This window comes from Hoplias malabaricus, chromosome 4 (genome assembly GCF_029633855.1).
Source record: "Hoplias malabaricus isolate fHopMal1 chromosome 4, fHopMal1.hap1, whole genome shotgun sequence".
NCBI classification, from domain to species: Eukaryota; Metazoa; Chordata; class Actinopteri; order Characiformes; family Erythrinidae; genus Hoplias; species Hoplias malabaricus.
Genome location: NC_089803.1, coordinates 16,571,966 through 16,644,054, shown reverse-complemented (window position 1 = coordinate 16,644,054; position 72,089 = coordinate 16,571,966). Strand labels below are relative to the sequence as shown.

Here is a 72,089-nt window from a genome sequence, read left to right as displayed (position 1 = left end):
AGTTTTTATTTGGCCTGACAGTAAAGATGATTTAGGCTGATGTGGGGACGCTGTAGTTCTGTCGTCCTCCATATTGCCTCCGTCTCCGGGGCAGAGTGGACGTGGGTCTAAGCCCCGCCCCTTCAGCGCAGGGACAGGTTGGTGCTGGTAAAAGCTGGGACAGAGTGTGTCGGGCTCATCAATGTTGCACGACGGCTCGGCGCTGGGCTGAGTGGCTTCATTAAAAGTGATGTTGAGTAATTTGGCGGCAGCGATGGCGCTGTGATCACGACCGGCTTCGTGGTGGAGAGACTGGAGGACTGATACTGAGAGAGAGAGAGAGAGAGAGAGAGAGAGAGAGAGAGAGAGAGAGAGAGAGAGAAATGCCCAAACAGCAGAATTCCACTCAGAGCAGGCTGCTATAATGGCAGATACAGTGTGTATGATCTCCATGGAAAAGCCAAAAGGAATGCTTCTGAAGCAGCTGCACATAAGTGTGGTATAAGCTTTTCTATAACAGCCGTTACTGTACTTATGAAGACCGTAGGTGTCAGTCGATGATGCTCACGCGTCTACAGCCTTGTGTCTCTATACTGAATGTAGTCTACTGTGTATGTGCATTAGAGAACTGGCCTGACCAACTGCAGAGCTGATCTGACTGATCCACCTAGATACAGCAGAGAGCAAAGCCCTGATTGGACACTTTTCCACTGAGTCAAGATTGTAGCCCTTTAATTTCCTGCAGTGCTTGAAGAATCTGAAAGGACTCTCCAGCCAAAATATTTAAAACAATGTAAAGCCACTAACCACTCATTTTTAAGTGTGGAAAATGTATGTTTAGGGCATAAATAATCGCCCGATTTGCTGTAATTAATCACGATTAATCCCACTTCAGAGTAGAGTTTTTAAAGAGTGGGTATTTAAATAAATACAATAAACAATAAACAAATTAATATAAGACCAACACAATGTAATTACATTTGTATATTTATAGGGAGAGCTTTAATGGAGAAAATGAATGCTTCATGTTGCAGTTTCAGGACTGGTGCCCTGTCCAGGGTGTGTACCCACATTGTGCCCAGGGATTCCCTTGACCCTGAACAATGACTGAATGAATGAATGAGTGAATGTTACAGCTTCAACAACCTTTAAAGAGATTAACGAAGAACTGAGCAATGAAGAAGATGAAACAGGAGCTCTCTCTGAGTGAGTGTGAGATTAGTTATGATATTTAATACATGTATTAGGATACATTAATACAATTCAGCATTAAATTAAATGTAATCGACCTTCTGAACTCAACAGTAGCGACACTGTGTTTGTGTCGATATATAAACTGCTAATTCAAAGAGTGAGTTATTGAAAGAATCTTAGAGGATCTGATCTTAGAGGGTGGGTCCAATTGCAGAATGACTGAGAGCCTCATTGACATGGCAATGTAAAAACACAGCATCAGTAGGAGGAGCGTTTAGAGGGTTTAGACACCCCTGCATGGGACGAGAGCTGAAATGTGGCCAGTGACTAAACTGAGCTGCTGCTAGGCGCTAAATTCCCAGCGAGGTAAAGTCATGGGGGCGTAATGTAGTCCAGATACAGGAAGTTTATCACAGCCGTCCCCCTGAGATACTCTTCCGTTCCCGTCAGGGCTTTAGAGGCTGAATGCACTAAAGGCAGGGTCTTTATCGGGGGGGGTTGTGAACGTATTGCGAACTGTGATTGGTCCGGTGGCAGCCCAATAAAATTCAATTTTCTGGTTCAAAGGCCAGCACAATCTCCTTCTGAAGGTGGGAGGAGCTTCTTAAAAAAAGGGCATGTTTTAGAGCGAACTTCAGTGAGTTGTTTTGACATGGTTTTGCAGCAGAGAGCTGACATTCCTATCATTACAAGGAGCAGAATGGACTACTGCAGTCACAGAATGTACGGTGACCGGTGAGGTTTGGTTGACAGCGCAGGGATTCCCTGGTGGCATGTGATATTAGTGCATTATGAATTTAGAGTTTAGAGAACACTAATGGACTACGCAAGTGAAAATGTCAGTCAGGGAAATAATGCTATAGGACAGGAGACTGCATGACACAGCGGATAGCACACATACCTTTAAACCCATTTAGTCACGAGCAGGACGAGTCTCTGAAGTAGAACAAGCTCTGGAAAAGAGTGAGGTGTTTCCCACTGACTGTATATATTTATATGGTAATATGTAAGTATGAATATATATGTGTGTGTGCGTGTACAGTGGGTTTTTACTGAAATCTAGTGAGAGAGAGAGAGAGAAATGGAATGGGGTGGGAGATGCAGAAAAGTTAGGGAAAAAATAGCAATGGAAATAAGCAGAGAGAGGGAGAGAGGGAGGTTGTATGAATTGTGGGTGCATTGATTTTGTCTACTCTATAATAATTTTCTTCCTGGGACATTAAATCAGGGGGATTGTTCGTCTGTATATTTTATGAAGGTTGCTCGGCCCCATCAGAGCACCTCCACTGTTTGAGCTGCTTTGTGTGTGTGTGTGTGTGCTATGTAAATGTGTGCATGCACTTGTGTGTATATATGTGTACCCGGTGTGTGTGAATGCTTGGTATTTGATGTATATGTCTTTTATTCTGTGTTTGTGTGTGCCCATGTTCTTTGTGTATCCTGTGTATAATGTATTGGTGTATGCATGTTTTGTGGATGTCATTTACCTGTATGTTCTGTGTGTGCATGTAGTATGTGTATGGTGTATATTGTGCTATGTGTATGTTGTATGTGTGTATATGTTAAATCTAAGTCTATATTGTATATATGTACTATGTGTGTATATTGTATGCAGATATTCTCTACAGAGCCATGTCCTAAGTGTGTGCTGGTATTTCCCAGGACTGCCCTACCCTCCCACCCCACACCCCCGAATTCCAGCAGCACAGAAGCCCTCTAATATAAGCTGACTTAAACCTTAAAACCTCTTAAATCCTGCGAGTGGCGCAAAAGTGATTTTCTGTTTAAACTGAGGGAGATTAGCACACCTTACGGAGAGGATTGGAGCTCATGAAAGAGTAAAAAATAAAAAGGAAAGATGCACATTGTCATTCCGTGCGAGGCTCTGCCGGTGCTCAACAGCTCGCGCCCAAACACACAGATGTCTACAAAATGAGAAATCGATGGCTAGAGATTTTTTTGTAAACATAATTAATATGCACACTTATGAGAGGAGACAGATTTAGACTCGACTGGCAGCAAACGCTCATTTTCATTAAGAGATTTCAGCTTGAATAATGTATTTCCGTGTTTCCAGTGATAAATTCTTAACCTACTCGCCCTCATCCATATCACTGGAAACACCCACCTTCCAATCTCACTCTCTGGCTACTCCCCCGACACAAAGATCTTGTCACAGTGGGAGCGGAGTGTTGGACTCTTTCCAATTTAACCTAAAAAGTGGTAAGTGGTTCTGTGTTGGACGCTGGAGTTCTTCCAAATAAAAATGAACAAGTCATGAACTTCTGTAACTTGCTTTGTGCACAGGGGCATGGTCCTGTGTGAAACAGCACATAATTGGAAGCCTTCTACTGTAGCATTAACATTATTTTTTAAACACCATATTTTTCTTCCACTGTGCTTCACAGTAAACACTGAACTTTCCAGTATATATATTCATTCATTCATTATCTGTAACCCTTATCCAGTTCAGGGTCGCAGTGGGTCCAGAGCCTACTTGGAATCATTGGGCGCAAGGCAGGAATACACCTTGGAGGGGGCGCCACTCCTACACAGGGCAACACAGACACACACAAACACACATTCACTCACACACTCACACCTACGGACACTTTTGAGTCACCAATCCACCTACCAACGTGTGTTTTTGGACTGTGGGAGGAAACCGGAGGAAACCCACGCAGACACAGGGAGAACACACCTCACTCCTCACAGACAGTCACCTGGAGGAAACCCACGCAGACACAGGGAGAACACACCACACTCCTCACAGACAGTCACCCGGAGGAAACCCACGCAGACACAGAGAGAACACACCACACTCCTCACAGACAGTCACCCGGAGGAAACCCACGCAGACACAGGGAGAACACACCACACTCCTCACAGACAGTCACCCGGAGGAAACCCACACAGACACAGGGAGAACACACCACACTCCTCACAGACAGTCACTCGGAGCAGGAATCGAACCCACAACCTCCAGGTCCCTGGAGCTGTGTGACTGCAACACTAACCTCCTGCACCACCGTGCCGCCCGTACATATATATATCATTTATTTAATTTGTATTTAGGCTACACCACACACTTTTAATAAAGAGGCTGGTTAAAATACAATAGTAGCAGGTATAATCTGAATAAACCTCTTTTCAGACCCAACACAAAGTGAGCTAGCATTGTAGAGTTTTATATTATGAGCTCTGTAGCGAGTTTAGAAAATGGAAAAAAAAAAAAAAAAAAAGCTTGTACACATGCAAACAAATCCAGACAGTAGTTTGTATTGGCTTGATCTGTGCTGTGCTCTGTGAGTAATACAGCAATATTCAGCAGAAGGCAAATGCACTGCAGGCAGTTCTGTAATATCAAGGCTGACACAGCTGACCATGAGAAACCTTTATTTTTTGCCGATTTTACACCCACTAGCAAACACAAGGCTGGGTTCAGAAATGCGAGCTCATATCTCAGCACGTCCCTACTGCATGTTTTCTCTCTCTGAGATTCGTGCAACTAATTTAGACACAGTTTTAGACCCCAACTCTAATTGAGACATGTTTAGACACTCATCTAGACACAGACATATGACATATACTTCAACACTGGCTTAGACACACACAGAAAACAGGTGTGTGAGTTGACAGCAAGTGGACACAGTATTCTTCATATATGTAAATTATATATACGCACCTGCTGTTTTACAGATGTTCCGACCAAAACATGATGACCATCACAGTTTAACACTTGTTAAAGCATGTCATATCATTGAGCTCGCCCACGTCTCATGCTTCCCACATCAACAAAAATAGGTGACAGTTCACTTGCTGCCTGATACTCCCTGCTTTTCAACAGGTGTCATTTTAACAAGAGAAGAACCTTATTCACTTCATCTATCAGTTGTTTTAATCTTGTGACTGACACATATATAAATATAAATAAATTCAGGGCTCTCAGTGCTTGGCATGTGTGAACAAATGGAGGGTTTAATTTAAATGTGTCACTCCAAACATGAACTCTTTCTGACAGGAACTGGCCCTCGAGATGCAGCTGGAGCAGGCATTTATACACACCACCGTCACTCAAATCGCCTGCCATTAATACTTCAGTGCTGTACTTAAGTAGCAAAGCTCAAGCCCACTCTGGTCTTTTCAGTGCAAAGGGGAGACTGACATCTACATACAAGTTTAGTCTACTGCAAATCTCACACAGCATAATTGTTTGTGTGGCGTAAAATGTGTGGAATTGAAGGCAGCTGCAAGAACATTAGTGAGCTTAGGATACACCTTAGTCTTAATGTTTTTAGGTAAAATGTTTATTGCTATTGTTTATTGTAGAGGTAGATGCTGAGGGTATATACCTGGTGTTTGTAGTGTAGAGGTAGATGCTGAGGGTATATACCTGGTGTTTATGGTGTAGAGGTAGATGCTGAGTGTATATACCTGGTGTTTATGATGTAGAGGTAGATGCTGAGGGTATATATCTGGTGTTTATGGTGTAGAGGTAGATGCTGAGGGTATATACCTGGTGTTTATGGTGTAGAGGTAGATGCTGAGTGTATATACCTGGTGTTTATGATGTAGAGGTAGATGCTGAGGGTATATACCTGGTGTTTATGGTGTAGAGGTAGATGCTGAGGGTATATACCTGGTGTTTATGGTGCAGAGGTAGATGCTGAGGGTATATACCTGGTGTTTATGGTGTAGAGGTAGATGCTGAGGGTATATACCTGGTGTTTATGTTATAGAGGTAGATGCTGAGGGTATATATCTGGTGTTTATGATGTAGAGGTAGATGCTGAGGGTATATACCTGGTGTTTATGTTATAGAGGTAGATGCTGAGTGTATATACCTGGTGTTTATGATGTAGAGGTAGATGGTGATGGTGTATACCTGGTGTTTTTGGTGTAGAGGTAGATGCTGAGGGTATATACCTGGTGTTTATGGTGCAGAGGTAGATGCTGAGGGTATATACCTGGTGTTTATGGTGTAGAGGTAGATGCTGAGGGTATATACCTGGTGTTTATGGTGCAGAGGTAGATGCTGAGGGTATATACCTGGTGTTTATGGTGTAGAGGTAGATGCTGAGGGTATATACCTGGTGTTTATGGTGTAGAGGTAGACGCTGAGGGTATATACCTGGTGTTTATGGTGCAGAGGTAGATGCTGAGGGTATATACCTGGTGTTTATGGTGTAGAGGTAGATGCTGAGGGTATATACCTGGTGTTTATGTTATAGAGGTAGATGCTGAGGGTATATATCTGGTGTTTATGGTGTAGAGGTAGATGCTGAGGGTATATACCTGGTGTTTATGGTGTAGAGGTAGATGCTGAGTGTATATACCTGGTGTTTATGATGTAGAGGTAGATGCTGAGGGTATATACCTGGTGTTTATGGTGTAGAGGTAGATGCTGAGGGTATATACCTGGTGTTTATGGTGCAGAGGTAGATGCTGAGGGTATATACCTGGTGTTTATGGTGTAGAGGTAGATGCTGAGGGTATATACCTGGTGTTTATGGTGCAGAGGTAGATGCTGAGGGTATATACCTGGTGTTTATGGTGTAGAGGTAGATGCTGAGGGTATATACCTGGTGTTTATGGTGTAGAGGTAGATGCTGAGGGTATATACCTGGTGTTTATGGTGCAGAGGTAGATGCTGAGGGTATATACCTGGTGTTTATGTTATAGAGGTAGATGCTGAGGGTATATATCTGGTGTTTATGGTGTAGAGGTAGATGCTGAGGGTATATACCTGGTGTTTATGGTGTAGAGGTAGATGCTGAGTGTATATACCTGGTGTTTATGATGTAGAGGTAGATGCTGAGGGTATATACCTGGTGTTTATGGTGTAGAGGTAGATGCTGAGGGTATATACCTGGTGTTTATGGTGCAGAGGTAGATGCTGAGGGTATATACCTGGTGTTTATGGTGTAGAGGTAGATGCTGAGGGTATATACCTGGTGTCTATGTTATAGAGGTAGATGCTGAGGGTATATACCTGGTGTTTATGGTGTAGAGGTAGATGCTGAGGGTATATACCTGATGTTTATGGTGTAGAGGTAGATGTTGAGGGTATATACCTGGTGTTTATGGTGCAGAGGTAGATGCTGAGGGTATATACCTGGTGTTTATGGTGTAGAGGTAGATGCTGAGGGTATATACCTGGTGTTTATGGTGTAGAGTTAGATGCTGAGGGTATATACCTGGTGTATATGGTGTAGAGGTAGATAGTGAAGGTATATACCTGGTGTTTATGGTGTAGAGGTAGATGCTGAGGGTATATACCTGGTGTAGATGGTGTAGAGGTTGATGCGGAGGGTATATACCTGGTGTTTATGGTGTAGAGGTAGATACTGAGGTTATAGTCTTGGCTTGTTCTAAATCACTCTGATTGATGTGAGGTCTTGTTTTGTTGTTTGGCTCTGGTTCAATACCACCTTTTCTCAGACAGTAAATCTGTTGCACAGCCCTAGAATCAACATCAGTTTCTTAAGCTTTGGCAGTTGTTTTATTATTTTCTCCTCGAGATTTCTCTCTGATGTCTTCAGCATCAACTCCATTCGTACTCCCTGACTGATCCTTCTGAAAACAGAGGCTGAGGAACACTAACGCCACATGGTATAATCCACAGAGCCAATGGATGAGCTGAGGAAGAAATCCTATAACAACCAAAGCGTGTGACATTCAGGCGGGTTATTATGAGGGTAATATATACGGCCTTTAGTGCTGAATCGCCATCTGTGTGAGCTCTAGTCTTTGAGATATTTTGAGAGATAGACAGTGGGCTTTGTTGTCCGCACTTCATAAGCGCTTTAATCAACGTGTCCCTCTGGAATCACTCAGAAACAGCCCTCACTTCTGCCTCTAATTGGTGTATTGCTCTGTGCCTGAAGGGGAGGCCAAATAACCAATGGACCTGCACAAAATCATCACCACTGGCGTATCCTCTAGTAGAGGAAGTGAAACCTTCACAGACTGAGTGTCAGTTTTATACAAGAATTGCATCCTCCACCATCTTAAACCCAAACGTATGGGAGACCACATATTCTTTTGTCTGATACTTTTCCTCCTGTTTACAAGGTAAACAATCTGATCCCACTGTCCCTGTGCTCTGAGAGTAGAACAGATTCTTGAAGGATAATGTTTTATTGCGGCCGTCTGCCTACGACCGTATAAAGTAGTTCTCCTTGTCTGAAAATGTGAGCGATCACTGAGAGATGTTTCTACGGACTACAAGTTTTGAAAGAAACAAAACAATATAAACATCACAGATTTATTCAAATCAATTAGAATGAACATTTCTGGATGCCACCTTAAATACTGTAGTTAACACAACCTTCAAAGATGCATTGACTGAATACAAAAGTGAATATACATACAATGTCTGCATGCATTGTAGACTTAAGAGTCTAGCTCATGAACTCTTATGGGTAGAGCATTAAATAGTTGCTCAATTGGGTACTTGAACCACTTTCTTTTGCACTGAAGGACATGTTGTAATCTATTATTCTACACCAACTTTATGTAACTTTGTACTGGCCTTAAGTCATCATCAGTGCATTTGATTTTCTGCTCCCACCCAGAGGCTGCAGTTAAAAATAACCAAGTATTTACATAAACGTTTATTAGTGCCTATGGACCCTTTACATTTTAATGCAGTAAAATTGCAGTTGTGCAGAGAAACTTGTATGTTTGGGATTGCATGGAATTTAGGAAAGACATTTGCAGCCAAACAAAGTTTTTTTAGGAAGCAAAAAGTGGTTCTTAACTGTAATGATACACAGGACAAGGTGTAAATATCCTATGCCACTCTTCTTCTACCTTAATGTTACTAAAAAAACAAAAACTGTAAGATCTTGTTTGATGGGTGACTAACAACACATTTATAAACAGTGAATAACACCACAAAAGTTTATGTTTATGAACAAATGAATGTTTAAACCAACATAGCAGCCTCTAGTCTGTATTCACTACCACAGATCCAGGCCCCCAGGCCTTGAGGTTCTCAGAAACTCATAAAATGGGAACACCTTCTGAGAAAAAAAAACTCCAGCCAGAAAAAGGAGGTTGGCCTTGCCTTTAAGTGGGGGGTGGGGGGGGGGGGGTTCTCAGACCAGAGGAGGGATATGAGCCACATTTGCTAGTGCAGTAGAGCATCGGTCCATGAGCAAACCCAGTTCACACCGTTTCTTGAGACTGCGCATTCAGGTTCTTGCAGGATGGAGGTGCTCCCACGCTTAAGGGCAAGGCCACCCTGTTCCTCCAGGCTGGAGTTTCCCCTCACCAAACGTCCCCATCCCCCTTTTGAGTTTCTGAGTTCCTTGTGGTCTTGGAGCCTGGATCTGTAGCACAAGCTGGTTCCCCCTGTGACACAACATTCATAAAGTATGCATATTTTACATGATATACATATATTCTTTGCCATTTTATTGAAGATTTATCTTCTCAAAACAAGCACACCCAGAGTTACTGCACGACTGTAAACAACATATCTCTAGATAAACATGAACCGAGCGCCATGTTAAAGATTATGAACAGAGCACATGAAGAAAGTTCATATATTATTAACTCTTCACCGGAATGACTGGATATAAACAGTGAATCATACGCATGAATGTGGACCGCCCGGAAATGTGTAGAGGTTGCTATGGTGACAGCTGCATTAAATAGCCCTCAATGGACGACAGCACAAAGGAGGATATATGTTAAAGCTTTATAACATTCCAGAACAAAATATTCATGTGTCCTATATTCAGAGGTGGGTGTACATAAATGTACTCAAATTATTTTGGGCATCACTTTGGCATCACAGGTAGAGTCACTGCCACACAGCCCCAGGCTCCTGGGTCACAGTCTGTGAGGAGTGTGCTGTGTTCTCCATGTGTCTGTGTGGGTTTCCTCCAGGTGAAGCCTTTTGAGAAGCCTTCCTAGAAAGGTAGAGGACTCACGGCAAGTATAGTTCTGGCTGGGGATTAGTAACAGTTCCATGCCATTCTGCAACTCCCAGTGGACAACACTGTTATTTTACATGAGTCCTTAGTTCACTGGGCAATGGATTTGGGATTGCTCTACACCCCACTGCTTATGTGGCTACTTTCAACATTTGTTTTAACAAGGCCAGTGGACTGGACAGTCATTAGCCCCATGTTTCTGAAGTAAGACTTGCTTAATGAGGCCAAGCTGGATGCTACAAATCGGTCTTTGGTAAATGGTTGCGCTCTTCAGCAACACCACGGCTCTAGCACATCCAGTAAGTGTAACGCTGTTCTGAACCATTAGAAAGTGACCTGTGCTGAAGTTCCATCCTCACAGCGATACTCTGCAGCTCTAATGAACAGCAGCTCCGTCATTATTTATTAGTATTTAAAGGATTAATAAGCATCATTTATTCAGATCATAAATGGCGGAGGTTTGGATGTGGTGAAGAGACTGCTCCCCCAACAGGCAATTGCATCATTCCTGGTCTTGTCACCACTGCCTGGATTCAACGTCATCTGGATTTATCATTCATTTATAATGGATTTGGAGAGAGGGGTATTATAATAAATGTATAATTACATGATTATACACGAGACAAAATTAACAAACGGTTTTCTGGGGCTTTAAAGTAATGGGCAGTTTACTGAGCGAGGATCTGGTGAAGAATGGAGCTGGGGCTCATTCTCTGTCAGTCGGCCGATGGCTCTTTAGTCCGACAGAAGCTGTGAGCTTTAGCGTTTGCTGACCTCTGCTATTTTCCCAGTCTCCCACCGGTGAGCTGACATTGATACATGGGCCGTTGCCATGGGGCAGAATCTGGAAGACAAATACTCCCAAATATGTATTAGGTGAGCAAAGAACATATTTTTTTTTGTTGTGAACAGCATTTTACTAAATAAAAGAGCATGCCAGTCAATGCTAACTGCATTAGCAGGGACTGAACGGACATGAGACAAACTGACAATGCAAATGGCACTTCCATGTGTGGTCTACACGCTACCACATGCTCACATACTTCCGCATTATGTGCTTAGATTTAAAGAAAACGTGTCCTGTAATGAGTCAAATAAATAACCTGTGCCTGGCCTTGAGCCTGCAGATGTCCAAAGGAAATTTAGCAGTGTTTACCGCACAGTTTCTCTGAGCTTGTTTCCTGAGGACGTCCTGCTGAGTTTAGCCCCAAGCCAAGCCCAATGCCGCTGATCCACACAATCTTCAGGAATACTTAAATACTGCAGAAATGAGTCTTTGATTAGGATTAGATCTAAAAACACTGCAGGAGGCACATACTCCTTAGTGGACTTTAGGAATTGGCATTAAGGGGTACATCTTTAAAAATCTCCACACAGATGCCAAAGAGTATTTTTATCATTGAAAAGAAAGGCACAGTAAAAAATGAGCTGTAAATACTTCTTGGGTTCCCTTTTATAGTAACCATCATTAATAAATGTATAAGTACACATTAACGACATTGTAACTAAAGTGTATATAGTCACTTATGAATGAATGATTTTAACTTGAACTATTTGCTCATGTAATAACTGATAGTTGTCATAATGTTCCTTGTTGTACTTAAGGAGTTGGCGTTAAGGTTCGTGTCCTAAAGAATGTTATCAACTCTCAGTAAAGTCCAGTGAGTTTCGCTTAGTGGACATTCAGTGTTTTACAGTAGAGCTGAGGAGTTTGGCTAGCCTTAAACTTATTCTCTATTAATAACTGTGTAGTTACACATTAACAACAATGTAACTAATGCGGATATTGCCACTGTTATGGATGGATGAGTATTAACTTCAGTGTTTCCTCATGTACTTATTGAAAGTTGTAAAACGGACTAGGATTAAAATATTAAAAAACACAGTATACAGTATTACCCATGATGGTGGACTGTGTGAGCCTCGTATACGTGAGTATGGGTCAAGTGAAGGGTTTGCGGCATTGTGCAGTTCAGCTCAGCACAGTCCCACACTGTACACCGACACATGTTGACAATAAAAAGTACATTTCTGACTGTAGCGAAATTTAGCAAATTTTAGCTACTAGTGCTGGAGGAACAGAAAAGCTTGATAATAAGTGAAATAAGATGGTTCTACACTGTTTAGAAGCACAGCTGCATAGTTAACAGACCTGTGTGGTCAGCACACCACAGCAGATGATTTTCCAGTGAACTGAGGCTCAAAACTCACATATTTAGAGATAAAGCCTCATAGCTGTGAACACAAAGTCGAGTGAAGCGTCTTCAGAGTTTTCAGCTTCATTCCTATCTCTTTTAACCCAAACTCAGCTCTAAACTCACACTGCAGTGGGATACTGGGCCTTTTTGTTTCCCCCAACCTATTTTCAGAGTGTCACATCAGTCAGTGAGCTCCCACAGCACCCCCTCCCTGTGGCTCTCTCAAATGCACATAAGTTACCTCTTTGGCCTTGTACTGAAGTCACTTGTGTTTGGTAGATTATTTCTTTTTTGTAACAATGCTTCTTGGCAATAAATCTTATACTCTTGGAAAGCCTGTCCATTTCCCTTTTTAATGGTGCCACATTTGTAAGGAACACACATTTGTGGGATGAGCAGTAGAGCTGAGTATGGGGGTTGCCCACCAAACACAAATTTCCTTACATTTTGTGCTATGTTTATATTCTTTTTTCCAGCTGGAAAGAAGAATATTTGTATGTTTTAAATAGAAAAAAAGCCTGGAGTTAAACCTATTAAAATAGAAAACTTACTATTCAATTTTCTTATGAAAGGTACTAGGACATAGCCTTGAATGTTATAAGGTTACGATATGAACAACCTCAGTCAGGTATTGACATGTGAATCATGGGAGAATGGGGAAGATGTATACATACTCATGTCATCTGACCAGATGTGTCAAAATGACTGTCGAGGTATTCACTTAGAGACCCGTATCCTAGTCCTGCTGTGCACATGGGCACTTGAAGAACAAGAGACATGCTCATTTCTTTATTGTAAACCAATCTTCCTCTATTGATAATTGGACCCATTTTGTTAAGGGCTCTTAAGGGTTCCGTGGGAATTGACGCTATTTATTTCTTAAAGATTTTCCTTCCATTTTTTCTCTGTGCTATATTTAGCCCTGCCAGAGCCTCTGCCTGCACTCTGTTAATGGTTTCATACAGTGTCCAGTGCTGTGACCTCGCAACAATGGCCCTTCCTCTTCAACCTGATGGTGGTGCAAGAACTGTTCAGTCTCATGCACGTTTCAGCTGCTGTTTACAGTGGTGCAGCTCTGGTGCTAAATGTGTAAATGTGCTTTTATTTGTCAGTGCACAATGTACAATGAAATTGTGTCTCTTGTGCACTAGGGGCAGTGAACACACACACACACACATCTATAGACAGACATCCAGTGAGCAATTAAGTTTTAGGTGCTTTGCTCCTGTGGATGTTGAGGGAGGAGATGGTGCTGTTCCTTCATTGCTCCTGTCCCCAGTTTTCTTGCCAAGTCGAGGTTATAGAATCTACAACCTTCCGGCCCCAAGCCTTTTCCCCTTCCCTTTAAGACATGGCTGCCACTGCCTGCTGTCTACAAAGGAGGATGGCTTCTGAGACATGGATGACTCTTGGTTCTTCTCATGTTTCCTCACATCCTGAGGGAGCTTCTTCCACGGATGCCATAGCTTTTCATTTGGGGCTAGGATGCAGAACTGTGTTAAGCTGCTTTGTGTCAACAACAGTTGTAGTAATTGCTCTAAAAAATAAAATGGAAGTGAACTGAAGTGAATGTTAAAAATGTACCCTCTTAATGCTAATTTCAGTTTTTTCATTTTTATTATTTTATTTTTTTGCCTCACCCCTTCATCTGAGGAGTAATAACCCTTTATATTAATAATACAGGGTGGGCCATTTATATGGACACACCTTAATAAAATGGGAATGGTTGGTGATATTAACTGATACTGGAAGCCTGTGCTAGCATTTCTCCTGCGGTGTTGCTATCAGTGTGTGAAGAGTGGGAGAAGAGGGTTGCGTTGACAATCCAACACAATGGGCAGCACTTTGAACACATTTTATAAGTGGTCAGAAACTTGTAAATAACTCATGAAAGAATAAAGTTACAATGTTACAATACAATGTTTTTCTTGTGAAATTCCCACTGAAAAAACAAAAGATGGATCCAAAATGGCCAACTTCAAAATGGCCGCCATGGTCACCACAGTCTTGAAAAGTTTTCCCCCTCCCATATACTAATGTACCACACACAGGAAGTTAATATCACCAACCATTCCCATTTTATTAATGTGTAATCATATAAATGGCCCACCCTGTAGATTAAATATGTGGGGGACCATGTTAATATAAACTTACATAATTGAGATAAAGAATACACAAACACATAATAATAATAATAATAATAAACTAAAAAATAAAGATGAAAGACATGAAGGGTAATAGGAGATGGAGCAAATAGACGTAGGAATTAATGAAAAAAAGAATCATGCAGAGCTTTCCATACAACATCTGTCACATAATTCGTCCCCATGAAGTCACAGTTTAGTCAGAAGTCACCAGACACTCTGGGGCAAATCGGTCGTTCAGTCTGCCGTCTTTTTACTGAGTTTTTACTTTACTCTGGAGGAGTGTCACAGTGAGGACACCTGTAGGAATGTGTCCGGTTTGTGGGTGGATCCATCCTGTTACTACCTTTTTAAAAGCAAAACAATTCAGGGTCAAAAACCCGGGGGTGCCTTGCTTTCCGCAAAATAATTTCAGCTGATTGTTTTGTGTCAGTAATGTAGCTATTATAATTAGCAAAAAAGCACCACCAATGGTGCTGTTAATGACCGTAACCTAAGCATGATTCATAACCAATAACAACCTCCTTCCTGTTCCCTGTTGACATCCGTTCTCTTTTGTCTGTGTTTCTGTAAGTGGTCAGGAAGTCTCCCAGTGTCTGTGACCTGCTGGACGTCTGCAGTCGGGAGTGTAATTGATAGGTTGCCGTTTCTACTCGATGGAGACCGCGCTGGCACAAACAGGGTTTCACTGGCAGCTGGTGCGCTCCACCTCTGACTGGACGCACCACGGTCCCTTTCTCTTCTGACTCGCTGCTCGCTCTCATGCTAATTACTGCTATGGCAACTGACCACATTCACCATGGTCAGACTGTGGCCAAGCCCTGATTACATTCTTTAACACATAGAGCTTATAGCCTTCATTTATAACAGTTACCTCGGACCACGCTGGCTCACTGGAAGAGAAGGGTTCTGTCCATGTTGTCGTATCTATAGATTCCTCCAATACTTCAGTGGTCAGTCAGGTGACCACACGTGGATAACAGGTCATGCCTCTGGGGTAGGAACGTGTTAAATCATGTAGCGCTTTAACAGAGGTCCAGCTCTAATCTCAGGTGTAAAAGTGTTTCTGCTCCCTCTTTTGTGGTTGAAACCCCCCAATGTAAATAATCACTGTAATTTCACAGTAAATTATAGTAGTTTTTACAGTAACACATTTTTCTTAAATTACAGTGTTCTATATATATTTATTTTGGCTGTACATTCCGGAAGCTGTAGGTTCCTATAAAAAAAAAAAACCAACAACTAGCCCAGTATACAGAACTACAGTCACACAGCTTCAGAGTCTTGGGGTCCTGGGTTCAAACATGACCTCTGAGAAGTGTGTGTGTGTGTGGGGGGGGGGTTTCATCCAGGTGCTCCAGTTTCCTCTCATAGACAATAAACACATGTTTGTAGGTGGAATGAGTGATTGAAAATATCCACAGGGGTGAGTGCGTGAATATAAAGTGTCTCAGGTGGTGTTTATATATGGGGTGAAGCTCTGGCACTGAAGGCCTGGTCAGTGGTCCCTACATGCTAAAAGGCACTCAAAATATGTGTGTTTTTGATGTGTGTGGATTCTTCTTTCACTTTGGATTCTTCAGGCTTCATTGCTCTTGGGTGCCCCCTCTGGTGGAGTGCAGTGTCCTGTGGAGATTTCACCTCAGTGTCTCTAACCTGTTATTGATGCACACATCCCCATGGAGCTGGAATCCCTCTGATAGAATACTGATTTTCAACAGCAGCCAAGTGCAATGTCAGCAGCATTTCTTCTTCCTGTGCACAGAGTTTTAAAAAGGAACATGTTATACCCTTTCATTACAAGTGAATACAGTTCTGGGGTCAGTTTCATACTTTCATCAAACTCCCACAAGTATCAAACCTCACAGTAGCGTTCTCCCTCAGTCTAAACATCACTGTTTGGAGCGGCCAGTATCAGCGTCTGTCCTTTAAACGAGAATGAGCCTCAGCTCAGTTCAGTGCGAGTGCCCAGGGGCGAGAAGGCTTTTAGTCATTTTTACTCAGTTATCTTCACCATTCTCGTGTTCTTTGTTTGTTTCTCAGTGGTTATATTTCAGCGATTGTTGGTTATGTTTTACTCTGTTTACCCTCATCTTAGTGCTCTACAAATAAACAGGTCCTGCACTGTGATTGGAGAGACTCAGATGAGGGGGTGGGTCAGTTCTCAAGTCTGCACTTTACGCAACATGAAGCAGGAAATCAGAACCTCATCCCATGTTTACTGATGTAGATAGCCCACAGAAACAGACTGGATGGTCTTGTTTCACAGTTTGTGAGTTGATTGTCACTGGATTCCCAAATTATTTTGCACATGCTCTAAATTAATAAATATTTTCATTAGCCTGAAATCACCAGATCTTCAACTTTCGGTCCCAAACCTAGCTCCCCTCTGTAGATCCAAGTCCAAGATAAACCAACACCCTTAGGATTTCCATAATAGGTTCTTTAAAGTTGCAAAGATGTTATTATGTATGGTCCCGCAAATCTTTCAAGGGATGTCTTTTATTAGAGCACCATGTTTGTTGCTTGATGTCTCCTGAATGGTATGTCTGCCCATAATGTTACACAGTGGACAAAATTATAGCATCTGTTAAGGAGATGTTGCTTGTTAGCTGGTGGGTTTTTGCTAATATACTCACATCAAACAGAAATCTAGGGTTCTGCTTGCGATTCTGTCATCGTAAACATTTCTGAGAGTCTGTGCACACTGAAAAACACACTATAATATTTCATGTGGAAGCTAATGCAACAGTTCACACATTCAAGAGGAGACAAATGAGGTTTAGCTTCAGTGTGTGTCAACGTTAATATTTCTGTGTGTGAAGATCTGCGTAGTATTTCATTTCATGTCAACCAATTAATTAAGCTATACTATGGATAGCGTTTCTGGACACTTGTGTCAGTGTCTCTGTTGTATTCAGCGATATTAATAGTGTCTCCCTTTGAACAGCTTCTACACTTCTGAAAAGGCTAGACTGCTCTCGTGTGGCTGAATACAATCAGATCCTTACAGCAACGGTCCAACATCAAAGACTTCAAAGATTGCTGGTTATATAAAGCAGTAAGTCAACTGCATCTACAAGTCATTAGGGGCTTTATTTACATATGCATTTTTTTTTCAAAATCATTGTTTTATTTGTAGATTTTACTTGAAACGAGAAAAAGGCATTTCATTTTTTTTTTGTTTTTAATTATTTATAATATTTATAAACTTTGTTGTATATTGAAATGCAACTGAAAGTTTAATTTGATTTGAAATTCCATTGTTAACTACACTAAATGTTGCTATATGTCACGCCCTTGTCCTGTCGTGTCTGTTTTCCCTGCCATGTGCTCACTTAGCACATGGTTCTGTTTGTTATTGTTCCTGTCTCAGCCCTAGTCCCGCCTTTGTTCCTCCTCCTCGTCAGTGTGATTTCTAATCCGTCCCCCTCGTTATCTGTCTCAGGTGTGTCATGTATGTGTTATGTATTTAAGTTCCCTTGTCTCGCTTCCTCTTGTCGGTCATTTGTTTCCTCGTTTCGTTTCCTGTTTCTCGTTTCCACTGTCATTCTGTCTCGTCTGTTCCTCGCTCCATTGTTGTCGGTTTGCTATCTCCAGTCTGTCTGTCTTGTATGTTACTCAGTTTAGGTTTCTCTCTCTGTCTGTTTAGCTCCTCCATGTCTAGTTCTTTGTCTTAGCTTAGCATCTTTAGCTCTTTCTGTTTAGGTTTCTGTTTAGCTCTGTGTCCAGGTTTGTCTATTTAGTTCTATGTCTAGGTTGAGTCTGTTTCTCTGTCTGTTTAGCTCCCTCTAGGTTTCTCTGCCCTGTTCTCTCTCTATCTGTCAAAGTCTCTCTGTCTAGTATCATGTCAAGTTTTCTAAGTCTGTCTCTGGTTTATTATTTATTGAGTAAATAAAAAATCATTGCGCCTCCGTCAGTCCGCTCCGCAATCCTGACACTAAAACTACAAGGCTACTTCAATATGCAGGTTATACATTATGTTGCGGACCATGGCTTGAGAATTTTCTCTAACGGGATCTTAAGAAATTGTAATTAATTCCCCCTGCCCTAGAGTGTGGCGCAATGTCAGTTGGGTCTCTGAACTAGTTCCACACTCCAAAAACAGTTCTCTCAGTCCTCAGAGTTTCGGTAAATAAACCTTCATGATGGATGCGGTATATTTGCATAACAAGCCGAATCTTGCAGCTACTACTCAATTGACTGTGGCAATTATATATTACACAATACACTGCCCAGCACACACACACACACACACTGCTGGGATCATTTAGGCTTCCACAGGCCGTCTGCCCATGAGTATGAAATAATGGTCAGACCCCATGCTGAGTGTACTCCATCTGTAATTGGGGGATTTCTCCTCTAATGTCGCTTTCAGTTCTTGCTCGAGGAAATGAAATCCCATCCGAAACCACACCAACTTTCCCAAATTCTTTTTCACAGTTTAATCATTTAGGCTTCACAATGAACTACTACTTCTTCCACTCCTCCTCCTCCTTCATCTTCGCTTTCTTGTTAATTTGTGGCTACAGCAACCAGCAAATTCATTGCACCAACAACCAACAACAGAAGCTAAACGACGGCTGTGCAGCTCAACCCAACATCCTCAAGTCATAAACAAAGCCACTGCAGAAAGTGAAAGGGAACACTCGGGTCAGAATGAAGTGCAGAATCAACACTGATCATAAATGCAGTTAACTTTATTAAATTGTGACACTTAAAATGACTTTAAATGACTTGCCCTGACAAAGGCCAGCTCGGCCTAATGACTGACTAGAGGCAGCTTGCCTTTTTCTGTCCCAAACTTCAGTGGGATGTGATCTGACAGTGCCGCTGGAAAGAAAATGTGAGTGCTTATGAACATTCAAGGAAATTCAAGGACATAATAATTGAGGAAAAATGGAAATCTACTATACCTCTCTCTCTCTCTCTCTCTCTCTCTCTCTCTCTCTCTCTTGTACCTGCTCTTGGCAGTCAGTTTAGGAGTTGTTTGTACTGAGGCAATACTGAACCTAAGACTTTGCCTGTACCTGAAACTTACTTGTTTACACCAAGAACCTGACTTGAGGTTTAAATGTATTCATTGCCGACTTGACCCAAGACATTCCTCAAACTCCAACTTGCCTGCATTGACTTGAAATCCAACTTGAGCCTTGCCTGTATTACCTCAGGACTTTGAACTTGTCTGTATTGATTCAGGACTAGAACCAAGCCTAGCTTGTGTAATTAGTATTACACACTGAACATAGCTCTTTAATATTAATGAGGCTTTATCTTTGTTCCACTACACTTCCTTCCATTTCGAGTTGTTGAGTCAGCAGTGAGCTGCTGTGCGAGTCAGCATGACACATCCTGCAGTGCTCTGTCTTAATGTTACCTGAATGTGAAGGCTTAAACCGTGCACATTAAACAGACTTTATGAAAATGTCTTGCTCTTTGAGTTATGGAGGATTTGCACTGACGTTTGCCCTTTCACTGCTCAAAGTATCTTTTCTGCACTCCAGGCTAACTTTATATGTCAGAATGACTGACTAGAGGCAGCTTGCCGTTTTCTGTCCCAAACTTCAGTGGGATGTGATCTGACAGTGCCTCTGGAAAAATTTTTCAAACCCAGAGCACTGGCTGCTTATGAACATTCAAGCACATTCAAGGACATAAGTGAGAAAAATTCTCTCTCTCTCTCTCTCTGTATTGACTCAACAAGATAGTCACCTGTATTGACTCAAGATTTAATCTGAGACTCACTGACTCCAAATTCAGCACAGGCTTGCCTGTACTGACAATAGTCTCAACCTAAAAATTGCCTGCATTGACTCTAGCGTCACCCACTGACTCACCTGTACTGACTCAGGACTCAACCTGAGACTCACCTTTACTGACTCGGGACTCAACCTGAGACTCACATGTACTGACTCAAGACTAAACCTGAGACTCGCCTGTACTGACTCAGGACTAAACCTGAGACTCGCCTGTACTGACTCGGGATTCAACCTGAGACTCTCCTGTACAGACTAAGGATTCAACCTGAGACTCCCCTGTACTGACTCGGGATTCAACCTGAGACTCTCCAGTACTGACTAGGGACTAAACCTGAAACTCGCCTGTACTGACTCGGGACTAAACCTGAGACTCGCCTGTACTGACTCAAGACTAAACCTAAGACTCACCTGTACTGACTCGGGACTCAACTTGAGACTCACCTCTACTGACTCAAGACTCAACCTGAAACTCGCCTGTACTGACTCAGGATTCAACCTGAGACTCGCCTGTACTGACTCGGGACTCAACCTGAGACTCGCCTGTACTGACTCGGGACTCAACCTGAGACTCGCCTGTAGTGACTCGGGATTCAACCTGAGACTCTCCTGTACAGACTAAGGATTCAACCTGAGACTCCCCTGTACTGACTCGGGATTCAACCTGAGACTCTCCTGTACTGACTCAGGATTCAACCTGAGACTCCCCTGTACTGACTCGGGATTCAACCTGAGACTCTCCTGTACTGACTCAGGATTCAACCTGAGACTCGCCTGTACTGACTCGGGACTCAACCTGAGACTTGCCTGTACTGACTCAGGATTCAACCTGAGACTCTCCTGTACTGACTCGGGATTCAACCTGAGACTCGCCTGTACTGACTCGGGATTCAACCTGAGACTCTCCTGTACTGACTCGGGATTCAACCTGAGACTTGCCTGTACTGACTCAGGATTCAACCTGAGACTCTCCTGTACTGACTCGGGATTCAACCTGAGACTCGCCTGTACTGACTCGGGATTCAACCTGAGACTCGCCTGTACTGACTCGGGATTCAACCTGAGACTTGCCTGTACTGACTCAGGATTCAACCTGAGACTTGCCTGTACTGACTCAGGATTCAACCTGAGACTCTCCTGTACTGACTCGGGATTCAACCTGAGACTCTCCTGTACTGACTCGGGATTCAACCTGAGACTCGCCTGTACTGACTCGGGATTCAACCTGAGACTTGCCTGTACTGACTCGGGATTCAACCTGAGACTCGCCTGTACTGACTCGGGATTCAACCTGAGACTTGCCTGTACTGACTCAGGATTCAACCTGAGACTCCCCTGTACTGACTCGGGATTCAACCTGAGACTCGCCTGTACTGACTCGGGATTCAACCTGAGACTTGCCTGTACTGACTCAGGATTCAACCTGAGACTCTCCTGTACTGACTCAGGATTCAACCTGAGACTCACCTGTACTGACTCGGGACTCAACCTGAAACTCGCCTGTACTGACTCAGAACTCAAACAGAGACTTACTTTTGTTGCTTGTATTTCTGCCTTCAGCCTGAGACTTGCCAGTCTCCTCTTTGTTTCTCTCTCTATCTCCATACTGGCATTTCAGGGAACAGCCATTTGGCACTGTCTGTTTGAGGAATGGCTGAAGTTGGATTCACTTTTACTGTAATAGATAAAAATGTTGGAATCTCAAGCGCCATTATGGAAGTAATTAACAGTGCAGTCCTCCGTGTTCAATGTGATCGGATGTGTAAATAATAGCTACCTCTTTGCTCATATGCACGGCACCACACTGTGCTACTGAAGGAAAAAAAAATGACCATGTGCTTGTCCAGCCAGGTATGAAATTGCTGTTGTGTTAGGCAGTAATTCGTTGGTGTTTACATAGTCTCTCGCCCACACTCTCTCTCTCGTACTCTCTGTCTCCCCCCAGCCCCCTCCCATAGACCTTATACATGAAAGCAGCTATGGACCATTGTGCAGTGGAACCCTTAATGACCATATAGGCCATGAGAGTGTGCCTGCGTGTGTAGTCAGCTGAATGTGTCATTATATGTATGTGAGTGTGTGTGTGTGTGTGTGAGTGTGTGTGTGTGCATGCACCAAGCTGAAGTTAGGAAATAATGAGCTGGGAAATGTTGCTTTGATTAATTCATGTGGTGGACAGTGGTCAGTGCTGGGCCACAGACCACTAGGACAAAACAGGACTGCGTTTATATGTTCATCCAGTGTGTCATGCTATTACACACACAGGCGTCTGGGCCTTTCTTCCTAAACCTGAATGTAGTCTGCTGGATTGGCATAGGATAATTCACATCTTATACTTTGTATGATTATTATTCATCTGAGCTTTTGGGCCATTTCTTGGCATTGGTCTTATACTGACCCTGGGCTTTTGTCTATGGATAAGAACAAGTGGATATGAGCCAACTGCTGAATCACTGAGTCCCAATTGATTCCCAATGCCATGTGTCAGCTAGAGTGGTATAAGTATAGAGTAGGGCTTCACACTAACTATTTCCAGAACTGTCCCCACATTTTCTGTCAGCTGTTCTCAACTGAAATTGCCCATTCCCATTGCCCATTTATTTATTTTATTCCTTTACCTTTTGTTAACATTATGGTTGCATTTATGTGTATTTGTGTACTACTGTATTCTCATACTGTACTAACCCTAGCCCTTTGGATGATCTGGTCCCACTTTGTATTAAGTGTCTCTAATAACTGTGTAGTTACACATGAACAACATATGCAACAACAATGTAACTAATGATGAATTAGTACCTGTTACAGATGAATTACAGCAGTAAAGCGTATGTAATTACATATGTGTATCAACTTCAGTTTTGCCTTTTGCCATTACACAAGTGAATCTTCATAGCTGTAATAACATATTCTCTCTCATGTAATTACACACATGTAATAACATAAATGTTAGAGACTATGGCAAATCTAGTTTAATTTCTTAATGTAAGTTAATACATACCTGTCAGAAAAGGCTTCTGGAACAAAACATCTTGTTCCAGTCTGATTACTAATGTAATTACATATGTTATTACTGTGCTGTTAACTATAACATTTTTACACCCAGTTTTCTTTGTTAAAAATGTAGAACAATACAATTCATTCAAAACAAATCAGACAGGTTTTTGTAAGAAGTACACCCTGGAAAAGACAACTGCTCTCGGTGTCTGCGCAGATATACAGGAAAACTAGGAAAATATCTGAAAATATACTGCACAACTCTAAAACAAACAAAGGCTAAGATGGCATTTTGGAGCCACTTGTTAAAAAATGAATGAGGTCATAATATTTTAAAATTAAAGTAGTAATTATTTCAAGATTAAAGACGTACACTGTCAGAAACTCTGTCTCTGTGGTGGGACCCTCATGGGGAAATATTCTGTATTGAAAGTTAGGGAACACAGATGTACCTTATTCTCTAATAATTGTTGATTTTAAATTGTGTTGATTTCATATGCTTCATTTCATCTCCAGGAGTTACATTATGTTCTTTCACTTTACACAGCTCTGTGATGAACTAAACATGCCCCTCTCCTTCTTCAGAAGAGAATGTAATGTACCTTTGGGGAACACACCTGGATTTTAACACCACTTCTGTATAAGGTAAGTTTCACTGTTTGTATCTTTACTCACAATAGTGTACCTTTTGAGGATTAAGTCGTAATAATTTCAGAATAAAGTCACTGGGCTACCACACTTCCCACATTAAAAACACACACTCTTTATTTTCTCTGGATGAGAAGCCGTGTTCTAGGGCTGCAGTAGGTTTTTCTGAGAATGATTTTATTTCTGTGTTTAATAACGGGAACTGTGTATTTACTCTGTATTACTGGCTTTTCTAGCCTTAATATTGTATCTGCAATTTTCAGCAAAAGAATGTTCCCATGCCTCAAACACGCTCTACCGTAAAACACAATGTAGATGCGAAAGTGGAATGAGACACCGTGGGCTGCTCCAGTTACTTTACATTATCAAAATATTGGCTTTTATCTCAAAATCTCATATTTTCTTTTCTTTGAGAAGTGGGCCTCAAGTGGTGTCGTATTTATCAGGTGACGTTTACCCACTCACTGTTGCTATGGGATTAAAGGAGGACACAGCATTGAGTCAGTAGTCCACAGACTGACGTGGTGCTCCATCAACCACAATAACATCTTTTACAACCGCAATATCTATTTTTTTTACAACACACTACACCATCATATGGATTCCAAAGTAGTTTTTGTCTCATCTCATGTGCTGTTTTTATAGGCCCTGGGGCAACTTTAGTCTGGAGCACTGTAGAGGCACCCACTGGTGTGTGGAGCGTTGGAGCTGTGTTCTCTGGGCTGATGGAACACCATCCAAAGTCACAGGGATGAGTTGGAGTGGTGTTTGTGATCCAGAACTATCCAGAACACACCAAATCTTCACTTAGATGTTCCAAAATCTGGTCTAAAGCCTTCCCAGAAGAGCAGAGGCTGTAAATGCAGCAAAGGGGACACAAACCCCTGGTTAAAACCCCCTACCTTCAGAGAAAATGCTGGCTGTGCAGTAAACTTTTGTACACAGAGTGTAAGTCTTGTTTGATTGAGTTCTGTTGGGGTAAGGGGATAACTGGATTTGGTGCTTTAGCATTCTTGTAAAGACAGCTTGCTTTTGAAGATTCAGTGAAGCAGCTCTCTCTCTCTCTCTCTCTGAGGCTTTCTCTTAGGGTTGCCTGATTGCTTGTGATATTCAGCCTACTGTAAACGCCCCCCAATATCAATCTGGATTGAGATTTCCCTCCTGTAGTGCTTTCCTCCTGCGAGCGGCCCCTCAGGGGGAGACAGTCGATTGCAGTGGTCCCCAGGGTGCACGCTCCGAGGCCCGGGCTGTAAGAGCAGATTAAGTCCGAGATGGAATTTCTGATTTGTTTACTCCGTTCTCTTCCCTCCAAAAAGGTGAAGAAGTCCAGAGTCTCGTTTGGGGTTCGGCAGCGGCGCTGGAGGCAGCAAACTGAGCTCACTTCACTTCTGTTTACACCCCGCCGAAAGAAAACAACTGTATGTTTAAGTGTCTCGACATACTGGGGGGAAACAGAGGAGGGAAGCACTGGAGAACAGACGAATCCGTCGACGGTAAACAGCCGCAGAGTCTCTTGTTTGCTGGATTTGCTCAGGCCTTACATATGTTGTGAGCAGTCTCAAGCTGGGAATTCTTCAAGAGCGGATGATCAGTCATCAGCTGAGCAAGTCTGAAACAATCATGAGGTACCATCGCTTCCCTCAGCTTTCTGAACAAATGAACCAGAACAGAGAAACACTATCCCACAGTTCCTTAGTTCTCCAGTCTTCACCAAATGGAGCTTCTGTAGTCCTGGAATGGAGATTAGATCTTGTGATCAGTGTGTAATACTAATTACACAAGCTAGGATTGGTTCTAGTTCCGAATCAATACAGACAAGTTCAAAGTCCTGAGGTAATACAGGCAAGGCTCAAGTTGGATTTCAAGTCAATGCAGGCAAGTTGGAGTTTGAGGGATGTCTTGGGTCAAGTCGGCAATGAATACATTTAAACCTCAAGTCAGGTTCTAGGTGTAAACAAGTAAGTTTCAGGTACAGGCAAAGTCTCAATCGCCTCAGTACAAACAACTCCTAAACTGACTGCCAAGTGCCAAGTACAGGTACAAGTCTCATGTTGAGAGAGAGAAAGAGAAAGAGAGAGAGAGAGAGATTGCTTTAGAAATATTGTCCTTCCAACATTCTTGTTTTTGACATTGAATTATAGAAATAAATATGTATTAAACATAAGTATTGGCTTTGTACGGTTCTGGAAAAGCTAAATAAATATAATAAGAGCTTTTAGTTTATGAATTTATTACTTATTTGGAATGAATGCCTCAAAATGATCCATTTTCTATGGTACATATTGCTTTACAACACAGCAAAATGGCCGGTGTTGAAGTAAAAAATATTTGATTAAAAACACCATTCCCTGGATTCGTACAATGTTCACAAAATAGAATTCATATCCGTGTGATGAGTAGGAGTTCACGCTTCACGGATGTACACATTAATTTTTGATTAATACCCTTCAGTCTTGTCTGTAATCATAACCCAAATCCTAGAACCAGCTCTTTAATAATCACCAATGATAATGTTCAATAGGGCTGCAGTCAGGAGAGATTTGGGGCCCAAGGCAGTGTGGACAATTCAGTGTCGTGTTGCTCCAGCCATTCCTGAGTGATATGACGGGCACCTCCCTGCTGAAAAATCACACTGTTGTCGGGAAAGACCTCATGAGGATGTGGGTGCAGATGCTCAGCAAACAGATCCAGGTAGCGTTCACCGTTCAAGGACTGTGGTAGGGTCATAGGGCTGACCAAGAGAATGCGCCCTAGGTTTTTACCCCGCCACTACCACTGGCCAACGTTGCCAACTATCCATTGACATGATCACAGGGGCGCTTTGTGGTTTTATAATTACAGACTGAAGTCCATTTGTAGCTCTGCTACTTATTTCACCAATTTCATTCGTGGTGGCATGTTAGTGTGTGTTGGGCAGGTACACGTGGATCAGACACAGCAGTGCTGTTGGAGTTTTAAACCCTCTGTCCACTCCTTGTCCACTCTGTTAGACACGCCTACCTCGTTGATCCACCTTATAGATGTAAAGTCAGAGACAGTATCTGTGTTTGTTGGTCATCCTGTAATCCTTTATACTGCTGTGTCTGATCCACCGTACTAACAAAACACACACTAACACACCACCAGCACGTCAGTGTCACTGCAGCGCTGAGAATGATCCACCTGCTCTGTGGGGGTTTTGTAGGGCAGCCGCATCGTCGCGCAAAAACTATCCAAATTGCCATCAGCTTCTAAGCAGATGTGTTGGGTCTTGACTATGTGACTGTGGAAGAAGCTCCTCAGCCTTCCCCACTAACTCGGCTTATTAAAGGCAGGGGTGTAAACAAAGTGCAGGTTAATGGATACAGACCAAGACTGAGGAGAAACATCTAACACAACAACAGCGAGTTAAGACCAACAGCCAACAGCATTGGACAAATAACCAGAGCCACCTCCAGCGCAGACTCCCCAGGAGATCCATTACTCCCACTCTCAGGGAGAACTCTGTCTGCCATCTCCAGCATCACGTCTGCTTTTAATATCATGGCTCTGCCCCCCGTCATCACATGAGCAAGCCCTGCAAAAGAGGCACAGACACAAACAAAGCCCAACAAGCACAGCTGACACAAACCCGGACTGTCTGCATGTAACCAGAACTGGTCTTTCAACATGACGTTACAAGCCAAGATTTCAGGACTCCAGTCTACACAATAACACCACAAACAAACATTCTCAGTCTCTCCACTTGTTTCCACATGGTCTGGCCTCAAGGTCTATGTGTGAGCAAGGCCAATGATAAATCTACAAATCATGTAATAAATGTGTAATAGCCTTATACCTGCATTGTAAAAAAAACGGGCATATTTTTGAGATCAGTCTTTTAAGCTACTTCTCTGTTTTTGTTTGGTCCCCTGATCATTTCAAACCTGCAGTTTAAACAGAAATAAGGTCCTGAAGCTAATGAAGTGCAGGTGTAGCTGAGGCTGGGTCAAGGATAGCCACGCTTGTGTGGTCATTTGTTCGCTGTTGTTTTGTAAGCTCCCTGTTAGCAGCCAGCTCCACTGCTGCTCTTTCCTGAGGCTGTTTCCTCGTTTGGCACATGCCGTCAGGATTTTTGACACCGGCCCCCTTGACACATTAAGGCTCTTCCTATTCCCTGTGACTGAAATCCCTGAAATTTGGGCAGTTCGCCTCGACAAACCTGACGTGAAACTGGCTGCAGGGTGCCTCATCTCATTCCAGGAAATAGCTCATATTTTTTTATGGTGGAAACAACTTTTTCAGTGTTAATAACACAAAGCCTCTTAGAGTAACACGGAATAATCAACATGTTCGCTGATTGTGTTCTCTGTAAAAGTACGGAACCCTGTTCCTGCTGCCTACATTTTTTTCCCCCTTCACCTTTCTGGCAGCTGTACGTCAAAAGTTTGAGTTATTCTTATTCAAAGTTGTGTCTCACTGTCTCTAAATAAATATTTATTTCCTCAAAAATGAACTTCCCTAAGAGTCCTGAGAATGTAAACTAAAATTCCAATTTTTTTTACTTTAAAAATCCTCAAAATCCTGCAGAAAACAGGCAGCTATTTTGAAATGTCATTATTTATTACTATATATTTGTTTTCTGTATTCCACAATAGAGTCATTATCCTGAGTCAACCATTATCCAGAAAGTACAAGCGAGGATGGCAATGGTTTACTTAAAAAGAATTATATTATATTGTATTATCCATCAATCCAACCATTATCTGTAACCCTTATCCAGTTCAGGGTCGCGGTGGGTCGAGAGCCTACCTGGAATCATTGGGCGCAAGGTGGGAATACACCCTGGAGGGGGCGCCAGTCCTTCACAGGGCAACACAGGCACACACACACCTACGGACACTTTTGAATCTCCAATCCACCTACCAACGTGTGTTTTTGGACTGTGGGAGGAAACCGGAGCACCCAGAGGAAACCCACGGGGAGAACACACCAACTCCTCACAGACAGTCACCCGGAGGAAACCCACGCAGACACAGAGAGAACACACCAACTCCTCACAGACAGTCACCCGGAGGAAACCCACGCAGACTCAGGGAGAACACACCACACTCCTCACAGACAGTCACCCGGAGGAAACCCACGCAGACACAGAGAGAACACACCACACTCCTCACAGACAGTCACCCGGAGGAAACCCACGCAGACTCAGGGAGAACACACCACACTCCTCACAGACAGTCACCCGGAGGAAACCCACGCAGACACAGGGAGAACACACCACACTCCTCACAGACAGTCACCCGGAGGAAACCCACGCGGACACAGGGAGAACACACCACACTCCTCACCAGTGGCGGATGCTGGTCTTTCAAGGAGGGGAAGCTCAATTTCGGCTTACATCATAAAATGTGTCGGTTTATTTATACGTAAATTCTACCCTCTGTTCCTTTTTAAGGAAATGATCTGTGACCCTGTCGTACCAACAAGGCGTCTTTTCCAGGGTCTTGACTAGAGTCCTCTCAATGGCCAGCAGAGCTAGGCTGCTTAAACGGCCTTGGTCCGTGTGAAGTGTGTCCGCCTGTGCTCCCACGGATCTCTACACCAAAGGATCGCTGATTCGCTCATTTCGCTGTCAATCAAAAAGGGATTCAGCCTCAGACAGATCATCCAATCATCATGCAGAAGCTGAGCGTCCGGGCCAGCCGAGGCCAGCCCACTGCCCCACAGACCCCCAGAGACGCTGAGTGTCCGATGGGTGGGACAAAGCCCAGCATTTATCCAATGACTCGTCTCGTTTCGCTGCACTTCGCTGCTTCGCTATTGAACTCTGTGGACGCTCAGCGTCCGCACTGTTTAAATCACTGTGAAGCTGTGGGAATGATTGAGAGGAAAGCCACGTCTTTACCAGTGATAAGAAGCTGATTCTGAACAAAAGTTGAGCGCGTTGTAGTGCATATTTATTCAATGACATCTACACACAACAGTATATATTTGATCACTTATTTTTTTACATTTGAGGGGAAGCTGAGCTTCCCTTGCAGTCTTAGAGCGATCGCCTCTGCTCCTCACAGACAGTCACCCGGAGGAAACCCACGCAGACACAGGGAGAACACACCACACTCCTCACAGACAGTCACCCGGAGGAAACCCACGCAGACACAGGGAGAACACACCACACTCCTCACAGACAGTCACCCGGTGGAAACCCACGCAGACACAGGGAAAACACACCACACTCCTCACAGACAGTCACCCGGAGGAAATCCACGCAGACACAGGGAGAACACACCACACTCCTCACAGACAGTCACCCAGAGGGAACCCACGCAGACACAGGGAAAACACACCACACTCCTCACAGACAGTCACCCGGAGGAAATCCACGCAGACACAGGGAGAACACACCACACTCCTCACAGACAGTCACCCAGAGGAAACCCACACAGACACAGGGAAAACACACCACACTCCTCACAGACAGTCACCCGGAGGAAACCCTGTGCAAACACTGTTCAGGAATGGTTTGAGGAACATGACCCAGAATTCATATTGCTGCCCTGGCCACCACCTCTACTGTCAACATTTTGGTTCTAGACACCACAGGGCACCTACCTACCATCTTGTGGCATCCATTTATTGAGAGGTCAGAGCTGTGGACACAAACTTTGGTTTTGGTGGCAACAAGTGGGATCTACGTATTAGGTAGCTGCTTTTAATATTATCTCTGATGAGTGTACAGCTGCAGTGTGTGGACGTGTACAGAGCTACTTTTCAGACCTGAGCTTTGTTTTCCTCATTGATGGAACACACAATATAGACCAGTTTAAGGACATAAAGAGAAGAAGTGTGTGTGTTTGTGTGTTTATATTTGTGGCAGAATATACAACTTCAAGTGTTTCGACCCTTCAACAAAGTCTTTGGGTTTTGGGGGGGGTTTAACGGCAAATACCACAAATCTGTTTATGAGTAATTTATGATAAGCCCTAGGAACAGATACATAGGAGTCTGGAGTTTTGCATTTTGAGCAGTCAGTGTGTGTGTGTGTGTGTGTGTGTGTTTGAGAGAGAGAGAAAGACAGAAAGGAAGTGCGAGAGAGCACAAAGAAGAATATGAATATATAATACCCACAGGATAAAAAGTGCTTAACAGTGTAAAGTCCTTTAAAATTAATTGAGCGACCGAATGTAACAACAGTGGAGTGTGGCAGACCGCAATTGGCTCCAGTCCTCTAGGGGGCGGGACAGAGCTAAAGCTGAGAGCACTGCCCCTGCTGCACTTTTTTCCTGAGGGAAAAGGCCATTACACACCGTCTCAAAAAAAGAGTATGAACCAGTAATGTTCAAACTCCCACCCCCAACCAACCCCACTGCCCCGACCTACCCTCACCCTCACCCCGACCAACCCTCACCTCGCCCTCAACCCGACCCACCCTCACCCCGACCTACCCTCACCCTCACCCCGACCAACCCTCACCTCGCCCTCAACCCGACCTACCCTCACCCCACCCTACCCTCACCCTCACCCCGACCCACCCTCACCTCACCCTCAACCCTACCCACCCTCACCCCGACCTACCCTCACCCTCACCCCGACCAACCCTCACCTCGCCCTCAACCCGACCCACCCTCACCCCACCCTACCCTCACCCTCACTCCGACCCACCCTCACTCCGACCCTACCCTCACCCTCACCCCGACCCACCCTCACCCCACCCTACCCTCACCCTCACCCCGACCCACCCACACCCCACCCTACCCTCACCCTCACCCCGAACCACCCACACCCCACCCTACCCTCACCCTCACCCCACCCCACCCTCACCCTCACCCCGACCAACCCACACCCCACCCTACCCTCACCCTCACCCCACACCACCCTACCCTCACCCTCACCCCACACCACCCTACCCTCACCCCGACCAAACATCATCTCGCCCTCAACCCGACCTACCCTCATCCTCACCCCGACCCACCCTCACCCCACCCTACCCTCACCCTCACCCCGACCCACCCTCACCCCATCCGACCCACCCTCACCCCACCCTACCCTCACCCTCACCCCGACCCACCCACACCCCACCCTACCCTCACCCTCACCCCACCCTACCCTCACCCCGACCCACTCTCACCCCACCATAACCTCACCCTCACCCCGACCCACCCTCACCCCACCCTACCCTCACCCCGACCCACCCAAATGTCACAACCAAAACAAATACTTAAAACTACCGTACAGACATTTTATTCCAAATCATTCTGGACCATTTCCTGTGCGGTAATTGCAATTCTGCCACAATGTAAAGAGCAGCTGATGTGCTCAAATGATGTAGAAAACTGAAAATCAACAACACCACAAAACGACGGAGATATGAGTTTTATTTGGACAGTGATTTTATGGGAGTAGAGAATCGCCTGTTTCCAAATCCAGATGGTTTAGTTTTGTATACTGTTGAAGTTTTTTTTAATTAATTCATTCATTCATTTTGGTAACTGCCTCATCCATTTCAGGGTCACCATGCGTACAAAGCCCGATTTCTCACACTCACCCAGTCACACACACACACTCACAGCTGTGGACAGTTTCACACACTCACCCAGTCACTCAAACACTCACACCTGTGGACAGTGTCACACACTCACCCTGTCACACACACACACTTACACCCGTGGACAGTGTCAAACACTCACCCATTCACTCAAACACTCACACCTGTGGACAGTTTCACACACTCACCCAGTAATTCACACACTCACACCTGTGTACAGTTTCACACACTCACCCAGTCCACCCACACACTCACACCTGTGGACAGTTTCACACACTCACCCAGTCCCTCACACACTCACACCTGTGGACAGTTTCACACACTCACCCAGTCACTCACACACTCACCCAGTCACTCACACACTCACACCTGTGGACAGTTTCACACACTCACCCAGTCCCTCACACACTCACACCTGTGGACAGTTTCACACACTCACCCAGTCACTCCCACACTCACACCTGTGGACAGTGTCACACACTCACCCAGTCACTCCCACACTCACACCTGTGGACAGTGTCACACACTCACCCAGTCACTCACACACTCACACCTGTGGACAGTTTCACACACTCACCCAGTCACTCACACACTCACACCTGAGGACAGTTTCACACACTCACCCAGTCACTCACACACTCACACTTGTGGACAGTGTCACACACTCACCCAGTCACTCACACACTCACACCGGTGGACAGTGTCACACACTCACCCAGTCACTCACACACTCACACCTGTGGACAGTTTCACACACTCACCCAGTCACTCAAACACTCACACCTGGGGACAGTTTCACACACTCACACCTGTGGACAGTGTCACACAGTCACCCAGTCACTCACACACTCACAGCTGTGGACAGTGTTACACACTCACCCAGTCACTCACACACTCACACCTGTGGACAGTCTTACACACTCACCCTGTCACTCACACACTCACACCTGTGGACAGTCTTACACACTCACCCTGTCACTCACAAACTGACACCTGTGGACAGTGTCATACACTCACCCAGTCACTCACACACTCACACCTGTGGACAGATTCACACACTCACACCTGTGGACATATTCACACACTCACCCAGTCACTCACATACTCACACCTTTGGACAGATTCACACACTCACCCAGTCACTCACACACTCACACCTGTGGACAGTTTCACACACTCACCCAGTCACACACACACTCACACCTGTGGACAGATTCACACACTCACCCAGTCACTCACACACTCACACCTGTGGACAGTCTCACACACTCACCCAGTCACTCACACACTCACACCTGTGGACAGATTCACACACTCACCCATTCACTCACACACTCACACCTGTGGACAGATTCACACACTCACCCAGTCACTCACACACTCACACCTGTGGACAGTTTCACACACTCACCCAGTCACTCACACACTCACACCTGTGGACAGTTTCACACACTCACCCAGTCACTCACACACTCACACCTGTGGACAGTTTCACACACTCACCCAGTCACTCACACACTCACACCTGTGGACAGTCTCACACACTCACCCAGTCACTCACACTCTCACACCTGTGGACAGTTTCACACACTCACCCAGTCACTCACACACTCACCCAGTCACTCACACACTCACACCTGTGGACAGTTTCACACACTCACCCAGTCACTCACACACTCACACCTGTGGACAGTTTCACACACTCACCCAGTCACTCACACACTCACACCTGTGGACAGATTCACACACTCACTCAGTCACTCACACACTCACACCTGTGGACAGTTTCACACACTCACCCAGTCACTCACACACTCACACCTGTGGACAGTTTAACACACTCACCCAGTCACTCACACACTCATCTGTGGACAGTGTCACACACTCACCCAGTCACTCACATACTCACACCTGTGGACAGTTTCACACACTCACCCAGTCCCTCACACACTCACACCTGTGGACAGTTTCACACACTCACCCAGTCACTCACACACTCACACCTGTGGACAGTTTCACACACTCACCCAGTCCCTCACACACTCACACCTGTGGACAGTTTCACTCTCTCATTCAGTCACATATTTACACCTGTGGACAACCTATGTGTTTGCACTTCAAGAGGAAAGTGAAGCACCTGAAGGAAACCCACGCAGACACAGGGAGAACACACCCTACCCCTCACGGACAGGGACCCGAAGTGGGGGTCAAACCCAGACACCCTGGAGGTATGCACCTAAGAGAATTATAGCCATTTAAATTAATTCTTTCTCAGTAAGCGTGGTGCTTGCAGAAGTTCATGTGTACATCCGCCAGTTTAATACATTCATAATGCTGTTTCTGAAAAATATGAAGTAGCGTTACAGCATTAACTAATGATACATACATGATTAGCACCCGATTAGTTCATAATCAGCCTTTTTCTTCAGTCATTATCCCTCATGTTATGGCTGTGCCCCAATTCTTCACTTCACTAGGCAGTATATATCCTGTATTAACCTTAAAAGTGTTGCTATGACAACACATGTCAAATATCCACACTGCGTAGTGCACAGCGTAGGTCATAAATGAACAGTTTCTGCATGAAAATAATGACTTTTATGTTTTCTTCTCTTCTCTTGTAAGGGTGTAGGGCAGTGTTTCTATTTGAGACAGAATCCAAACATAGTTCCCGACGTGAGAAGCTCTTCATTTTTCTCATTGGGAAAATGATCATTACTTTACTCAAAAATCTACTGTTTCAAAGAATGCACTGTGGATTTTTAGTTCACTCAACTTTCACACTTGTTACTATTCTACATACTGCACAAAAAAAGTGTTAGAATGAAGTGTTAAAGTGTGTAATTGGGACACAGCCTATGAAGCAGTCCCTGTGTTGACCTAGTTGCCTGGATGTGATAGAGGTTCTGTGCTAAACCTAGTGTCCGAGGTTAAACGTGGCCACTACCTTGTGGAGGGGGACCCACTCTTTGGGGCATGTGCTGGTTCATTCATGGGACGACACAGTGTAGTGTCTCCTTTTGGACTAAAGTGTGTCACATTCTTTCACGCCCCTGCGGCTCGATTACGTCCCCCGGCAGTGGCTGACGAGCTGTGGACAGTAGCCATTTTGAAGCTTTAAATTTCTGTCACTTCTGTGATCCGTTGTCTTAGTCCAAAGCCCATGCTCCAAAGGATTCGGCCAGCGATCTGGACCTTCAGCTCCGGCAAAAATGAAGGGATCATGTATTTGAGGCATTTAATCTCTCACACGCTGAGCGTACCGGGCAATTTCCTGCCGAGCGAACCGGGTGACCATGGAAACGAGGAGATCCTGGCGTATTGAATATGTGCGGCTAAAATAGACTTCTACTGGAGCATAATAAAAACAGATGAGGGGAATGCGGAGAATGGCCGTGGAGCAATATCCACACTTTAGCTGTTTACGAGGAGCCGGTGATCTACACTGTGTCAAGCACTGGAAAGAGAATCGAATTCCATGACCGTGATGTGGCTCTCCGCCTTGGAAAATAAAAAAATAAAACAAAACGGGAGCGTGTTCCTCATCCATCTACTTCACCCTCCGCCTGCGTACAGTCAGCTGAGCTGCTGAAGAGCCAGAGGTAAAGCAGGGATTAGTGCAGAGTCCCGATGAGTGATAAGAGGAGGTCAGTAAGGGGCAGAGAGGCCAGGCCACAGAGAGATTTATGGCCCTCGAAGGTAGAAAAGGGGGCAACAGACTTCACACGTTCCAACACAGACATTAATCTATACATGCTCCGCCTACAAATACCACCTGCGCCATGGGGACAAAGAGAAATGAACGAGAGAGAGAGAGAGAGAGAGAGGACAAATGGATGAGAGTGAGGGAGAGAGAATAAAAAATAAAGAGGATGAGAAAATAGGAAATGAACAAGAGAGAGAAAAGTATAAAGAGAGAGAGGGACAAGTAAGTAAGAGAGTGAGAGAAATTCAGTGAGGGAAGAAAGGAAAGGAAAGAGAGTGAGAGGAGAGGAAATGTAAAAGAGAGGGAGAGGGAGAAGAGAGAGAGGTGAGGAAAGGAGAGAGAGAGAGAGAGAGAGAGAGAGAGAGAGAGAGGACAAATGGATGAGAGTGAGGGAGAGAATTAAAAAGAAAGAGGATGAGAAAATAGGAGATAGAGAAATTAATGAGAGAGAGAGCGAGAGAGAGAGAGAGAGAGAGAGAGAGAGAGAGCATATGGAGTGAGAGAGAAATGAATGACAAAAAAGAGCAGAAGAGAACGATGAAGAGAAAGCAAGACAGGATGACAGAGAATTAGGAGTGAGAGAGAAATGAGAAAGAGAAAAGGGAGAGAGAAATGGATGATGGAGATGAGATAGTGAGGAAAAAAAGACAAGCATGAGGCAAGAGAGTCAAATGAGAGAGAGACAGAGAAAATTAAGAGAGAAAGAAAAGTAAGAGAGAGAGAGAAAAGTAAAAAAGAGAAGTAAAAAGGGAAAGAGAGAGAAAAGTAAAAAAGAAAGAGAGAGAAAAGTAAAAAGAGAGAGGGGACAAGTATGTAAGAGAGAGAGAAATTCAGAGAGGGAAGAAAGGAAAAAGAAAGAGAGGAGGAAATGAAAATGAGGGAGAGGGAGAAGAGAGAGGGGTGAGGAAAGATGAGAGAGAGAGAGAGAGAGAGGACAAATGGATGAGAGTGAGGGAGAAAATTAAAAAGAAAGAGGATGAGGAAATAGGAGATAGAGAAATGAATGAGAGAGAGAAAGAGAGAGAGAGAGAGCATATGGACTGAGAGAGAAATGAATGACAGAAAAAGAGCGAAAGAGAACGATGAAGAAAAAGCAAGACAGGATGACAGAGAATTACGAGTGAGAGAGAAATGAAAAAGGGAAAAGGGAGAGAGAAATGATGAGGGAGATGAGATGGAGAGGAAAAAAAACAGGCATGAGGCAAGAGAGTCAAATCAGAGAGAGACAGAGTGAGAGAGAAAAGTAAAACGAGAGAGAGAGAAGTAAAACGAGAGAGAGAAAAGTAAAAAGAGAGAGAGGGACAAGTAAGTAAGAGAGTGAGAGAAATACAGAGAGGGAAGAAAGGAAAGAGAGAGAGAGGAGAGGAAATGAAAAAGAGAGGGAGAGGGAGAAGAGAAAGAGGTGAGGAAAGGAGAGAGAGAGAGAGAGACCCATCCCTCTATATCTGATGTCTCGTTGTGTATTCGTGTGGCTCTGAGCAAAACTCACTGTGTGTGTGTGTGTGTGTGTGTGTGTGTCAGTCACACTTTAGTGAAAACCCCACTAAGGTCCACCACAAGCAGCGGGACGCTGTAATGTCCCCCAGAGGACAGGAGATAAGTTACACATAATTCTATCAAAACTCCCATGGGCCAAATGTTTTTGGACACCCTTCCAACCCTGGGGGGGTCCCTCTGAGACGACAGAGGGGGGCAGGGCAGGAGAAGCTGGCAGTGTCCAGTGCTTCTGTATTTGTGAATGAGGTTGGGTCTGTTCAGTGTGTTTGTTCCTTTGGGCCTGCGTTCCATTCCGGAACGAAACAAATCTCGGACAAAAGCTACGCTTTCCAGTATAATTACATCCCGAGGATTGCCCCCACACTCAGAGTGGCTGTAATTACATCGTGGCTTGGACGTGGCCCTGGCCGCGCTGCGATGGTGAATTCCCGCTGATAACGGCGCACGGCGGACGGGCGGAGTCACACGTCTTTAATTTGCCCTGAAAGATTTAATTTTAGATTGAGAGTTCAGGTGGCTGGAGCTTCCGTGTCGAGTCCCGGGGGATTGGGACTCTGTGGGAGAGACCTATTTAAAGGTGGAGGTCTCGTGGGGCTGGGGTGAGGGGTGGGGGGTGAAGGTGGGGGTGAGGGGCTACAATGAGGATTTATACTCCCTTTGGAAAGGCAGCTTTGATCCCAGTCGACTCTGTGCTGAGTCTGTGCTGCGGAGTTGTGTTATTGACTGATGACCTGAGAGAGAGAGAGAGAGAGAGAGAGAGAGAGAGAGAGAGAGGGTGAGTGAGAGAGAGAGAGAGAGGTATAATAGAGGGGGTGAGAGAGAGCTAAGCAAGTATAGGAGAGAGAGAGAGAGAGAGAGAGAGAGAGAGAGAGAGAGAGAGAGAGAGAGAGAGAGAGAGAGAGGGTGAGTGTGAGAGAGAGAGAGAGAGGTATAATAGAGGGGGTGAGAGAGAGCTAAGCAAGTATAGGAGAGAGAGAGAGAGAGAGAGAGAGAGAGAGAGAGAGGGAGGGTGTGAGAGAGAGGTATAGTAGAGTAGTAAAGAGAGAGAGGGAGAGAGAGAGAGAGGCATAGTAAAGGGTGTGAGAGAGAGCTAGACAGAGGTATAGTAGAGAGAGTGAGAGAGGTAGAGAGAGAAAGAGAGAGAGTGAGAGAGAGAGTGGGAGAGGTAGAGAGAGAGAGGGAGAGGGAGGTATAGTAAAGGGTGTGAGAGAGTGCTAGACAGAGGTATAGGAGAGAGAGAGAGGGAGGTATAGTAGAGAGAGTGAGAGAGGTAGAGAGAGAGAGAGTGAGAGAGGTAGAGAGAGAGGGAGAGGAAGGTATAGTAAAGGGAGTGAGAGAGAGCGAGAGGTTGAGAGAGAGAGGTAGAGGAAGGTATAGTACTGAGAGTGAGAGGTAGAGAGAGGTATAGTAAAGAGAGAGAGAGAGAGAGGTGTAGTAGAGTGAGCGAGAGACAGACTCCTTAGATGTCCCCCTATACCTGCTGAACAGTGGAGACGGACCCTGGACGGTGGGAGTGCGTCTCTGACAGCACTAGAGCGGTCCACCGCGGTCCGGTCGCTCCGGCGCTCTGACTAATTACAGTTACGCAATTACTGTGTTTGTTGTGGTGGAATTAGTGTTTCCAAGGCGATGTTCTGCACACAGCACACACACTGCATGGTAATAAGGCGGATGGAGCTGTCAGTGGGCCGCCTGTGTTGGTCCAGCTGGGGCTAATGACCATTACACACTTCCACTTAACACACGGCTGGCTTCACCAGCGCGCCGGCTTCGCCCGCCTCTCACACAACACTCTTTAACCCTTACAACCCTCCACCCAGATCCACAGAGATCACCGCCGCGTCTCCCTATGTGTGTCCAGCCGACCTTACATAATCACGGGATGCAGTTATATAATCATTTACATAATGAAGTACACTTGTTTACACTCTGTCCACAGGTCTTGAGCTTAGAAGTGACAGAGAGAAGTCAAACTAGAAGGCGTCTAAGAATGATCATGGATCGTACAGACGTAGGGACGACTACAACATTGGCTCAGATCTCCTTCCAGTCACTGGTCACTAAGCAACAAAGGTAGAACACAACGACCCCCCCTTAGGATGTGTCTAATGAAAAGTAAATCTCTTAATCAACTGAACGCAGACTTTTTTTGACTCATCTTCAGTGCATCTGCTCTCCATGACCAGTCCGGCTGAGACATCAGAGAGGTCTTCCAGTGTGAATCTACCCATGTGATTCATCCTGGAGTATTACTACGCCGGTGTGTGGAGGAGTGGGTTTGCTGTGACTTGGCTGCTGTCTCTCTCCTGTGAAGCTCTCTGTTGATTTCTTTTTCAGAAAGAGACATGATGGAGGTCACTGAAGCCCACTCAGTCTTGGCCTCGTCTCATTAGCACTGTTAGAAACAAAGGTGCTACGAAGGGTTTGTGATCGATGTCGTAGAAGAACCAAGTTTGGTTCCATACAGAACCATGTTTGTTTAAAAACCATCACTGGATCCTAAGGTTCTTTACCCATTTACACGTATCAGTAGAAACAGTTCTTTACGGAACCAAAAGTGGTTCTTCTATGACATCACCCTTTGTTAGACCTTTGTAAGCATCCGTTATTAAGAGTCTTGTCTTGGGCTCAGGGACCAATGAGTTTTCTTTGTGGGCGGGGCTTTACACTCTGTCAGTTTAGTTCAATGTCGACTGTAAAGAAACTAAGAGAATAAGAAACACATTTCACCCCACAGACACTAATGTCTGTCCCCTGGTGGATAAGGGGGACAGTATAATGACAGCGTTGTCTGAGGAGTTGCTCAAAGTGGGTTAAATTGTGGGTTAATCAGACTTTTAATGCCACATTTTCTTCACATTGGCTCCAACTTGATTTTCAGATTAGACAAAGTCCCTAAACTATTACATAAGACAAACACATAGTTTATTGACGGAGACTGCTAAGAGATTGAGACATATGGCGAAATTCTAATTTGCCAAGCATTACATATATACATTACACTTCAAGGAAAGTTGGCTAAATAAATAAAAATAGAAACGGCACTAGAAACATCTCCATCATTTGCTTCCAAACGTTGGCTTAGTGTGACTAAGATAATAATGAATACAGGGAGAGCACACCAAACTCACCCCAGGACCCTGGAGCTGTGTGGCAGTGGCACTACCTGCTGGGCCACCCTCAGTATGAATCATAAGGAATGTTAAATGAAGTACAATATCATATTTTTCCCTCCTTTTTGTTCTTTTTATTTTTATAAGGAATTTTGATCTGGTCTTGTCTCAGTCTCTGTCACTGCTGGGCTTAGTCTTGCCTCAGTCCTGATTTTGACTGGATGTGTCGGACTCAGCTCTTTTGACTATGACACTAGCCCTGACTCAAGCAAACAACACAAACAGCGGCACGATGTGTCACAAGCTGGGTTTCAATCCAAAAATTCATGTGTGTTGCCATTGTAATCAGACGCACATCAAGTTTAGAAAACAAAACATGCAATTTCTCAACTAGAGCCTGTTAAATTTTCTGCACTGTATGGACCAATCAGAATGCAGTGGTTGCAGCTGAAGGCCAAAAAAATGTCGGAACAGCTCGACTTGTACAGAGCAGGAAACAAAAGCTTAAAAACAATACGGTGACCAATGCAGAGGTTAAAGATAATATATATTTTCTAATGAGAAGAACAACATGCACATATCACCCTCAGACTCCTCTACTGACCTACAAAAGTGCATCTGTTTATTTATTTTTTATTATTTGTGCAAAAACAAATACAACAAAAAAGCAGAGTACAGTCAAGCAGAGTAGACACCATGCAGTGGAAAAGTGCCATAAACAACAAAGGATACAGACGAACCTCAGCAGGCAGCATTTTATACAAACACTCAATTCAGACATAACTCACTGCCTTCCTCCCTCAGAAGACTGCCTCAGTAGGCACAGTGGGTCACTACAGCAGTTCTGCTATGAAGCAAAGACTTGTTTATTCAACCTCAATATGTAAAAGCATGCAAGGAGTCATATAAGTGCATCTGTTCATCTTGACCAGTCAGAGTAGTCTTGAATCTACCCCCATGATTCATACCCGTGTATAACTGGCGCAGTGTATGGGGGAGTCGGGTTGCCATGGATTAGCTGCTAGCTAATTTCTCCTGTGTCACGCATTACACACTAAGTGAAAGTAAGAAAGTCAGGCTTATTTTCAATGAGTCAGTGTGGGAATGATCAGACGGCACGGAGAGGGAAATGAGAGGGGTTTGAAAGTGAAATCATTAGCACAGCTTCATGTGGCTGAGACAGGCATCTCTTAAAAGATTCCTGCTGGAGCTACTTTGAAGTGGGGTGCTGTGAATCCATTCACCCCGAGCATGGAGTCCCAAATGTGTGTGGTTTCCTGGTTTCTTTTATGGGTGAGGATAGTCTTACAGTAAGTGAAGACTTAGTGGTAATACATAAGCGACAGTGAGCCAGGTGCAAACGGAGTTCGGTTGTTTCGGGTTAATGCGAAGGCGAAGGCGTGTGTCGGATAATAATCGGCTGTTTGTTCAGCTCCATACACTGACACGGGTGGAAGACACTGACGTAAACAACAGGTAGTACGCCGTTCCACAGTTCAAACGGAGACAGAAACAGACACTAATGTGACACGTACGGCTGCTCCGGAGTGGGAGGCACCGCTGTTAGAGCTGTATTGTTTTCTCCATAAGTGCCTCCGGCACACAGTGAATGTACTGTATATGTGTCACTCTGCACTTCAGAGGAAACTCTTCACAGAAAGTATACACTAATGCTGTTTTGACACCGTGTCAAAGTGTGTGTGAGTGTGTGTTGATATATACTTTTACAGTGCATTAGCATTGGTAGAAACTATAGAAAAACTTGTATTGTCTTCCCTCATTTCACTGGGGTGTACCTCAAGGATACATCCTTGGCACCCTTAAGCTTGGAACATAACTGGACCATATACTATAGTCCATCTGTGGCTTTGCATATAATATTTATCACTTTTTCATGTTCTTAAACAGTCAGGACTAGAGATGGGTATTATTGCCAACCAAAAATCTTTCACTGGAACCGTGTAAATTATTTTGATTGCTTTTTATATAAGGTAAACAAGACTATGTTCTTGGGTTCATACGATCTCATTCGTTCATTTACAGTGATATCATGGGCATAGGCGCCTGACAGAGTGTTGTATGATTAGCTGTTTCTGTTGGTGGTGCTAATTGGAACTAGAAAGAAACATTTCTCATTGTTATTGAATAAAAATGTATTGTGAAACAAATCGAGAGCATTCTATTGCTCGGCACTACCAGGTATGATTTGGGGGGTGGATTATTCCCAGTGATACACTGACGTGGTGGTGGTGTGTTAGTGTGTGTTGCGCTGGTGTAGAGTGGATCAGACACAGCAGTGCTGCTGGAGTTTTTAAACCCTGCGTCCACCCTCTGTCCACTCTGTGAGACACTCCTCCCTCGTTGGTCCACCTTGTAGATGTAAAGTCAGAAACAGTAGCTCATCTGTAGCTGCACAGTTTGGGTATTTTCTAGTCCTCACTCAGTGGATACAGGACGCCGTCGGCTGGATGTTTTTGTTTGGTGGACTGTTGTTAGTGGACCATTCCTGTGCTGTTAGTAGTGAGATAAGGGTCTACACTGTTAGAAATGAAAGAAATGGAGCAGGTTTGTTTTCACCACACTTTCACATGAATGCGGAACGTGAGTCAAACATCAGTGAGTCTTGCCTGAGGGTTTTATTCTCCTCTAGCCACTGGGTAAAGTGACCTTTGGTGAGGTCTGCACAAAATCACAGTGTGTCCAGCAATACCAAAAAAGCCTCATGCATCTTTTATGCAGCGATAGACAACATGGTATCACACAGAAAGCTCGGACTCTACATGCTGGTATGGATCTCTGTGCACAACTTTAAGGGGTCATCCTCAAATTCCCAGAAGTGATGTCCAGTGTGGTTTGAGAACAGGCTACAGAAACAAGACTTCTCTTTCAGTGGCCAGTGTGTAGTGTCTGTTGTGTGTGGACTGCGGTTGGTACCCTGCAGTGGAGATCTGTCTGATGATCTGATGTGATCTGAGTGCCACCCTTGCGCGCTAATTGCAGCAGTGGGATGTGTGTATTATCAGGATAAAGCTGAGCCCAGAGGCAGCGCTGCCCTTTCCTTATCCCACTGATCCTGATTACCAGAGAATATCTTCTTCACAGAGAGGCTGATGTGTCTTACAATTGGCGTCAGGTTGTGAGTGCTGGCAAATCAAGCCGATTGGACTTGCAAGGCTTTCCTAAAAGGCTTGTTTAGATTAACCCTTACCAAGTGGTGCTAGGTAGCTTCATACCCCTCTTGCACCCATGGGCATTGTAACCTTGGGCAAATGTGGTCCAAAATATCACATTCTATTGGTCAGTGGTGTTCTGTGGAGAATATATGAGCAAATTCGAGTCAGCAGTAGCAGCTGAAATTATTAATTCAAATGAATATCTCATTATTACATGTAATAAGTATGTCATAAATGATATATTACATTGTGATTGTATTGTAATAGTGTCACAAATATATAAAAGCTTGCTTTTCCATCTGTAATCATTCATATATCATCCTCATATCATCATTTGTCGTCACTATTGACTACAATAATTACATATGGATGTACCAGTGGTCACTGAATAATAAGTTGCAGGGCATACCTAGAGTTTAAAAGGTTCCTATAGAGTTAAGGACTCATGGAGTAAACACAGTTTACACCTAGCAGCAGAGAATTTCTTGGTTTTCCCAGATACTTTCTGCTAACGTTGGTTAAATACAGGGTAATGCATGCCTCCACTCAGTCTATAGGAAGAGGGTCAGGATTCAGGGGTCAGTCACCCATCACTGGAGCAGAGCACATGGGTATTAAGTGCTTTGCTGAAGGCCAGGGCTGTGTTAAGTAGGTGTTTATCATGCAGTGGGTAGGCAGCAAGCTGCTGACTCATTCCTCAACACATACTGGGCCGTGATTGGCTGGTTCAAGCCCGGCAGGGCTCCAATAAAGGCCTCTAACCGGCACAAGGCATCAGGGAACGACGCTGTCAGTTCTCCAAAATAAAAGCTCCACTTACAGCTGCTTTGATAAGCCCACCTCCGCGATCAGCCCACAGCAGGCAGGTAAAGACACGGCGCAATGGAAAGGGACTTCAAAGGGGCCGTTCATGTAAATCAAACCTTAAACAAAGAGTCCTTTCTGCTCCTCGCTCAGTGGCCCCGATAACTCAGCGCCACCGCGGTTCCCTCTTTGAACTTTGCAGCTCTGATTGCAGCCGAGTGGATTTAGCAGACGGCGACAGGAGCGATTAGCCGGGCCCTGCTAACACTCCCAGATCCTCGAAAAAGGGCTGTCACCACATTAGTCCTCTCCTCTCTTCTCTGAAACAAGCGAAGAAAGTGCAGGTTTTAAACTTTCTATCCTCACACAGTCATCAGCCTTCACCTACATGCACCTACATGACCATACAGGTGCGCTTTGTAGTTCTACACTTACAGACTGTGGTCCGGCTTTATTTACCCCCCATCACACTGTTCTTCAATGGCCAGCACACCCTACTTATAATAAAGTATTCAGAGCAACAGATGGAGTAGAGTCTGCGAGTGTAGAGGTAAAAGTGCACCTATGCATCACTCCAATGCATCTCCCCAACAAAGCCTGTAGATCCTCATTACAACACGATGTTAACCTGGTCTCAACCTCAATTTGTACGTACTAACTTCACTAAAACTGCATTCTCAGAGTTTATACAGCGTGTACTAAATATAGTTAAGACTTTGCCTGTGTAAATGTGAACATATGATGCATAGTTCTACAGAAGTGCCCCACGCCGTTGTGAGTGTTTACACTTGTGCATTAGTGTTTCTGACTCACTCTGTAATTACACTGTCCAACCACTAGGGCTGACTCTCCAATACCTTCCTCTACAGTAGATTTATAAATCTGTGAATCTGTGAAATCTTTACCCTCCCGTGCTCCTGCTCCGTGTAGTGAGTTGGTCCTCAGGTGTATTTTTCCCTTGTTCCACCTTTTATTCTTTCCATGACGTCCAAACCAATGTCTGAGAAATCGACGATTGCTTTGAATGGTCTCTGTAGTGTGGAGAAGAAAAGTTTATATTTCTGGACTTGCTTGATCATAAGCCTGATCCAGCTTCGTTTGAATGTGGCCCGATCACAGCTTTTGTGGTCTGTGTTGTCACAATACTTACACTGTAAAAATTACTGTAAATTTACAGTGTATTTTTGACAGTAAGGTACTGTTATTCATTTTTACAGTATTCTACTGTTAATTTACAGTAAGTAGTGTACTGGTGACCCTGTGAAGGACTGGCGCCCCCTCCAGGGTCTATTCCCGCCTTGCGCCCAATGATTCCAGGTAGGCTCTGGACCCACCGCGACCCTGAACTGGATAAGGGTTACATTAAATGTACAGTATTTTTACTGTTATTTTAAAGTGTGCTGGCGTGTACATAATATACGGACATTTATTTACAGTGCAGTTACATTTCTGGGAAGGTGGGTGTCAGGCCATGGCGTAGGGTAAGACATGGGGCTGCTTATGGTGTAGTTTATATGCAGAGGCATAAATTGGCCTTAACCCTGACCCTAACACTCACCATAACCCTAAACCTAATCTCCAGGAGGTCAGAAGCTGTAGGGCTGTCTCCGGTGTAACGTTCCCTTTACAGCACTGTTTCTGTTTCTGTTTTCAGGTTCATCACTGACAGTTTGTTAGGATTTAGTGAAACAGTGCCTCCAGTGGTCAGGGGCTATCTTAGTGATTGTAAAATTGCTACCAGTCATAAGTAAAAATAAGGTTGAAATGTTAGGAATATTGTTGATGATTTTTTGAAGGTGACGGTGAAGGCAGCAAATATTTCCTCTGAGACATGTGAAGCACGGATTCAGCACACTTGGAGGAGAGCACTAACCGTTCAGTAGTCTCATGTTAACTAACAGACGCCCACAAAGGCTAGCAGGGTGCTGAGTGAACGATGGAGGGAAGAAGGCCAGTTGTGCACTACCAGATATCTGACAGAAAGGGTCATGACACTCAGAGGCCCATCATAGTGACCTTTTGACATTCTGACCACAGAAAAACACCGTCCAGCAGCTCAGGGGATGAACAATGTATGGTGAATAAATGCACAGAGAGAGAGAGAGAGAGAAGAGAGAGAGAGAGAGAGAGAGAGAGAGAGAGAGAGAGAGAGAGAGAGAGAGAGAGAGAGAGACATTAAATTCCCTTGGTGGCAGATCATTTGTCTTTGGCTTCTGCTCCTCCTCCCACGTTCATGGCTTTAAGGGACATCACTGTCAGGAATACAGAGTGTGATCAGTAAACAGTCTGAACAGCAGCAGTGTTCTCTCTAACAGCGATGATGGAGGTGGTGGTAATTGAATACTGTGAAGAACTGCACAGAAGCAGATTTGGGGAGAGATTTCATTTAGTTTGTTTGTTTGTTTATTATTATTTACTTTATTCCTCCACTTTCATCTACAGTGCATTGTTTACCAGAAAGGGGACGTGTGCTGTACCTGGCTGTAATTGGCCCTCTAGGGAGCAAGTACATTATTTGAATTCTCATGAATGGAGGGTTTCATGGTGTTTAGATGCATTGTTTTGTGTTTGTCACTGTGCAGGATGAGGATAAGTGGAGATAGAACAAAACTGATACAAATTCTGTGACAGGAGCAGCACAGTTATTCATAACACTTATACAAAGGTAGTCATTTGTAGTTATTTGTAGTGATTTTGAAAATCAAGTGAGCTCCCATTCACTGGTGGTGCTGTTTCAATAAGTCAGTGCAAAGTTTAGTGTGATGGTTAGGGTTAGAGTAACGGAAACTATGGCTAAAAGTATTTGTTGATTACGCATTTTGTGCAAAATAAAAAAAAAACTACACAAAGACAAAATATAAACAATTGAAGACAAGAACTATGTCAAAATATTTTGCACTTTTCTATGTCTATGAATAAATACTAAATGATAATGTGAATGACAGATAAATAACCCCTTATTTCTGATATGAAAACAGAAAATCACATGGGACAATTAACAGGAAATGCTCTAAATTATTGCTGTTGTCAGGACAACAAGAATAGTGAAGAGGAGTCGACTCCCAAAGAACTGTCTGGGAGCCACTCTTATCAACGGATGGCCAGTAGATTCATAGAGTTGAAACTTTTGGAGGCGTTCCTTCTGCAGAGCACTTTAAACTTAAAATGTTACTGTTCAGTACAATTTAAATTAATTTAAATAAAAAGGGTCATATTCCTTACATAATTTTGGAGATATTATTTATTATTTATATATTATTTATTATAAATTATTTATATATTTGGAGATATATAAATATTTTTATGTAATATAACTTTTAAACTATAACCTTTTTTTAAAAACTAGATAAATGTTAAAAAAGGATACAGCATTTTTTAAATTATTATTATTTACTGGACTAAAATAAGACTAAATCGAATACATATATTTATCAGAAATCGAAATCTGCATTCACACTCGTTTTTTTTTCTGAGATTTTTTTTGTGTGTTATATTCCATTAATTTCAAGGAGATTTGCCAAAACATGGGCAAGTAAATCCCACTTGCAGAGTTTCAAGTCGAGTTCAACTTTGGTGCTTTGCCTTTGTGACCCTCCAACATGTTCTGTCCTGTCTGAGCCAACACAGAGGAAGGACAGAACGTTGTAGTTTCAAAACTGGAGATATTTGGAGCTCACAAAACTCTTCTCTGAGAGCTTCTCGCTGTCAGCGCTGCTGCTAGAGGACCAGTGCTCTTCAAATGTGGAACTGTTGATGTGGTCCATTTCTGGACCCGCTCGTAGCCACGCCCGTGTCATGAAGAGAAGCACAGGGAGAACACACCAACTCCTCACAGACAGTCACCCGGAGGAAACCCATGCAGACACAGGGAGAACACACCACACTCCTCACAGACAGTCACCCGGAGGAAACCCACGCAGACACAGGGAGAACACACCACACTCCTCACAGACAGTCACCCGGAGGAAACCCATGCAGACACAGGGAGAACACACCACACTCCTCACAGACAGTCACCTGGAGGAAACCCACGCAGACACAGGGAGAACACACCAACTCCTCACAGACAGTCACCCGGAGCGGGAATCGAACCCACAACCTCCAGGTCCCTGGAGCTGTGTGACACTACCTGCTGCGCCACCGTGCCGCCCAAGCTGTACAATATTTTCACCAAAAATATTTGGACACTGGCTCGTCCAACATTTCAATTGAAATGAAGGTGATCAGTACACGCTGTAAAAAAAAAAAATCTGTAAATTTTACAGTAAACTACTGCCAGCACACACGCCAGTACACTACCTTACATTAACAGAATAAATACTGTAAATTAAATTTACAGTTTGATACTGTATTATTTTATTACGTATTATATTATGACCGTATTCCCTTGACTACTGTAAGTTTTACAAGTAATAATTACTCATAGCTTAATAAGTTTATGACATTCTATTTACAAGTAACACCATGTGATTAAGTAACTACTATGTAATTACATTGTAAAATAGTGACCGAAATGGCAAGTATTCTTTGAGTAATTTACAGAAATTCTCAGAAATTATGTCATGTATTGGTTACATTATATAAGCTACTGGAAGAAATACTGAGAGTTTCTAATTGCAACTATCAATGGTAGTATTATACTGTTACTAGTACTGTAATTACACATTTTTAAAATAAACGCTTGGTATTTCTAGTGTGTCCAGCTGGCGCACAAAGCCAGTTAAGTCTTGTACTGTTGTCAATGCACTGCTCCATCCACATATCTAATGGCTGACTGGTCACATGTCGGTACAGCTGTACATATGTTTCAGGGTAATGTGCTATTAATAGCATTTGGGGGGAACGTTGCAGCTGTGTGATGTCGAGTGCCATGGGCATCACTTTGGTCCCCAACCACTGCCTTCTGAAACATCACTGCATCTCAGCTCCATGGAGATATAAAACACCAAACATTCAAGTACATGAAATAACAAAACTAGACCTGCAGTTTACACTGTTCAGCTCTGTGTTTGATTCAAAATAACAAACCAAATCAAACCAGTAAGTTGCTGTTGTTCACCGAGTGTGTATGGGATTACACGTCAGCCTGTTTTCAGTGTGAATTTAACTAAAATAAACCACACTTTGGAGTGGTCACGGTGTGCCTGGATGAAGATGTTTGTTTTGATTCTTGAAAACTTGACCCTAATCTAAACCCTAAACCTTTAACCTAATCCCTAACCTTAATCCTGATCCATAAACCTAACCAAAACCCTGACCTTACCCATAACTATAACTTAACCCCAGTCATAACCATAATCTCCACAAGCTGCAGGATCGTCACCTGTGTAAAGTTCTCCTACAACGGTTTACAGCACAATTTATGGATTTCTTATTATGTTCTACATAACAATCAGGCTGAATGGGAGCTCACCAAACAATAATAACCAACATATTTATCTTGGTATATCTTGGCTGCTATTATTATTAATATTATCTGCACTAATTACTGGTGATATTCTCAAACTTGGAAAATGCTACTGCAAGATCTTGTGGCTGAATGTAATCAAATCCTCAAAGCAGTGAGCCAACGTAGTGTACAGCCCTCCCAGAAGAGAATAGAGGCTGTTACTGCAGCAAATAGAAGAATCTATCTGTTGAACTTGTTAAAGATATTTTCTGGTCTTAATAAAACAAACAAACAAACAAACAAATAAGCGTGGTCCCTGACTCCTGGCTTGTTCTGTAGAGTATGCAGCAGCACAGGGAGACTCTTGCTGCCTCTTGTTCTAGAGGCCGGAAGCCAGTAAAGCCGAAGAGCAGTAATCTGTGTGATCTAAAGTTCAGTGTGATTATCTTGTTTACTCTCTTAGCAGAGCGACATCCCGCCGCTTCTTCAGACACAGGTTGCTGATCTCTTTTATTAAACGCAGGAAAGCCGTCTCTCCCACTCCAACATGCAATGGTGTGTGTACAAATCTTTTCAGGAATGAAATGGGATTTTCCTTCAAGGCCTCGGTGTGGGCGTTACGCTCAGAGGGACGGATTATTCTTCTGAATAACTTCAGATCCTGAAGTCCTGAGTCGATCTGCTGTCTAAGTGCTGGCTCTGTTATCGGTCGATAACAAGTTTGATCCAGAGTGATGCCACAGCCATCCGTAGCCAGGCCTTGCTCCCTCATCCCTCAGTCGACCCAAGAGTCTGTTAACCAATAGGACAAGGTTGGCATAGTGCAAACAATCCCAGTTCAGTCAGGAAGGCTTCTATCAGACACGGTGGACTGGTTCACGCCAGTTATACTGACTCAAGTTCAACTCCATCTGTAGCTCCACCAACAACACCGACCTCCTGATTTACTGACAGCAAAATACCATAACACACTGTCGTTTAAGAAAACAAGGCTATGTTAAAATGTAAAACGTGTTTTGCAAAATTACAGCAATTGTTTACAGGGCAATTCATGTTCTCCTCCAAGTGTGTTGAACTCTGATGACCCCGCTTTGACGGCAAGCCATTGTTGGCTTCACAAATTCTGGAGTAAGCTTATACTGCCTTTAGTCTTCCAGTGTCACATTATCTTTGTTATTTTAGGAGGCCTAGCAAGTGGGTGGAACAAGATAAGGCTAAAATCAGGTACAAATCCCAGAATCATAAAAGGGAAGCAAACAAATCCAATAATATAATGTAGGACGACTGGCTATAGTGTCTATGCTTTGCTTTGTCATCATCCCCTACCTTCACCTGGCAGAGAAAAAAGAAACAGATGAAAGTCGCACAACAAAACACCCACTCTTTTTGATATGTAAATCAATGAGACGACTGAAAGATGGAGCAACTTTTTAATTTGACAACAACACCACCTTACTTCATCTCGCCATGCAGGTTTCAAAGCAAAACGTTTGGACTGGATAAAAAAAAAAGAAGAGCTGCAGCCGCTGGTTCTCCGCACCTTCCTTCCGTAATCGTGACTTTCTAGATCCTCTTACTATGCAAATCTGGGTTCATGCAATCATCCGAGAAGTAGCACTCAGATTTCCTTCAGGTCTCACCGCTCAGGTCTTTACAGCCGTCTGCCATAGCAAATAACAAATGCCAAGACATGAAGACCCCCTGCCACCTGTCCAGAGAGGGAGCTAGCACTGGACTCACCCCTTGGAAAAAAGTACGTGATTACCCAGCACAAGCACTGTCAGACACCAGGGGTGTCAAGGTACAGTGCGTTTATTTACTGTTCTGCCCATTCTGGCACCACTCCTGATCAGTTATTTCCAGTAATGCACAACCAACATAATCCAAAAGGTGAAGAGGCATCAGTGTCCTCTACTTGAAAGAGGAGAGACCCCTATAATCCTCAAGCTAAACAAGCAAATGTTAAATGTCCTGTTACTACCTCTCACAATTAGTGTATGTGGCTATTTTAAGATGCAAACTGCCCAAAACTGTTCCCTCCAGGGTGTGTCGCCGTCTTGTGCCCAGTGATTCTGGGTAGCCTCTGGACCCACCGTGACCCTGATTTTGATGAGTGGTTACAGACAATGAATGAATGAATGATTCAAAGAAATTTCTAATCTTTCAAAGTTTGGATTCTTCATAATTTGCAGTTACTCTACAAGCTTCTGTCCACTGGACGTGTCGAGTCACTACGTCCACTAGAACTGTTCTTTTCTCTGTTATTATTTGTTACATATTTAGAGTTACAAAACAGTGCATTACATTCGCTTCTCCAGAAAGATCGGGAAATATTTATAAACTTTGATTATTCATTCATTAATTGATCATCTGTAAGCGCTTATCCAGTTCATGGTCGTGGTGGGTCCAGAGCCTACCTGGAATCATTGGGCGCAAGGTGGGAATACACCCTGGAGGGGGCGCCAGTCCTTCACAGGGCAACACAGAAACACACACACATTCAATCACACCTACGGACACTTTTGAGTCGCCAATCCACCTGCAACGTGTGTTTTTGGACTGTGGGAGGAAACCGGAGCACCCGGAGGAAACCCACATGGACACGGGGAGAACACACCAACTCCTAACTTTGATTATAAAACTGTAAAATTAAACAATATAATATAATCTCTGTGATGGAGTGGGGTGTATGAAATCAACAGAATTCTTCTGAGCGTATACTATTTACAAAACAATCTTTTAGAAAAATATGGACCCTGAGACCAGTCTTTGAAACTTTATCAGTGAATGAGAGAGATTGGTCCTCCCTGAGGAATCTGGACAATGAAATTTGGGGGTGAATATAAGGCTTTAAAAGACTTTAAAAATCCAGAAGTGTTGCACTTACAGTGGCCATCAGTCACCTAATGGATATTAGTCCAGCAGCTCATTTTCTGGACGCTGTGCTGAGATGAGCAAAGTTGGCTCAGCCCTGAACTCATATTACCCTGAGAAACATCCAGCACAGACCCTTGGAAAAGTGCCACAGACCTCTTTAGTTTTTGTTCTGATGGAGGTAAATCCAGAGATCTGACTCCTCCTACTGGTTCAGGCTCAGGTCTCCAAGGGTTTCAGCAGATAACAGGTTTTCCATCAACACAGAGATCCTTATTGTGTGCAAATGAATGAGGGCATGGTACAGTTAACTTATCTGATCACATGAACTCTGCAGTGACAGTTAAATGATGAGAGAGTGAGTTAAATGATGCCTTTCCCCTCGGTTTACTAGGTGTAGTCAAGAGCACCTCTGTTGGGTCTATGACTATAAGATATAAGACTATGGCTGGCTGACAACGCTCTAAAAAATAAAGCATCAGGGCAACAAGGAAAGATAAGGGAGCTTTTTGTATAAATGTTGAGTTATGCCAACTGTCTTTAATCCATATTCATGGGTGGTTTACATAATTAATTAAATATTAAATTTTAATATAATACATTATATTTGCAACTGGCGTCCCCTCCAGGGTGTATTCCCGCCTTGCGCCCGATGATTCCAGGTAGGCTCTGGACCCCCCGCGACCCTAAATTGGATAAGCGGTTACAGATAATGGATGGATGGACATTATATTTGCATTCGACTGTCGTTCTGTGTCTGCAGCACCTCCTCTCCTATTTAAAAACTAAAACAGTGTATGAACTCAGAGTTTGGAACCTGGATCAGACCGACATGTATAACTGTGCTCAGGTGGTCTAAGGTCATTTGGTGATTGGTGTTTTTTTTGTCATTACAAAACACTTCCAAATGTCATGAATGCAGCTGCAATTTCAAAATTATCCTTAATATCGTGCTCCTGGAGCAGCTGTGGAAGAGGGATCGGGACCAAATTGCTTCCGGTTCAATCCAGGATCAAACGTCTTTAACAGCTGTTTCTATGGACACCAAATTTTTTCACAACTGTTTCTGTGGACACCAAACTCGTTCACAGCTGTTTCTATGGACAACAAATTTCTTCACAAATGTTTCTATGAAAATCAAATGTTTTCACAGCTGTTTCTAAGGAGACCAAATGTATTCACGGCTGTTTCCATGGACAACTACCTTCTTCACAACTGTTTCTATGGACACCAGACTTATTCACAACTGTTTCCATGGACAACCACCTTCTTCACAACTGTTTCTATGTACACCAGACTTATTCACACTTGTTTCTATGGACAACAATTTTCTTCACAACTGTTTCTATGGAAATCAAATGTCTTCACAGTTGTTTCTATGGACACCAAACTTATTCAAAACGGTTTCTGTGTAGAACATACTTTTTCACAAATGTTTCTTTGGACAGCAAACTTCTTCACAATTGTTTTTAAGGACACCCAACTTCTTAACAGCTGTTTCTGTGGACTCCTTCAGGTTCTATGGAAAATGTATTTCTTCACAGCTCTTTCTATGGACAACAAACTTCTTAATAGCTGTTTCTATGGACACCAAACTTATTCGCAAGTGTTTCTATGGACACCAAACTCCTTCACAGCTGTTTCTATGGAAACCAAACTTCTTCGCAAAAGTTTCTATGGAAAATACATTTCTTCACAGCTGTTTCTATGGACAAAAAACTTTCTATGGACACCGAAATTCTTCACAGCTATGCACACAACTAAACACAGAGAGTGTCCCTGGGTGGTGATTAAACCCAAGACCACGAGCCAATGAAGCCGAGTGGTAGCGACAGTTCACTGTTGCCCTACAAACAATAGCAAAGTGTTGTCTCTTGTTTTCCATGATTTCCTGCATTTATAACATTCATAAGTTTTGGTTTCTCACTGTTCCTCTTTCTGTTCCCGTCTCCCAGGTTCAAACTCTCTTCTTCCCAATGCTCAATCATAGATCATCCCTGGCTGAAGCTATCTGCTGGTGATTAGTCTCTCATTAACTGCAATGACCTTCCCTAGAAACAGGACTCAGCACATCCCACACTGGAACATGATTCATGGAAGTGACTTGATTCAAAAATGGGTGATATTTTCACCAATTATATTCCTCTTCATTACATCCCCATGGTTATTTCTTTCTGTTTGTTTACTGTAGACATTAATTGGGGATGGGTTTCTTTTTACTGTGTTTGTTGTGGTGAAATTCATATTGTTAGTAATAACTATGTATAGTTACATATTAACAACAGTGTAACTACATACCTGTGTAGCAAACTGAGATTGTCTAACATAATTACACGAGTGCTTGTGTTTATTGCAGTGATGACATGTTTCCAGTCACAGAGGAGGGGGACTGTGGGATGGATGTTAAAATTGTAGTGTGGAGGGTACGGATGAGGAAATGTGGGTTCACTCAGCAAGGAGTAGGCAGGACTCAAAATAACTCTTTCCGTGAGACTTTATTTAAACGAAGCACACGTGATGATGGCACAACAAGAGAGGTACCCGAAGAGAAATGAAAAGAAAAGAAAAATAAATGAAAAGAAAATAAAAAGAGCACGTTGGAACTAAACAGACAAAGTTTGTCCATACTGCAGTTCCCTCTACCTTTACCTGGCTACTGCAGCCAAATCCCCCTCCTTTTAGGAACTTAGCCCCACCCCTCTCTTAATTGGACTAACCCAACTCTAGCAAAGGGGTAAGAAGGTTGCTCCCAGGAAGATATTAATTCCCTTCAATACGACCATCAACAGATATCCCCCGCACATCTCATTCCAGCTTCACTGGTAAGTGTTTATCTATGTACATAGTTTTAATAGTTTTACTCATTTGCTTTTTCCCTTGCACAGGTTCCTGAATCCAGCTCTTCCCTCCCCCTCTCTATACCTCACCGTGGGCCCTTCGGTTAGCACAAAGAGAGACAGGAAATTCGCTGCCATTCCCCTAGGACCGGAACTGAAACAAGGTAAGCAATGATACTAATATACATTCCTTAATGTATATTCCAGTCTTGGTGATGGGTCCAATTCACTGACCTCATCACACACCCCCCCCCTCACACTATTCACTCCTCAGAGTGACGTGAAAGGAAGTCAGCTGTAATGTTCTGAGCACCTTTCCGGTACCGCACCTGAAATTTAAAAGGCTGAAGTGACAAATACCATCTCGTAATCCTCGCGTTACTGTCTTTCATCCTGTACATCCACTGTAACGCCCTATGGTCCGTCTCAAGTATGAAGTTAGCACCTAACAGATAGTACTTCAATGAGTCCAATGCCCACTTCACTGCTAGAGCCTCTTTTTCCACCGTAGAGTAGTTCAACTCTCTTGGAAACAATTTCCTACTGATATAGAGAATTGGTTTGCGGTCCTCTTCCTCGCCTTGCAGCAGCACCGCTCCCAGACCACATCCCGATGCATCTGTTTGAACAACGAATGGCCTCTCGAAGTCTGGGCTGCTCAACACTGGTTCTGAGCACAAACACTGCTTCAGGTCATTAAATGCTTTGTCACACTGTTCCGTCCACTTGACTTTCTGAGGCTTATCTTTCTTTATAAGATCAGTCAACACTGCCGCTCTGGCTGAAAAATCAGGTATAAAACGCCTGTACCATCCCACTAGTCCCAAGAACGATCTCACCCTTCTTTTCGTTGTAGGTGCCGGAGTTCTTCTGACCGCTTCCACCTTATCAACCTGCGGGCGAATCATCCCTCCACCCAGGATATAACCCAGGTATGAGACCGAATCCCTGGCTAGATAGCACTTGTTTGGGTTGGCCGTTAATCCTGCAGCAGCAATCTTTTGCAACACTGTCTGGACGTGATGTAAATGTTCTTCCCAGCTCGTGCTATATACAACCACGTCATCGATGTAGGCGGCTGCAAATCCATCGGTCCCTTTCAACACCTGGTCCATAAGTCTCTGGAAACTGGCGGCCGCACCATGTAATCCAAAGGGCATTGTGGTGAAATGATATAGCCCAGAGGGTACACGGAACGCTGTCAGCTCCCTGGCTGATGGACTCAGTGGTACTTGCCAGTAACCTTTGCATAAGTCCAAGGTTGTCAAATACCGAGCCTTACCCAGCCTCTCAATCAGCTCATCCGCTCTTGGCATGGGGTAGGGGTCAAACGCAGAGACAGAATTCAATTTGGAGAAGTCTATGCAAAAGCGTAACCCTCCATCTTTCTTGGGTACAAGCACCACAGGGCTACACCACTCACTTGTAGAAGGTTCTATGACCCCCAGTTTCAACATCATCCTCACCTCTTCCTTCAGGTCTGGAATCAAGCGTGCAGGTACTCTACAGTTCGTCTGCCTGATTGGATCCGATTTCAGGAGACGGATGTCATGCTGGATAATACTCGTTTTGCCTGGCTCCTCACTGAAGAGTTTTGGTGGGATGACTTTCCTCAGTTCTTTTTGCTGCTTTGTACTGAGGTGTGACAAATTGAGCGGCGTACTAGCTCCACTTGTACCCGGGAAATATTGCTCCGTGCACTCCTCCTCTTCTCCGACTGCACATACCCAGAGTTGTTCTGTGGTGTTTGCTTTTGGCTCTTTCCATCGTCGCAGCATATTGATGTGAAAGACTTGTTGCTGCTTCTTCCTGTCAGGTAGCGACAACTCGTATGAGGTTTTGTTGATCTGCCTAATCACCTCATATGGCCCATGCCATTTTGCCAGCAGCCCAGTGTCCGATGTGGGCAAAAGAACCAGTGCTTTCTCTCCCGGTGTCAGTGTTCTGTTCTTCGCCACCTTGTCGTACCATTCTTTTTGGCGTGATTGGGCTCTTTCCATGTTGTCTCTGACCAACTCTGTCAACCTGGACATTTTGTCTCTCATTTTGAGCACATGTGACAGTACATTCATTTTTTGATCTTGTTGTCCCCCTTCCCAGGCTTCTCGCATGACGTCAAGTGGGCCTCTCACTTCCCTGCCATACAGGAGCTGAAATGGGGAAAAGCCTGTAGATGCTTGAGGTACTTCTCTATAGGCAAAGAGTAAGTATGGCAGCCATGTGTCCCAATCAGAACCAGTCTCCGAGACAAACTTTCTGAGCATACTCTTCAATGTCTTATTGAAGCGTTCAACTAACCCGTCAGTCTGAGGATGGTATGGAGTGGTCTTTATACCTCTTATACCCAGCAAAGAAAAGACCTGCCCTAGTTGTTTTGATGTAAAATTTGTTCCCTGGTCTGTCAAAACTTCTTTCGGTATCCCTACTCTTGAGATTAGTTGGATTAGTGCATTAACCACTTGGCGTGTTTTAACCTTGCGGAGTGCAAAAGCCTCTGGATACCGTGTTGCATAATCACAAATTACCAGGATGTAGCGATTGCCTACTCGACTTCTTGGTAAGGGCCCTACCACATCCATGGCAATCCGTGAAAATGGTACATCAACAATAGGCATATTTATCATAGGGACTTTGTCCGAGTTTTTCTGAGGAGATGTTAATTGACATTCAGGACACGTTCTGCAATATTCGACTACATCAAGATATAATCTAGGCCAGTACAACCTGCCAGCTATCCTGCTCAGTGTCTTAGCCTGACCCAGGTGTCCTGCCCAAGGCTCTGAATGTGCTAATTTAAGTACTTCTTGCCTTAAGTTAGTTGGTAGCACTAACTGATTGATATTGTTTTTGGTCCTGTATAAAATGTTATCTTTTATAATGAACTGGTTCTCTCTGCCGTTTACAATGCTCTCTTTACTACTCTTTAAAAACAGGGGTTTAAGAGAGTCATCCTGTGCTTGCAACTCAGTTATGTTACCCGGTATTAGCTCAGTATTGTCTTCAGGGATTTTCACTTGTTCTGTTAAGGCAGTACCTTTAACTTTCTCTTGCCGTTTTATTCTGCGTGGTTTCCTGTCCTTTCCCTCGTTGCCATAAGGTAATGTTTCAAGCAAAGCCTTTCGCTCATCTATTTCTTTTTGCTTATTTTGAGATCTAGTAGCTACCATTACCTCCGCTTTTTTCAGTTTTGCAGCTAATAAATCAATAAGTATAGGCACGTCTCTACCTAGTATAACCGCATAAGGTGTATTCTGCAGTATGCCAACATTTAATAAGAACCCCTGTCCATTTATTTCAATGTCAACCTCAGCTGTAGGGTAGACTTGCTCTTCACCATGTATGCATTTAACCCTAAGTTTTGACTCATGCTTTACCTGAGACTTTAACACAAATTTTTCTGAAACTAGGGTTTGACTGGCTCCTGTGTCAATGAGAGCTTTAACCGTCTTAGTACCTATTTTAACTGTAATCTGATTATCATTAGTATTATCAACTGGTTCGAAGCTTCTCTCCTTCTTTGGTATGTAACACAGTTGACTAGCACTATTTTGCAATTTTGGGCATGCGTTTATTTTATGGCCAGTTTGATTACAATTAAAACATTTCCATGTGTTCTCTGAGCGACTTTTATTATTACTTTGTTCCTTTCCTACTCTCCAATTAGTGTTACGCCAGCACCCCTGTGCGGCTTGTTTATTAAATTGCGGCTTCAGACCACTGCATAATCCATCCAAAGACTTACCGAGCTCCCGCTGTTGGCTTGTTTTGTTGAAGCCGCTGGCGCCAATCCTGAACTCTGCATCTGCTCGCCGTGCGGCGGTGAATGCTTCAGCTAATTCCACTGCTTGCTTAGCTGTTACCGGCCCGCGTTCGATGATCCAAGTTCTCAGTTCAGGTTTTACCATGCTCAGGTACTGTTCTAATATGATGGTGTCTCCTATTTCTTCTTTCGTCTTTTCCCGTGGTGTCATCCATTTCTCATATAGTGATTTCAACCTGGTGTAGAGCTCTTTCGGTGTCTCATCTTCAAGAACTGTGGTGTCTCTGAAGCGTTGTCTATAAGTTTCTTTGTTGATTTCATACTTTTTAAGGATCGCGTCTTTAACTTTACCGTAGTCGCCGATGTCTTCTCCATCCATAGCCACATAAGCTGCCCTAGCCTTACCATCAAGGAGTGGAACAAGGTGTAAAGCCCAATTTTCCACGGGCCATCTGGCTGCTTGCGCCATCCTTTCGAACATGGTCAGGTAATGTTCAACGTCATCTGTTTCTTTAAGCATGGGCATTCTCGGTGTCGGCCAGATAGAATTCATGCCCTGCTGGTGTTGTTGTTGCCATTCCGTGTAAGACTCTTGCGCTACTAACGCCGTTTGGGAGCGTCGCAGGATCTGGGGCTGTGGAGCTGTACCCGCTTCGTCTCCTTCATCACTCTTACGGAACTCTTCCTGGTGCGTCCTCAGAACTTCCCCTTGTAGCAGGTTAAACTGGTGCTGCATAGCGCGCCACCTTTGCTCTTGTTTAACTGCTTCTTTTCGTAGGAGTTCATCTTTCTCTCGCTGCTCTCTAATGAAGCTCCGGAGCAAACCACTGACCTGCTCTATTTCTCCGGTAGAGCTGCTTGATGCTTCTACTTCTGGCCGGCTCTGCGTGTTATATTCTTCATCTGGTGAATCTCTCTGTTGTGCACTTGAGGTTGTGTGAGCTTTTTTGGGAGCCATCCTTACTGTTGCTGAGTCTGTCTTGCTGAAATTGGTAGGCGCTACTGTCGACGGCCTCCACTGTTGCCACTCTATCACAAGTCAATGGTGATCAAGGCTGCGTCCGCTTGCGTTTCTACCACTTGTGAAGTTCAGCACTCCTAGACTGCTTCCACTGCCACCATTTGTGGGATGGATGTTAAAATTGTAGTGTGGAGGGTACGGATGAGGAAATGTGGGTTCACTCAGCAAGGAGTAGGCAGGACTCAAAATAACTCTTTCCGTGAGACTTTATTTAAACGAAGCACACGTGATGATGGCACAACAAGAGAGGTACCCGAAGAGAAATGAAAAGAAAAGAAAAATAAATGAAAAGAAAATAAAAAGAGCACGTTGGAACTAAACAGACAAAGTTTGTCCATACTGCAGTTCCCTCTACCTTTACCTGGCTACTGCAGCCAAATCCCCCTCCTTTTAGGAACTTAGCCCCACCCCTCTCTTAATTGGACTAACCCAACTCTAGCAAAGGGGTAAGAAGGTTGCTCCCAGGAAGATATTAATTCCCTTCAATACGACCATCAACAGATATCCCCCGCACATCTCATTCCAGCTTCACTGGTAAGTGTTTATCTATGTACATAGTTTTAATAGTTTTACTCATTTGCTTTTTCCCTTGCACAGGTTCCTGAATCCAGCTCTTCCCTCCCCCTCTCTATACCTCACCGTGGGCCCTTCGGCTAGCACAAAGAGAGACAGGAAATTCGCTGCCATTCCCCTAGGACCGGAACTGAAACAAGGTAAGCAATGATACTAATATACATTCCTTAATGTATATTCCAGTCTTGGTGATGGGTCCAATTCACTGACCTCATCACAGGGACAATTTTAAATACAGTGGCAAACGTTAGGTTGACACATTCTACTGTCATCCCACTGTAACAGTACATTCCTCATCAGTAGTTACATAATTGTGGCACACATGATCTTTATATCTTTATAGACCTGACTCTCACTACAATTCATTAGCACAGATCTTAACACACTGTATGGCATTATAGACTCTGTGAACTCACTGCCATTCCATTATTCTGCAGGAGGTTTTACTGTCACTGTATGGGAATAGGACTCGGAATTGTGTAACGCTGCTTGGTGACAGGGGCAGCACGGTGGCGCTGCAGGTAAGTTTCAGACCACTCCAACCTTGAGCAGAATGAAGCACTTACAGGAGATAAACACCAGTTGTAATAAGCCCTCTTTAAACCAAGCTGAATTAATTTAAACATATCATTAACTACATATTAATTACTGGCAATATGAAGTTGAATCTTTTATAAACACCATAACAAGATACAGATTGGAAGCAAGAGAGTATACATACATCTTAAGCCCACTTACATCCTTAAGCAGGATGAGTCTTTTATATTTTGGGGAATTATTCCATCTGAACTCTCTTCCTAATGTGATATATTTAAAATGCCGTTTTGTATTATAGTTCTCATGTTAAAAATGTATCACCTGTACTTATTCCTAAATCCACCCAGTCATTCCGGTATATGGCATTCCAGCAGGCTTTGAAGGAAAGTAGATATTCAAAGGCGTGCCGTTCTCAGTTAGCGTGCAGCACTACTCTAAAAGAAGCAGCTCAAAGTGCAATCAAACGCTCCGCAAGCTTTGAAAATAAATTCCGCACGAGACCTTGGCAGTGTTTGAACTTCCTGAGACACGTTTGCTTCCCATCACATGAGGAACTGCAGAGAAGTGGAGACATCTCCGCTAGTCTGGGCTATTTAAGGCCAATAACCCTCTAATGAAACAGATGACCCCTCGACTGCACATGGAGGAGTCATTTGAGACACTTCCAAAACACATCTCCACTCACTGATTTTTATAACTGATATAGATAAGCCCCCCCCCCCCCCACACAAATGCGCGCGCACACACACACATACACACACACACACACACACACACACACACATGCGCACACACACACACACATGCACACACACACACACATGCACAAACACACACACACACACAAATATTTGGCAGTGTTTTTTTGTTATTTGTTTTTTTGTTTTTTTTTGTTTTTTGGTTAATTAACAGTCTCATTACTTTCTTAATAATGACAGTCTGGAAATAAATAAAGTGAAGGGTGTTAGTAGCATATGGTCAGCTCATATGTTTGGGAAGTTCGTTATCGTCGAAAATATAGAAGACTTTAAAAGTGTGAGTTTTACTTTCTGAACAGTTCCGAAAGTTATAAGCAATATAAAGGTATGAAATAAACATGGAATTGAACAGCATCTGCAAGAGAGTTTACTGAAGTGAAACTGTTTATATTCATTCAATTACATTAGAAGGAGTCATCACATGGTGCAAGACATCCCGCACTCACACACTCACCCAGTCACACACACACTCACACTGGGGGACAGTTTCACACACTCACCCAGTCACTCACACACTCACACCTGTGGACAGTTTCACACACTCACCCAGTCACTCACACACTCACACCTGTGGACAATTTCACACACTCACCCCGTCACTCACACACTCACACCTGTGGACAGTTTCACACACTCACCCAGTCACTCACACACTCACCCAGTCACACACACACTCACACCTGTGGACAGTGTCACACACTCACCCAGTCACACACACACTCACACCTGTGGACAGTTTCACACACTCACCCAGTCACTCACACACTCACCCAGTCACACACACACTCACACCTGTGGACAGTGTCACACACTCACCCAGTCACTCACACACTCACCCAGTCACACACACACTCACACCTGTGGACAGTGTCACACACTCACCCAGTCACACACACACTCACACCAGGGGACAGTTTCACACACTCACCCAGTCACTCACACACTCACACCTGTGGACAGTGTCACACACTCACCCAGTCACACACACACTCACACCGGAGGACAGTTTCACACACTCACCCAGTCACTCACACACTCACACCTGTGGACAGTGTCACACACTCACCCAGTCACACACACACTCACACCGGGGGACAGTTTCACACACTCACCCAGTCACTCACACACTCACACCTGTGGACAGTCTCACACACTCACCCAGTCACTCACACACTCACACCTGTGGACAGTGTCACACACTCACCCCGTCACACACACACTCACACCGGGGGACAGTTTCACACACTCACCCAGTCACTCACACACTCACACCTGTGGACAATTTCACACACTCACCCAGTCACTCACACACTCACACCTGTGGACAATTTCACACACTCACCCCGTCACTCACACACTCACACCTGTGGACAGTTTCACACACTCACCCAGTCACTCACACACTCACACCTGTGGACAATTTCACACACTCACCCCGTCACTCACACACTCACACCTGTGGACAGTTTCACACACTCACCCAGTCACACACACACTCACACCTGTGGACAGTTTCACACACTCACCCCGTCACTCACACACTCACACCTGTGAACAGTTTCACACACTCACCCAGTCACACACACACTCACACCTGTGGACAATTTCACACACTCACCCCGTCACTCACACACTCACACCTGTGGACAGTTTCACACACTCACCCAGTCACTCACACACTCACACCTGTGGACAATTTCACACACTCACCCCGTCACTCACACACTCACACCTGTGAACAGTTTCACACACTCACCCAGTCACTCACACACTCACACCTGTGGACAATTTCACACACTCACCCCGTCACTCACACACTCACACCTGTGGACAGTTTCACACACTCACCCAGTCACACACACACTCACACCTGTGGACAGTTTCACTCACTCACCCAGTCACTCACACACTCACACCTGTGGACAGTGTCACACACTCACCCAGTCACACACACACTCACACCTGTGGACAGTGTCACACACTCACCCAGTCACACACACACTCACACCGGGGGACAGTTTCACACACTCACCCAGTCACTCACACACTCACACCTGTGGACAGTTTCACACACTCACCCAGTCACACTCACACCTGTGGACAGTGTCACACACTCACCCAGTCACTCACACACTCACACCTGTGGACAGTTTCACACACTCACCCAGTCACTCACACACTCACACCTGTGGACAGTGTCACACACTCACCCAGTCACACACACACTCACACCGGGGGACAGTTTCACACACTCACCCAGTCACTCACACACTCACACCTGTGGACAGTGTCTCACACTCACCCAGTCACACACACACTCACACCGGGGGACAGTTTCACACACTCACCCAGTCACTCACACACTCACACCTGTGTACAGTGTCACACACTCACCCAGTCACACACACACACTCCCAGATGTGAACAATATAACACACTCACACACTCACACCTGTGAATGATTTCGCACACAGCCAATCCACCTGCCAACATTACATTTGGATTGATACTTGAGTACACGGAGGAACCCCACACAGACACAGGGAGAACACACCACACTCCTCACAGACGGTGAAGGAAAGTCTTAACCTTGGCTGTAATGTATAACACAGAGGCACAGTGCTCTATAGAAATACACACACATCATGAAATGAAAACTAATGTATAATAATCCATATTGTGCGTTTATTATCGTGGGTGGGGTTGGTGGTATTAGCATATGGTTGCCATATGGCAGCAGCATGTGATAATGCAATAATGGCATTGCAATTTATAATGAAGACAGGAGGAGAAATGAACACACCCGAAGGAAACAATCCATCATTCGGGCATGAAACAAACATGTGCAGAACTGCTGTATGTAGTGTATACATTTTTAATAGTGTGTATGGAAATTACAGTGATCATATTCATAAGAACTGCAGATGTGAACAGACGCCCTCTGGCCTGCAGTAGCGTACCGCTCTCACTCCAGTCTCCACGACGTAGACCGCACTTCCACTGCTCCACACTGTTGCCACTGGCAACCACTCTACACTCTACGGCTACAAGAGCGAGGGCATCTGCTCACCCAACTTTCCTTCTGAGAGGAAGCAGTTTGGCCCCTGCGCTGCCGTAGCAGCCTCCACTGCTTTGAGACTTCACACTAGAGGCTGGAACATTTCTGTCAGGGTTTGATGGCATTCAGCCACAAGGGCACTGGCTTCTCCAGGCACATCAGTGACATCACAGAGGTCTACCGCTATACAGCACAGTGCTGAGGGCTTCACATTCTTCTAGGTGGCACTTAGCATTGAGCATGGTGGCCTTAATTGTGTCTGTGAGTGACTGGGTGATTGTGTGAGTGTGTGAAACTGTCCACAGGGCTGAGTGACTGACTGGGTGAACGTGTGAGTGACTGGGTGAGTGTGAAACTCCCCACAGGGCTGAGTGAGTGACTGATTAAGTGACTGGATGAGTGAAACTGCCAGTCAATGATTGGGTGAGTGTGTAAAACTGCCCACAGTTGTGAATGTGTGAATGACTGTGTGAGTGTGTGAAATGGTCCACAGGTGAGTGTTGTGTGTGACCGTGTGAAGTTATCCACACGTGTGAGTGAAATAGTGACTGAGTGAGTGGCTGATTGTGAATGCATGTGATAGTGAATGAACAAATGAGTGAGTTACTTGTGAGGTGGTGAACGTGTTCACATGAGGGTGTATGCATGTGTGTGTTTGTGTGACTGTATGAAAATGTCCACAGGTGTGAGAGTGTGGCTGGGGTTGCGTGAAACCCGTCCACAGTTGTGAGTGAGTGAATGAGTGACTGGGTGAGTGTGATGCTCTGTCCAGGGTGTGGTCTTGCCTTGTTCCCAATGATTCTATATAGGCTCTGGTCCCACTGTGGCTCTGATCAGGATGAAGCAGCTAAAGAAGATGAATGAGTGACTGAATGAATGACCACCTACAATCTAAAGGGGTTAAGCATAGACCCCAGCGTCAGCGGGTATCAGAGGCCTTTGGAACAGGTGTTAGACTCAGAAACACACCCTGGATCAGGTTTGACTGTGTAGCAGAAGCAGGTAATGATCCTGTTCTGAAATGCACACAGGGAAATAAAGGAGGGTGCACTGGTAATGGCCTCCCTAATATAATATGTGTAAAGTCCCTCTCTGTAGCTTTTGAGCTCTCTTAGAAGATTGTGGTGTATCCTCCCCCTAGTCCCCGCTCTCATCCTAAAAGAGAAAGCAATAAACACTCCATTACCAAAGAGATAGCAGCCTCTCAGTGGCAGCACAGAAACAATTCCCCACACCTCCCCTCGGCCTCAGACAAATCCTCCGAGCCAGGCGTCTGGAGTCGAGCTTTTAGTTCCCCCAGCTCCGAAACACCTGCAAAGAAGGAGAAAAGAAAACATGCAGCGTTCGGTTTGTGCTTAAAGAAAGCGAATCAAAAGTCTCGCGAGCGGAGAATTTCCATTCCCTTTCAATAGCAGTGAATGGGGAAAGATGAGATTAGCGAGGTAGGGGATGCTTCACAAAACGCCCAGAGGGACATGGAATCCAATGACATTCAGCTCCCGGAGCGCCGACAAAGATTATAAACAGCACAATTGTGTTTTTACAATGTGCAGAATGCTCCCTTTTGGTATGAAGAGCGCTCCAGACGATAACGGCATGGCTGACGCCTTCTCGACTCTCGACAGTCCCAGGAACTTCAGCCGATTGCATCACTTCGCCTCGTGCTCGGCCCCCACTCGCACTCATGTTTTCCAAAGGTTTTCTTGGAAGTTCTGCCGCGTGTTGCTGTCAAAACAGCTGTAGACTGGCAGCAGAGCTACACACACAAACTCAAATAAACATGGCACAAGTGGTAGTGGTATTTCTGCAACCCAGGGGCCTACTATCTCTGGCACAGACTTCCACAAATACAGATTTGAAAGGCTAAGAAGGGCAAAGTAGGACACACACCATCTTATGGGTTTGGTCCAAAAAAACATTGTCAAATATCCAAGTGGGAACGCTCGGTGCTTCTTTTTGTTTTTGAGAAACAATCTACAAAGCTCTGCTACCAATTACAATATTACATTAGCTTACGATTAGTTCGGTCAAAAACACTGAATAGCTACTAATACAACCTCACTGGAGCTCAACACACCTGGAGGAGAACATTAATCTACAATGTCATAATAACAGCTGCAATAACTGTTATCAGAATGGTCTCAAGTTGAAACCGTACATATTGTCAGTGTCCAATTAAAAATAGGTTTCTCCACTTTTGTTTACGACAGATTTTACAGCATTTTTACATCATTCTACAATTTCCTTCTGGATCAATTATGTGTTATCTTATCTTATTTGATCACAGCAGCTATCCTTCACACTGTGTAAAAAAAAATCATGACGAATAGACCAATAGAAATGCCCCAAATTTACCTGGAAATAAATAGTTTTACATTGACCTCCATTAAATATGAAGAATGTGTTTTCCTTCTCCTATAGAATTACTATTACCTGTCTTCTATTGTACAGCAATGATACTTTACTAAAAGGCAATCTGAGGATTCATAAATTGTGTATGAATTATAATTGTTATTTGTAGACGTTCAATTTTATTAAAACAATATTATTGTTATGTCCAAGAGTTTACAGACAGCAGGGTTTTGTACTTGTGTAATGCAATACCTAACACTTAAGCCCTCAGATCACTTCAAAATTGACCCTAAACAAAACCCTAACCGTAACCCCAGCTCAGACCATTAGAAATGACACTATTTTGTGCAGGTAAAAGTCTCAAATGTGAGTGTTAAACCGAAACCCAACTGAGTTCCAACATGTTAGAATCAACAGTGTGTTGTGCTTCTTTAAGGTTATCTCTAACAGGTCTGTTAATATTTGTAAAATAACTTTGAATGATGATAGAACTAAACATACAGCTGTGTGTGGGCTGCTGTTTTCAATTAAATATGTGTTGATTTTACTCCAGTCGTCGCCAAAAAATCGTTATCAGTAGCTGCTTAGTGCAGCACGCTCTCACTGGAATTAGCTTGTCTTGTGATAGTGAGGTATCCGTGGTTGGTTTCATAGTTCGTCATTATTTTCAGCACTGTGTTCTCTGAGTGGAGAATAAAGGTCGATGTTCGGATTTGCTCAGATGAATAATTATACTGTATACTGTATTATTAATCCACAAGGGAAGACCCCTCCACCCACCAAGAGAAAAAGGATTATTGTGCTGTCTTGGACGCCCAGCCATGGCAGAAGCCACAGAGGAGCTAGTTATGACATATGCTAAAATATATGGTCTGAGCACTTAGAAACTGAATACATTCACATTCACTGTTACGTACCTGAAACAGAGCTACAGTACGGCACATAGAGATAAATATTCTACGTGAACAACTGGTCCAATTACCACAGAGATCAAACGCCACAACAGTGTTCTTCCCTTGTCTAAACAGCTCTTTTCAGAGCGCCTGTTCCTTTAAAAGAGAATGAGCCACAGCTCAGTTCACCGCAGGAGCCCAGGATTCAGGAGCAAGGATCAGAAGCTCTGGTTTGTAATAGTTTTCACTCAGTGCTCTTATTTCTTTGCAGTCGTCGTGTCTGTTTTTCCAGCACTGTGATTGGAGAGACTGAGTAAGGGGGTGGGGCGAATGTAATGTGTCTTCATTTGATGTATGAAGCTGAGCGATCTATGACAAGATGACAGGCCTTTTTTATGACTTAGGCTTTGTATTGTTTGTCTAAACACTACAATACCATCATTCCTTCATTCATTCATCTTCTGTACGTGTTCCATGCTGAACAGGGTCCCAGTGGGACCAGAGCCTACCCAGGATCATTGGGAACAAGGCAGGAACACACCCCCGCACAGGGTTTAAAAACACACAGTTGATAGTAAATTTGACCTCAGTGTCTGGTGTCGAGCATCATTCTCTGACCACTGAGCCCTTTAGTTCTGCCACATAATTCCACCACTTTATCTGGCCATTAAAATCAGTTGCCATAGAAACACTGTCCATCATGCATGTCAGATCAAATCCCCACACACATTGCATATCAGTCTAGGAAGGTTTGCAGATTGCCCTGCCTTATCTAGCTTTTCTGGTTCCTTCAACAGGAGTTAGTAACAAAGGAGCAGCTGCACATGAGCCTTAGCTCACCATGCCTTATGCCGAGCAGTGGCTAGAGTGGATCTGCATTCTGTAGAGTGATGGAGCTCCAGCCGATACGTTTGACATGAGCTGGAAGGAGGTTTGTTTGTGGGATGAAGCTACAAATGAGGTCCACAACCCTCCAAACGTAGGGTTGTGGTGCTTCATCCCTCATAAGAAATGAGCACAGCTCCGTGTATAGAATGATATCTTCATTGGACAGTGGGATTAGTGTGGACAGGGGGTGGGGATTGGTTTAGGTTCTGCATTTCAGAGCACTTCAGAGTCTCAAATGTTCCAGCAATGGATCAAAAAGCAGTGTGGGGACCCAGTGTTGGAGTCTAAACTCTGAAGTTGTGCTGATCAAAGCTCAGAGTTCCTCCGACACACTGTATTGAAGTCTCCTCACCGCCTTGACCTCCGCGCTGTCCTCCAGGGGAAGATAGAGGATATCTCTAACGCAAGGCGGTCGTCTATTTCTCCTGAATCACACGGAGCTGAGCGGCCGTGACGGAGTGGACGGAGGGATATTAGCGCTGTCGCTCACAGGTTCAGCCCACAAGGCCAATCGAATTCCACTCTGTTTGATCTCGAAGTGAGATTGAGTCGTTTCTGGGTATCAGTCTGGAGCTTGCCAAAACCGAATGGAGACTAGACCTCTAACTGATCACAGACTAACACAGAGAGGGCATAGGTCAGGTTCATGTCCTTACAAACACAATCAGAACTGACCCCAAATCAGTCTCTTTTACCACAGAGTTTGGACTGAATAGTGTCCTTCTGTGGTGATTCTATGAGGTTTTGGTGATTGAAGCAAACATTTTGTCTTATTCCTGGATAATGTTTAGTTATTTTAATGTGGAAATGACACTACATTTTGGACAGCGTTAATTGCACGAAAGTAAATGCAAATTGAAATTTGTACAGAACTAAACTCGACTTACAAATACTTTTTTTTTCTGTAGTAAATAACTTACTTATAACTTAACTTCATCTACATACAAACGACAGACATTTTGTTTCCCTAAATGTACAGTTCCACCTTAAAATATGCGGGGCTTCTGAACTTAAACAAACGAGAGAACAGTAGTTCCCCAGAATCATCCACATTCCCTTTAACTCATTATAGGTGGTGTCTAAAAAACCTTTAGTCATAAACACAATGGGATGATGTCACTGGGTTAAACACATCCCTCAAGATCCTGCAGACACTTTTCTCTGTTACTGATGTGACTTTTATTGTGAAGTGCACTTACCTGTTTCCCTACAGGATGAGGATGATGATGATGAGGAGGGTCACCTGACCTCTCTGAGGGTTCACTTTTCCTGTGAATATATGATTTATCACTGGGAGCTGGTTTAGTCCTGAGGGAGGGGCTATAAATGGGGCAGTGCAGGGTGGGTCACATACTAGTAAAGTAGCAGTAGCATTTGGGACTCATGAAGGAGAATGCCTTGTGATGAGCCAAAGAGCACTGAGCTCTCTCTCAGCTGTAATTTAGAGCTATTGCCCTAATGTGCGGTCACTGTAGTCACTGTTATTTTTGTGAGATATTTTTCAGTAAAACACTTTTCAGGTTTGTCCTCTGTGATGCCTCTGGTGCTACCCTCTGGATCCTCAGTTAGAACTACATCACAGTCGAGCAAAAGTTAATTTCACTACTCAGGTTCATGTTGCGGGCAGCACGGTGGCGCAGCAGGTAGTGTCGCAGTCACACATCTCCAGGGACCTGGAGGTGGTGGGTTTGATTCGCGATCTTGGTGACTGTCTGTGAGGAGTGTGGTGTGTTCTCCCTGTGTCTGTGTGGGTTTCCTCCGGGTCACTGTCTGTGAGGAGTGTGGTGTGTTCTCCCTGTGTCTGCGTGGGTTTCCTCCAGGTGACAGTCTGTGAAGAGTGTGGTGTCTTCTCCCTGTGTCTGCGTGGATTTCCACCGGGTGACTGTCTGTGAGGAGTGTGGTGTGTTCTCCCCGTGTCAGCGTGGGTTTCCTCCAGGTGACTGTCTGTGAGGAGTGTGGTGTGTTCTCCCCGTGTCTGCGTGGGTTTCCTCCGGGTGACTGTCTGTGAGGAGTGTGGTGTGTTCTCCCCGTGTCTGCGTGGGTTTCCTCCGGGTGACTGTCTGTGAGGAGTGTGGTGTGTTCTCCCTGTGTCTGCGTGGGTTTCCTCCAGGTGACTGTCTGTGAGGAGTGTGGTGTGTTCTCCCCGTGTCTGCGTGGGTTTCCTCCGGGTGACTGTCTGTGAGGAGTGTGGTGTGTTCTCCCCGTGTCTGCGTGGGTTTCCTCCGGGTGACTGTCTGTGAGGAGTGTGGTGTGTTCTCCCCGTGTCTGCGTGGGTTTCCTCCGGGTGACTGTCTGTGAGGAGTGTGGTGTGTTCTCCCTGTGTCTGCGTGGGTTTCCTCCGGGTGACTGTCTGTGAGGAGTGTGGTGTGTTCTCCATGTGTCTGCGTGGATTTCCTCCGGGTGACTGTCTGTGAGGAGTGTGGTGTGTTCTCCCCGTGTCTGCGTGGGTTTCCTCCGGGTGACTGTCTGTGAGGAGTGTGGTGTGTTCTCCC

General features: G+C 44.2%; 1 protein-coding gene across 1 annotated transcript; it reads left to right on the top strand.

Moving 5' to 3' along the window:
- Nucleotides 1-31,154: 31,154 nt before the first annotated feature.
- Nucleotides 31,155-55,932, top strand: LOC136694929 (uncharacterized). Its single transcript, XM_066668758.1, has 2 exons — nucleotides 31,155-32,017; nucleotides 55,806-55,932. Exons 1-2 carry the CDS (start codon nucleotides 31,155-31,157, stop codon nucleotides 55,930-55,932), a joined length of 990 nt encoding a protein of 329 aa, XP_066524855.1.
- The last annotated feature ends 16,157 nt before the right edge of the window (nucleotides 55,933-72,089 follow it).

Coding starts and splice junctions, on each gene's coding strand:
- LOC136694929 (XM_066668758.1), top strand. CDS start 31,155: ATGTTCAAACTCCCACCCCCAACCAACCCCACTGCCCCGACCTACCCT. Junction 32,018..55,805: donor TCACCCCGACCCACCCAAAT/GTCACAACCAAA, acceptor TCCCTTGCACAG/GTTCCTGAATCCAGCTCTTC.